The following is a 72,089-nucleotide window of genomic DNA, read 5'->3' as shown; positions in this document are numbered from 1 at the left end:
GTCCCCACTCCCCAGCTCCGGCAACCCCCTTCCAAGCCTCCTTCTGAGTTGCCCCATGCCTCCTGTTTCCTCCCCTTATATTCTCCCCAATTACCTTGTTAGCTCAGTGATTGTCACCCAAGTGCTCACTCCTCAGCTGAAAAGGTGTATAAGTGCCCTCAGCTCGGCCTGCAGCCTTCCTCAGACTACAGCAGTATCAGTGATCAGGATGCTGCTGATAGCTCCCTGTCACACACCTCCCCCCTTATGTCAATTGAGGTCCTTTCTAGCCTCCAAATGAGGCCTTCTTTGCTGCCCATATCTTACCTTCATGCCTCATTATGAGGTTGGGATTCCACCGGGGGTTCCTGTGCTCTTTGGGGATGGCTCTCATTGGACCACGGGTGAGGGTCTCCTGCCTTCCACCCATAGAAGTACACTTTGAGGGTGGAGGTTGCCCCCACAGCTCGGCCTTGGCCCATAGGTCATCACACCCATCACATCCCACTGGTCTTCCTCCCAGTTTACTTGGCTCTAGGCTTATATCTACCCAGGTGCACTGTCCCTCTAGGGCCACAATTTCAAGACCTCTCTCTTCCCCTGACTTACCTTGCCCTTGGTGTGGTACTGTTGGGTTAGTTTCGCCCAGCAAAGCTTCCATGTCAGGACCCCGTCTCTCTCTTCAGCTTGTTTATTACCCTGTGTCTAGTCCAGGGCTTATTTCTTCTGGACGTCTGTGGAGCCTCCACCCTCCTTGTCTTCTAGGTATCCCTGTTCTGTCATTCCCTGCTTCATTGCCCCCATCTTGGATTTTTCTCCTCCCCACAAGTCCTCCAGTGTGCCACCTCTTTCTGAGCTTGTGTCCTTATGCATAGAGTCATCACACACTGAACTTAGAGGACTCCCTGGAGGATCTACACTTGTGGGCTTCTCATGTGGACCCACCAGTTGGGGTCCATTCCCTCACTGACTACCCTTTTTACCTAAGGGAAATAGGGTCCTGTGAGTCCCTAGCATTACTGAGCAAGGTAATGACTTTACCACCCCTACTCACTGCCATCAAAACTTCCCTTCTACTTCTAAGGGGATGACAGCCACAGGATAAGTGCTCTTTTCCCCATGTATACAATAGACTGTTAGCGTTGCCCCCTCCTGTTGCCACCTGGGCATTCCATACGAGGGAAAATGCTGCTTCTGAAGCCACAACGGCCCTCGTTGTTCTTTGGCCTACATTGACTGGAATCATTCTTATCCCTAGGCCCCCTTTTACGCCTGTCCACAGAACTCCAGGAAACTGGAGTCCATGTAAGGGCAGTTTCTCTTTATGTGTCCTTTGCCCAGCACTGGTAGCAGACTACTGGTACCTCTTTTGCCCCTGCATCTCCTTTCTTGGCTTCGCTGCACGGGGTCCTTCAACCTTCTTTCTCCTGCTCTCGGTCATCGGGGTACGGAGCTCTTTTAATGGAAAAGTCCATCTCCACATACTCCTCTGTTAATTTCACTGCTGCCTCTAGTGATTGTGGCTGGTGCTTCTGAACCCAGACCCTTGTAGTCTCAGGAAGGCTCTGTATAATCTGCTCCAGAGTAATGGAGTTCATTAGGACTTCAGTGTCCCATGTATCCGGCTGCCACCATCGTGTGGCCCAGTCTGACAATTTCTGCTCAAAGCTCCTGGGGCATAGCCTGCTATCTCACATGACTGCCCTGAACTTTTGGTGGTATTTCTCAGCTGACAGGCCAACTCTGTCCAAAGTAGCGGCCTTCAGTATCATAGTCTTTCGACAGGTGTTCGCTCAGGGCCATATAGCCTGCGTGAGCCTTGCTGGCCAGATAAGGGACCAGCTGAAGTGCCCATGCAACCTTGTCCCATCCAGCACTGCTCAAACATTAATAAAAAGGCATCAGAGTCATCCCTTGGGGCCATTTTATATAGTCCCAGATCCACTATTTGATTCCCAGTCCCTTCACTAGTACTCACCAGCCTTTGCAGGAGCTGTTGCTGTAACTGGGCCTGCTCTTTGATGAATTCTTGCGACATTCTTTGCCACTTGATGACAGCCAAACTTTCCATTATTTGGACCACCCAGTTCCTGAATCTAGTACTTTTAAGGCCCAGATCCAATGAATTCAGTGGGAGTGAGGTGCCTAAATACCTTTGAGGATCTGAGTCTCAGGGGCCTCAGAACGTTTAGGCACCTACCACCCAGTGGAAGCCACATCCCTTGGTTAGGTGTCCAGACTCCCTTTACAAAGCATGGGGAGAGCTGGTGCCTCAGAATGGGATCCTCCAAAACCAGCACACTGAGCAGGGAGCTGCCTGAACTAGCCAGGGGGAAATGCTATGGGGAGAGACCAGGCCTAAGACGCCCCCGCCCCACAAAGGAGACTATTTCTGCTTGGGATTCAGAGCCATGAACATTCTTCTGGAGTTAGTCACCTCAGCCACGTCAGTCCTTTCTCACACACACAAAAGGAAGAGGAGGCAGCAGTGGTGCCTTATCTTATCTCCAGAGCACTCACCTAGCATGTAGGGAACCTTAGTTCAAAGCATCCATTCTGCCTGACACGGAGCAGGGACTTGAACTCAGGTTTCTTACTTTACAGGTGAGTGCTCTAACTATGGGGCAATTGGCACAACCAACACCAACTCCTTTTCCTCTGTCTTTTGTGTGGTTTAGATGTGCTCTGAAAACAGCTACTGGATGAAGCCCTGCAGGTGAGATAGGTGGAGGAATGCCTAGTTTGTGAATCCTTCCAGGGCTTTGGTGTGAGCTAGGGTGCTGAGCAGCTCAGCAAAATCAGGACTCAGGTGATTGTGCACATGTCCACCTGCAGAAATTTAGGCATCTAGAAGCAATTTAGAGGCCTCCAGGTTTAGGTGGCAGCTGAGTTTGAGGATCTCAGTGGCAAATAAATGCTGTACTTAGGCACCTAAAGTTGCAGTGTGGTGCCTAAGTCCCTTTGCGGATCTAGCCCTCAATCTTTAGCTCCTTTCATTTCAGAAGAGCCTAGTGTCCTCAAGCAGACTGAACACACAAAAACAAAGGCGCTCCAGAATGGAGAGGAACCCAGGTCTGTAAATCCTTTTCTTGTTTGAGGAGGGCAAAACAAACAAAATAGTGTCTTTCTATTCCCTTCTTCCCCAGAAGGGAACAATCCAACGGTAAATCTCACGTTTCCTCCAGCAGCAAGAAACCCAGTCAAAAACTCCCAGCTGGGCTCCTTGTTGCTCTCTGTCAGCATGATTTCCTCAGGAGCTATTGAAAGTACAGCACTTTTGAAAAGCAGGCCACTTACTTCGGTGCCTGAACATGGATTTAGGAGCTCAGCTTTATGCACCCTGTTATGTTTGTAGCGTACATACAAGAAAGTTAGATTAAAAACAAATACTCTTCCTGGAAGGTTGGAATGTAACACTACTTTATTTCTTAGAATTCTGAATGATAATACACAAGAACCCAAAACAGAGAAAGACAAAGCAGGCTGCTCCCTAAATCAGGGAGGCACAACTCACTCCACCTGACTGTTGGCTGGCTCTCTGCAGACTAACTACTCAAGGCCCAGATTGCATGCTTCCCTACAGAACCCCCAAGCCTGCAAGCATGACCCGAAAGCTCTTTACAGATGTTAAGTGATAGCTTATAATTTTAATACAGGTTTCAATACACCTCACATCCATTTTTTAAAAATAAACCATTATTGGACAAAACAATGTCATTATTAAAAGCGAAAGATGTGACTTTCCATTTAAAAATAGTTTCTTAGTCTGGAGTTAAAATCCTCTGCAGCTGTGGGACAAAGGACAGTGCTCATGTGGCTTCAGAAGAGTGTAAAGCTATAGAAAAACATGCTATGACTATGAAACAATTAAATACAGGTGGACATTTCCAGAGCATATAGCGCATTTTCTCAGGCCTATGCCCAAGTGGCAAAACACTTCAATCTTTACTGCTTCAGGGATGGGCTATAGGGGTTAATATCTAGCAGATTTTTTGTCTGTGGCTTTGTTGATAAGCATCAATGATTATACGAGTTGTCAGCTAACAGATCTCTGGCTTTAGCGCATTGAACAGCTCCAACTGGTGTGCAAAAGACTCACAGGAAGTGAGACCATCCTCTGTGGGTGTGAAAGCGAGTCTTTCACTGTGTGAGAAGAGCAGAGTGTGAGCAGAGATGTGAAGTTGAACATGTCCTGTCACAGAAACTGTGGTTAGTGTCTGGTGAGCCCATCACTCCAGGTTTCTTCTGCTTTTCTGACAACATAACTGAATTTTCTGCTTCCTGGTTAATGAGCTGAGAGAAAGAGAGCGAGAAAGACCCAGGCTTTAAAGGCTGGATCCAAATGCTACTTCTCCCTTCCTGGGGCTGCAATTCAGGCCCATCTGTAGTAGAACAGCCTTGTGTGTGGTGCAGGGGGAAGAGCAACACAGGTCAGAGAAAAATCAATGGAGTCTAGGCCCTGTTTATGGATATTTTTTCCCATTGAAACAAAATTTCTCTGTCACCTAACCAGAGAAAGAAGCAGCAGCACGAGGCAAAGAAACATATAATGAACTACTGGTTTGCTGAAAATGCTTATACTTTATATACTGAGTATATTGACAAGCGTAGTAGTGTTCAGCTTGTGTGAATTGAAGTGCATGTGTGAAGGTGCTTGAGATGGGATGTAAGAGCTGGTAAGACTGTTCCCCTTCCATGTATTTTTTTTAAGTATCTGATGCTTGGAGCTATCAGGTACATTCCCTAAAGACCATAAATTTGCTCTTCATAGGACTGGCGAACAGCAAACATAGTACCTATCTTCAAAATAAGGAAAAAGGAGGACCCAAGGAATTATACACCAGTTGGCCTAACTTTGATACTGAGATACTGGTACAAATTGTTAAACTATCAGTTTATTAAAACATAGAGGATAATTAGAAGATAAGTAATAGCCAGCATAGATTTATCAAGAACAATTCATGCTAAACTACTCAAATTTCCCTTTTTGACAGGGTAACCAACCTAATGGATAGGGGGGAAAGTAGTAGATGTGATATCTGGACTTTAGTAAGGCTTTTGACACAATCCCACATGACATTCTCATAAGCATACTAGGGAAATATGGTCTAGAGATGAAATTTCTATATAGTGGGTGCATAACTGGATGAAAGGCTGTACTTAAAGTAGTTATCAGTAGTTCACTGTCACACTGCGAAGAAATATCTAGTAGGGGTCTTGCAGAGAATAGCCAGCAACCTGTTCAAGTATTCATCTCTATTTTCATTAATGACTTGGATAATGGAGTGGAGAATATGTTTCTAAATCTGATGATGACACCAACCTGGGAGGGGTTTGCTTTGGAGAACACCATTAGAATTCAAAATGATCCCGATAAACTGGAGAATTGGTCTAAAATCAACAAGATGAAATTCAATTCAGAAACGTGAAAAGTACTACTCTTAGGAAGGAAAAATTAAGTGCAGAAATACAAAATGGAGAATAACTGGCTAGGCAGCAGTGCTGCTGAAAAGGATCTGGGCATTATAGTGGATCACAAATTGAATGAGTAAACGAAGTGATGCTGTTGCCAAAAAGGCAAATATCATTCCAGGGTGTGCCAACAGGAGCATCATATGTAAGACACAGGAAGTAATTTTGCTTCTCTACTACTACTGGTGAGGCCTCAGCTGGAGTATTGTGTCCAGTTTTGGGCACCTTGCTTTAAGAGAGACATACACAAATTGGGGAGAATCCAAAGAGGAGCAACTAAAATAATAAAAAATTTAGAAAGCATGACTTATGAGAAAAGTGTGAAACACTAGGGCATGTTGAGTCTAGAGAAGAGATGGCTGAAGAGGGATCTCAAAAGTCTTTACATATGTTAACAGCTGTTATGAAGAGGACAGAGATCAATTGTATTCCATATACACTGAGGGAAAGACAAGAGGTAATCAGTTTAGTTTGCAGCAAAGGAGATTGAGGTTGGATATTAGAAAAAGCTTTCTAACTATAAGGGTAGTTAGGCACTGGAACAGGTTAGCAAGGAAAGTTGTGGAAACACAGTCAGTGAAGATTTTTAAGAACAGATGTTCTAGGTACTCTTAGTCCTGGCTCGGCAGCAAGGAATGGACTAGATGAGCTCTGGAGGTCCCTTCCAGGCCTAGATTTCTATGGTTATGATGACCCCCAAGTTCTCTGAGATGATTGTTTTAACAGTATACAGTGACGGGGTGAGTCAGAGAGAGAGAGAGGAACCCAGCCCACACTTCTTTTCAAACTGATGACATAGCTTTAACCAGCAGCTGATGACAGCCCCCTCCAGCACAGTTATTCCCTACTCCACCCTCCACTCCCCGCTTGGGGGTGTGTGCGTGTGTGTTTTCAAAACTTGTGGTTGTAAGTTAAGTTCTGAACATTTGAAAATAAATGATCATACCTGGTTAGTAGTGAATTTGTGCCCATTGTGACTTGAGGCATGTTTGGTGGAGGCATGCTGAATTCAATCTTTCATAGTTTTACAATTTCTAAACTGATTTTCTTCCAATTTTGTTTGATAAGTAGGTCTCATCCTACACAATAACAATACATGGCTTTGATTTCAAAGTGCTTTACAAAGAAGGTCAGTGTTGTTACCCCCATTTTACAGATGGGAAAACTGAGGCACAGAAATGCGAAGTGACTCATCCAAGGTCACCCAGCAGGCCAGTGACAGAGCTGGGAATAATAGAATTTAGGTCACCTTAGGCCCAGTCCAGTGTGCTATCCACTAGGCCAGGCTGCCTGCAAGACAAACTGTTTGAGGGTAGTATTGGAGTATAACTTTCTGATTTAACGAATGCTACATCATGCTGGGTCTCCACCTGAGCTGAATTTTTAGAATTATTCTCACCATCATTTTTTTCTTCTGTTCCCACTTTTCCATCATAATAATACAATTTTCACATAGCCAGATGAAGACAGCATAAGACAAAACACAAACCCTGGGTACAACTGTTATTACCATACCACCACCTGCTAATCTCTTATCTCTATAATCAGCATGGACCATATTCAGTTGCACATTGACTGGTGAATGTGATGGGGAATGTAGGTGTGTTGATGGTGGGGCATGAGTATAAGTGAATATGATAAATGAGTTGTGCTCAGGGGAGTTTATGTATGTGTGGGAGAGAATTTACCTGGCGATTATTTATGAACATAATAATGGCCCATACTGTGTCACACCAATGGTCCATCTAGCCTAGTATCCCATCCTCCGACAGTGGCCAGTTCTAGAGGCTTCAGAGGGAATTAACAGAACAGGGCAATTTATTGAGTGATCCATTCCCTGTTGTCCGGTCCCAGCTTCTGGCAGTCAGAAGATTAGAGACACCCAGAGCATGGGGTTGTGTCCCTGACCATCTTGACTAACCATTGATGGACCTCCATGAACTTACCTAATTTTTTCTTGAACCCAGTTATACTTTTGTGCTTCACAACTTCCCTTTGCACAGAGTTCCATAGGTTGACTGTGCATTGTGTGAAGTACTTCCTTGTGTATTTGTTTTAAACCTGCTACCTATTAATTTCATTGGGTGACCCATGATTCTTGTGTTATGTGAAGAAGTAAATAATTCTTCCCTATTCACTTTCTCCATACCAGTGATGGTTTTATAGTCCTCTATCATATTCCCCTTAGTCATCTCTTTTCTAATCTGAGCAGTCCCAGTCCTTTAAACCTCTCCTCATACAGAATCTGTTCCATATCCCTAACCATTTTTGTTGCCCTTCTCTGTTGTTTTTACAATTCTAATGTATCTTTTTTGAAGTGGGGTGACCAGAATTGCACACAGTATTCAAGGTGTCCCCCTACTACCTTCAGAGTGAAATCCTGGCTCTGTTGAATTAAATCGCAAAACTCCTACTTTTCAATTTCACCATTAGCCTTTACGGTGTGGACTGGAGATGTGAGGGGAGCATGCTAAAGACTGAGAATATGGGGAACAATATGTGGAGGAAGGAGAATAATGGCTGTGTGGAGAGGGCTGGAGAAGGAAAATCAGGGTGTAGCAGAGCTCCCTTTGGTGAACCACAGCTGAGCCATTGGAGCAGATGCCCTCTCTGTTCCTGTTTCTCCCTTTCTGACTCCAGGGGAGCAGCCAGCTGGCTAGAAGCAGAGGTGAAAGTAAGCTGGTCTGGTCCGGTATGGCATACCAGCAAGAGCCAGGACACCGTGCCGGGCCAGACCAGGCTGGCGCTTTAGAATCATAGAATTCCATGATGTAAAGCGCCCCCCGAGCCCTGCTCCTGGAGCCCCGGGGTAACAGCAGCAGGGCTCCAGCAGTGATTTAAAGGGCCTGGAGCTCTGCTGCAGTAGCGGCGGCCGGAGCCTGGGGCCCTTTAAATCGCCTCTGAGCCCCGGGGCTCCCAGCTGCCTCTGCAGCTGGTAGCTCTGGGGGTGATTTAAAGGCTCGGGGGCTCCCCGTCACAGCCCTGGGGCCTTTAAATCTTGATTTAAAGGACCTGGGTATTTAAAGGCCCCGCCTCTTCCGGTTGAGGCCACACACCCCTCCTCCGCTCAGGACTCTGGAGTACCGGTAAGTCCTTTAAGTTACTTTCACCCCTGGCTAGAAGACAGTTCCTGAATTTTTGAGCCTTGACATTATCCAAACCCATTGGAAGCAGAGGCAGTCATTGGCTCTGTTTAAGAAGAGTGACATGGGTTGTTCCCTGCTAATGTTTTTAAAAGGAAGAGAGAAACCCAGGGCCGGAGGAAAGTCAGTGAAAAGAAAATCTCAGCCTTTACCATTTCCCAGTGCAGGCAGGTATAAACATGGGGGAGGGAGGAGTTTTGGGGAAGTAGGGCCAGAAAGCAGCAATGAGGGAAGCTGCACCCTCTTATATGGAAGCAGACAGGGACTGGCTCCTGAATGGAGGACTATCACAGGGAGAGGAAGCCTTAGATGGCTAATCTGAGACTAGTTTAGGGAGCAAAAGTGGCAATTTGGGGTCTAAGAAGGCAGAAGAGAAATATAGTGAGAAGGCAAGAAAAGGTGTATATGTGTTTGTAATGGGGTTCACTCACCACATGAGCACCTCCTCATGGCCATGCTTAGCATAGTGGCTGTCTTACCATTTAGCGCCCCATACCAATGGTTCCTCCATTATTGTGGTGGTCTCTCTTCCTGCAACCTGGCCCTCTGGCCAGGTCATGCTATAGTCCACCCCTGTTAGGGTACCTTCCAGAGTAATACAGTCCAGTGACCTTACAGCAGGTCTTATGTCTCTCTCTCGGCTCCATGGTCCTTACTTCCCTTATCTCAAGGGGTTTCACCTCACTTTTCTTGGTGGCTGATAGGGGAACCCAGGCTCTGCCTCTACTCAGATTCCAGTCCAGGGACCCTGCGGCTGGCAGCTAAGGTCTTCTCCCTCAGACTCCTTGGTGCCTCCCTGAACCATTTCCATCCCCCAGAGCATGACTGCAGACTCTACTTGCAGCTTCTTTCTTCTTCTTCTTGGCTTTTGTGGCATACAAGACTCACTTCCTGCGTGTTTTACCACCATGCACTGTACTTTGTATCTTCTTCATGACTTAAGAGTCTTGCACCTTTCCCGGTATCCTTCAAGAATTGCAGAAGAGCTTTTTTTTATTCGGCCCCATTTTCCTTGTATTCTTGATAGATGTTGCAAGCAAAATTTTGTTACATTTGTTAATTTTGTTACTTTAAGACCTCTGACTTTTCTATATAAATACTTCCTTTCACTGGTACAGTCTTTACAATCCCAAAGAATATGATCTATCATTTCCTGGACCTTACATGTTACGCATAATCCATCTTTATACTTGTTAAATTAGAAATAAATTACTATTTAACCTGCAATGCCCTGTTAGAATTCTAAATGGAGCCACTTCAGTCTTCCTCTCAGGCTTTGGGTCATATCAACATTTTCAACTGGTGAGCATACGTCAAAGAATTTTTTCCCTTTCTTTCATTTGCCCACAGTTCTTGCCATTCCTTCCTTAGCTCATTTTTTTAATAGGTGTTTAAATTCCAGTTTGCTTAAGGGAATCCCTATGTCAACTTGTTCAAGATTAATAGCACTTTTTGCCTGTTTGTCCACCAGTTCATTGCCTGCTATCCCTAGTTGTACCAGGAGCCATGCTATTACTATGGTTATATCCAATTGTAACAGTTTGGTTGTTAGCAGTAATATTTCATTAAGAATATAATTTCTGCTGTCAGATTTACCACTGTATATTGCCTGCTGTCTGGATAAGGAATCACTAAGGATGGCTATGGCAGCTAGCCACACATTTAAAGCCCAATGTAGTGCTAGAATAATCTCTCTAGTGCTAGAATAATCTCTCTTAGCTCAGCTGTAAAGATAGCTACGAAGTTAGTTAGCATTATGGTTTTCTTGAGTCTGAGTGAAGGCATGGAGAAAGCTGTTCCCACTCTTCCTGTTCCTTCCTCTTTGAAGCTGTCTGTATATATTTGGCAGTAGTGTTCACACTTATCACCAGTTTATTGGTTTGCTATATCTTGTATATTTATCATTATTCTTTTCTCATTTCTTTCATTATATAATTCCATGTTTCTCTCAGGGGGATAAAAAGTATTTCCCCATAGCTATAGATTTTTCAATCTTCTATTTCCATCAATATTCCTTATCACATCTGTACTCTACTTGCCTTGGGAATTCTGATTTTTTTTTGTCTTACCCAACCTCCACTTAATTCCCAACAATCATTATATTTTAGCTTTGTGATGTCATCTTCACTATTACTTAGTCAAAGGTTAAGTCCAAAAGCTTCCTTGTAAGCGTGATGGGCATTTCACGGGCTGCTATCTGTAGTACATACAGTGGCAGAGTAATAAATGCACCACATCAATATATATTGCCTGTGCTTGGATATAGTCTAATTTTCTTAGATTTGCGTTCACTGCTAACCCAAAGGCCTGGCATCCATACTCAGTAATTGGACTAACTTTCTAGCCTTACCACCATTTTCTTATCCACGCCACAGGATGTTCCACAGACACTTTTAAGTAAGTTAATTCTGCCTTTGGACTTATCTTTAATATTTTCATTGTGATCCCTCCAAGTGAGCTTGTTATCAAATATCACACCTAAGAATTTGTAGTTTTTCGTTATATTTATCTGTTGGTCATACAGATATAACTTTACATCTTTCTGGATTTTCCTTTTTTGTGAAAATCATTCCAATCATTCTTAGTTTTGTCTATGGAGAAACTGAAGCCCCCACCTGTTTCTCTTTTCTGCACTTCTCTCACGTGCATCGTTGAATATTTTGGAGGTGCTTTCATGGTTTCTGCTTTTGGTCCGTATGGCACAGTCATCAGCAAATAACATGATCCCTATTCCTGTACTCATCTCCTTAAGGAGGTCATTTATCATGATGTTAAGAAGGGTTGGCCTAATTACACTCTCCTGTGGAGTTCTATTTGCAATTGAATATATGTTGGAAAAAGGTTTCCCTATTCAGAGATGTATAGTTCTTTTGCTCAAGAAGTCCCTTTTCTATCTGTACATTTTCCTGTAACACACATGGAGGCCACTTTCTGAAGAAGTCCTTCTCTCCATGACACATTGTAGGCTTCTTCCATGTCTATGTATCATGAATACTTCAGTATTCATACTTTTTTATGCATCTGTCTGTATTTTTACAGTGTGATCAATCACATTCCTACCTCTTCTGAACCCACTTTGTATTCCTTCTATGGACCTATTTCTTTCTAGGTGAGCTACTAATGTCTCCATTACCGTTCTTTCCATAGTTTTACCTAAACATGCTGTGAGGGCAATTGGTCTGTATGCCTCAGGACCTGAGCACATCTTACCCGATTGCCTCACTGGGACAATAATTGCATGTTTCCAGTCATTAGATATTTCGCCTTTTAGCCATATGATAGTATGGAATTTTAGTATCACCCTCATGCTTCCTTCACTTAGGAGTTAAAGCATTTCAAGCTTATTCCATCCTTACCTGGTGTAGTGCTTTTATTCCTTATCACTTTCTGGAGTTCTCTCATACTAAACTTTTCATTAAAATAATATCCACATCCTCCTCCCACCTCTTCATCCTCTCATAATTATCCTTAATGAACGTTCTTTTCCTCTTCCTAATTTCTATCCTGTGATCCTTGTCATTGCTGACTTTTTGAAACATAGTGGCCCTCACATGCAGCCCCATGGCCTGACAGGAGCTGTCTCCCTCCCAAATACAGAAGTCAAACTATGCCTATGGATATTATCCTCCTCTTTGGTATTTCCTATTTCCTTAATATATAATTAATTCCCTTTTCTCAGTAAATTTCCCAGCTGAATTTTATGGTATAGAAGCTAAAGAAGCTTCAGTCAACTGCATTGAATCTGGTAGGTGCTCCATCATTTAATATTACTAAATTATTCTCTTCAAAGAATAGCTCTTAACATTTTCCATTTTTATCATTTTTCTTACTTCCTCATAATCTGTTGTGACTATTCAGATCACCACAGATAATGAGCAGGCATGTGACATCCACAATTAATTCTTTCAGTTCCATAGCCTCTAGTTTCCTGCATGGGTTATAGACATTATAAAGTCTTAGAGGGGCAGAATTGCTTTGCATCAATATCTCAGTAGCAGTATACTCCATACTTAGCTTCGGCTTCCAAGTAGTTCAGGTTCTACTTAATGAAGGTGCAGACACTACACCCTTTCCTATTTCTCTCTGAGGTCTATATGTAGCATATCCCTGGATTTTCTATTAGCCCAGCGTCTTGTGTGCACATTACATCAGACTTGGTTTTCATATCAGTAATATTTTTATTTAATTCCTGCCCATCTGCTATTAGACTGTAGGCATTCCAGCTGAAAATAGTCACTACCGTTCTTTTAACCTTCAATGTTTCCTTCACTTCGGAAAGTATGAAGTCATTCGTTCACAACACTTTTCAGCAGCTTTAATTATAATTCTCATGTTCTCTGTTTTCTTTCAGCCTCTTTCTACTACAACCTTTTTGGCTTTATAATCACCACGCAGCCCCTCCCACACTGGGCTCGATTATCAATGAAATCAGGGAGGCAAGCTCTCTCTCTCTCAGATGCTGCCAGATATGTTAATTAGCCTCTCAGGCCCACATTAACCCTTTCAGGGCCTGTGTGGGGTACATACCCAATGAGAGTGTTCAGAGTGGGGAGAGAAAAAAAAAACTACATGTAAGGAGTAGTGACAATAAATAAAATACTTGCTAATAGTTTATGGACTGCTAAAAATAGAAGACTATGTCACTAAAAGTATGCTGATTGCAATGTTTTGGGGTCCAAAGACCTGAAATTAGTCTGATGTGTTAATCCAAATAAACAATTAGACAAAAATAAACTGCAATTAATATATTTTGGAGATATTTGGAATATATGTATCTGTGGAATGGGGAGGCAACAGTGAGACAAGAACAAAAATACCAGTGAACTGTAGCTAAATACAGACTGTGAAATGAAGAGTCTTCCATTAATTTAAAACATTTTCAGAGTTCTCCCACACATTCCCTTTCTGTAACTCCGAGCTTCCAGATCTGTCTGTACCTCTGAACTAGTCTAAGTCCAGCTGTTCTCCATCCTAGGCTCTCCAGGCCCCACTGAAAACAGCAGCCTCCTGCCAGCAGGAACCCTGGTAAACAGAACAAGTGAGACTACAAAGAAAACCTCCTTTCCCCTGATCACCAGCTCTCTCTAGTGTCAGTTCACAAAAATTATAAGTGTGTAATATAATCTTCCCCTACAGGCAGCAAACCAATACAAGAATTATTGTGCTTGTGGTTTTGTTTCATTTTTTAAAGTTTCAAAGCCTGATTGTTCTCTCATGTTGGTGTAAAAGCAGAAGTAACTATTGAAATCTGTGGAGTTGCACTGATGTAAAAATGATGTAAGCGTGGTCAAAACCAGAGCTTTAATCTGACAGGGGAATGCCCCTCCTAACTAGAAAATCAAGGAGAAGTCCAGTGGTACCTTAAAGGTCCTTAAAGATCCTGTAAGGTGCCACCAGACTCCTCGTTGTTTTTGTGGATACAGACTAACACAGCTACCCCTCTGATACTTGCCTCCTAACTAGAATGCTGGGACCGTAGCACCTCCCTGTTACATGATATCTCGTCCTCAGACTAGCCAGGCTGACAAAGGTCTGGCTCTGGTATGGAGATCCCAGGAGGAGCAGAAGTTATCTGCTGTCCTTTAGAACCATTCCTTCTGTGACCAAGGGAGCTGTCCATGTGCACTAAGACAGGAGATAAATAATTTAGGCCTGCAATCCCTCCCAGGGTGTGGCTGAGGTGGGCAGAGGGTTAATCCTGGGAAAGGAACATAACCTGGTTGTGGAACACTTTGGCTCTCAGACAGAAAGTTAGTCACAGCAGTCCTGGCTCTGTTGGAAGATTGCAGCACCCCTGATTCTGGTGTCTGGCTTCTTACACCAAGCCATGCTGCATATGCCATAGGAAACAGGGTTGGGCGAAGGAGCTGGTCTGGCAGTTGGATAAACACAATGCAGTGTCCCTTTGCCTTGGAGAACCGAGGTACTTGTGGTGCTGATCTGAAACTTAAGAGAACCAAATAAAGTTGTGGAGTGTGTCTCCTTCTTGCCCTGTCCATTTCCCTGTTGTGAGCATAGGAGTAGGATTTTCTGTGATGCTGGGGTGGATGGGGTGCAGATGATATTCATGGTTCACATCTTCCTTGATGTGGAAACTCCATCTGCTAGTTGAGAATATAGTCAATTTCCAGTCAAGTTATCTCCCAGTGGTGTAAATGTATTTCAGCAAATGTCTGGTGTAGCAGAAACTCCAGTCAGGTCTTGAAGTTCAACAACAGCATAAATCTGCCTGGTCCACTTTCAGAGCTGACCAACCCCCTCCATTCAGCAATGGGTGGGTTTGACCTTCAGCAGAAACATCTCTCTGGCATAGATCGCCGGATCTCCTCCTCTATTCCATTCTGGTGTGTTGAAAACCACTATGTTTTCCGAATGTTGGCCAGCCTTTAAAGAAAACATTGCCAACCAGTAATGAAGTCCCAGGACCCTCTGAAGCACCCTATCAACATTTTAATTTTTTTTAAATATCGGTAAATTTTCCTTACCATTAATAGCCTCTGCTCCTTCCTCATGGGCTGCCAGAAGTTGTCTGGGAGCCAAGGATAGTCTAACAGTTGTATTCCTGGAATGGTGAAAGGTTTCAAAATTTTGGCTTTCTACAGCAAAGTTATATTACATGGGGGGATTTCTCAGCTTCTTTGAAAGGAAAAAAATATATAGTGCTATCCTTGTATTTGAAAGGACAGGATCTTCAGCTCCTGAGGTGAAACCATGCCAACCGGGGGGGGGGGGGAGGGCAGGAGCAGAACTACAGAGACAGCAGAGGAAGAAGGACCCTGGAAGAACTGCTCATAGGGATGGACAGGAGGAATTGGGAGAAGTTTGAGTTCCTCAGGGCATGGGAGGATTTTGTTTTTCAGCAAGAAGAGACACTAATGAACCGGTTTATGGAGCAGAAGGCACGCCAGAAGGAATTGGGAGCATTCCCTAAGGGAGAGGCTCATTGAACTGGTGGCTGAATGAGTTTGGGATCTGCCTGCAACCTAGGCCCCTGAACATGTCCATAAATCTCCAGCTCCTCCGAGAGTGCTGCTAAGCCAGAGGCTCATCTTTCAAGAACTATCCTAGTGACCAGGAGGAGAACATGGAGCCTGCAGGACTTCTGGGGCTACACCCTCCACTGGTACCCAAAACACCTCACATCCAGTAGGGGAACGATGAGCCTGCAGTAGTTCCTGAACCCCACCAAGTACCTGTCCCCCCAAGCCCTGTGGAGGAAACATCCCCAGTTTTCTCCCCTGTCATTCCCCCCTTGTCAGGGGGAGGACAAGGAGGCAGGTGCAGGGACAGTAACATCTGACTGGTGTTCATGAATGAGTTCCCTTTGTGTTTTGAAGATTTTTTGGTTGATCTTTCTTTTTAAAAAAATTTTAATTTCACATTCTATCTAGTACTTTTAATAAACACTGTCTTTTCCTTCTCTTGTGTGTGGACCCTCCTTCCTAGTGTGAGAAACAGATGACATTTTGGGTGGTCCCACACCCAACCCCAACCCCCCCAGCTTCAGAAATATCCAAGTCCCAGGAATACACAGGAGGGAGAGGGGACATGCAATTAAAGTAATGCAGAAAGCATGCTAGTTTTCAATGCGGCAGAACTCTACAACACAGAAAAGGATTAGATGAAAGTCTCTACGGCTTTGTGTGCATGCAAACAATCAAAACACAATTCCAGTTATAATTCAGGCAATGGCAACATCTGCCACTACCCTGTGCATAAACAGCACCTCCCTCCCCAACTGTAGCAGGGATTGGTGCTGTATAACAGCCGATAAGTGCAGTTAGCACCACTGATAATGAATGATTAAAAAAAACCCCAAGAATATCTGAATACCTTTCTCTCCTCTCTCCACTCCCACCCCTCACAGCAAATCGTCATAAGGTCATTCCGAGAAATTTAGTGCTCCTGATAACAGAGGTTTGTAAGAACATTTGAATAGTGAGGAGCCTTAGTATGTTCACTGTTCAGTATTTGAAAATGTTGTTGTGTTTGTTCTTTTCGGGGGAGCTGTTATGAGCAGCAAGGGAGTTTGTTCTCTGCCTTAATCTCTGTAACTAGAGTCAATTATTGAGGCAGAGTTGCTCTCTGGGAACTCGCCACTGATGACAGAGGGATTTGACTGGATGCTGGTTATGGCCACCTCTATTCAGGGACTGCTGTCTACAGTGTAAAATAATCAACTTGCAGTAAATGTATGTATCCAGATTCCATCACTGATTGCTCCTCCAATAAGAAGCTGACTTGCAAGTCCCTGGACATCTGCTTCTGCTCAGCAGAGGGATGACATGCATTCCTTTCTTCTCTATTATCTAGTAACTTTCTCTCACTCCCTTTTTTGCAGCAGTATTATTAATCCTGTGAAGTAGGATATTCCTCTTCAAGCATGGATTACATCTGACAATGAGTCTCAGGGCAGCAGAATTCACTGCAATTCAACACGGAATGCAAGAAAGAAAATTCAGGGACTTAGAATCATAAAATATCAGGGTTGGAAGGGACCTTAGGAGGTCATCTAGTCCAACCCCCTGCTCAAAGCAGGACCAATCCCCAATTAAATCATCCCAGCCAGGGCTTTGTCAAGCCTGACCTTAAAAATTTCTAAGGAAGGAGATTCTACCACCTCCCTAGGTAACACATTCCAGTGTTTCACCACCCTCCTAGTGAAAAAGTTTTTCCTAATATCCAACCTAAATCTCCCCCACTGCAACTTGAGACCATTACTCCTTGTCCTGTCATCCGCTACCACTGAGAATAGTCTAGATCCATCCTCTTTGGAACCCCCTTTCAGGTAGTTGAAAGCAGCTATCAAATCTCCCCTCATTCTTCTCTTCCGCAGACTAAACAATCCCAGTTCCCTCAATCTCTCCTCATAAGTCATGTGTTCCAGTCCCCTAATAATTTTTGTTGCCCTCCGCAGGACTCTCTCCAATTTTTCCACATCCTTCTTGTAGTGTGGGGCCCAAAACTGGACACAGTACTCCAGATGAGGCCTCACCAATGTCGAATAGAGGGGAATGATCACGTCCCTTGATCTGCTGGCAATGCCCCTACTTATACATCCCCAAATGCCATTGGCCTTCTTGGCAACAAGGGCACACTGTTGACTCATATCCAGCTTCTCGTCCACTGTAACCCCTAGGTCCTTTTCTGCAGAACTGCTGCCGAGCCATTCGGTCCCTATTCTGCTGCGGTGCATTGGATTCTTCCATCCTAAGTGCAGGACTCTGCACTTGTCCTTGTTGAACCTCATCAGATTTCTTGTGTCATTTTAACAAAATGTTATTATTTAAGCATACAGTCTCTTAAACTGGAGTATATCATTAAGCAAAAAAAGCCATCGTGTGCAGTTTACCATAGACCCAACTTTCCCATTTGCTAGATGTCTGATCAGTTCACTGCCATCAAGTCCAATGGAAGCACCTAAAGGGGAACCTATCCATTGTATGGACTAGGGTCTTGACCTGTGAAAATGTAAAGTCTTAGACTGTATATATACACTTGTATCTCCTGAAATGTGTGAGAGATGGCTGGTTTGCACTCTTTGTTTAACTGGACACTTTCAACTTGATCACATTTCTGTCTAAAGTTTTTTTTTATTTTATGTTGTGACAAGTAACCCATAAGAGGTGTAAAACTGGGTGGGATTAGAGAAAAAAATAATTTTTCCATTTAATTTGTCTACTAAGTACATTTAATAATGCTCTTGTGTTGTCATTTGCTCTGCTGGTGGACAGCTGAACTTAGTCTGATGCATTAGTATGGGCACATGACACCCATTCACTGCTCTGGAATCCTACATGTATAGTTTTCCCTGGACTCTGCAAAAGCGTATTTACCAGTAATTGTAATGAAGGACCTTCTGATGTTCCAGAGTTTGGGTGGATGCTGCAATATAAGTATTTCTCATTTAAATGATTATGCAATAAAATATCACTGAATAGTAAATGCAATGCATTTATGAATTTCTATTATATACAACAATTACAACTACATATAAAACACTACATTAAATAAATGTTAAGGTTGCAAAGTCTAGCACTCAAAAATTAGGCAATGCCAGAATTAAAGTTGCTCTTGCAATCTTAATTTATCTCACTGGGGCATATGTATTTTGAAAGAGTCTTTCTCATCATCATATAAGAGGTCTGTAGCAGAGCCAAAACCCTACACTTCTGCCTTCCAGTTACATGCTTTGACCACAGGAGAAAGTCCTTTCTCTTTTTGCAACCCTCTGCCTCATTTACTATCTAGCATATGCATTGAAAGAGTCTGGAGTCCCACAGAACAAAGAATATGCGATCAAATAATTAACATTTTCTCATAATTACAAGGTAACCTAAATTCTGGCATTTCCATTTAAGTGATGGACTCTGAAACTTTAATGTACTTTTAATGTAGTGGGTTTTGAATGTAATTTTAATATTTTAACAGAAACATTAAAATACACTAAATTTCTGTTATCTGGAATGACATTGACCTCACACATAGGTCATCAAAAGGATTTCAACAGAGGATTTTGAGATTCACAGCACAAATCTTTACCTTTTGAGCTAAAGAAGTAACTAACAACAGTGATAGGCTGTTATCCTCCATATGGTCTAGTTGCGAGAAGGGTACACTGCATATGCTTTGCAAATGGTTTACACAACTATTAGGTACTGTATGCTAGACAGTAGAAAGTTGGTAACCAGAATATCTGGGTTATCTTTACAGCTGTGGAAGAGAGTGGGCTCTTGTAGTTAAGGACAGCAGAGTCATGCCCACAGATTTGGCACATTCATCAGGGAAGGAAGTGTGGCTGTGAGTGAGACCTGTGTCTGATACCTAAATATACTTTTATGTATGATTTCACCAGAATTCAAGTTGTGTTCCCTTCATTTTGCATGGAATATCCCAGTTGATGTGAAATTATGTTAAACCTGCTAAACCAATTTGTCACTACCATCCAGGATGTCTTAGATCTGCATCAGAGTGGCCCTTTTCTCACAAATCCATTTGTATCAGGAGTTGCAGCTATCAGCATGCATTCCCGTCATCTTATAAGCAGCACAATTTTCTCCTTGCTTCCTTCCTTTCATTTTAAAACTGAAAAACAAACCAACACAAAGATAAGGGAGATCAAAGTATAACTTGGTTCTACAACACCATAAAACATAAATAGTGAAACAAAGAAGAACATATGTTTTCTTGGTACCACCTTACTTGCAGAGGGACTGAGACTTGGAGGTCAGGTCCCGAAAGGCCACAGAGATGGGGCTTCCTTTGGGTCACACAGAATGGGGCCATCTCACAGGATCTGCCATTATTGATGGACTTCACACATTCTTTATGGTTTTTAACCCTTCTGTGTCTCACTGGTGGCTACCCAATTGGAAATTAAAGGTCCCATGGAAAGAGTAGATGTGTCCATAAAGTATCCTGGCCAGCATTCCCCCTCTCAATAAAATGGGTTGCTATTCTTATCGTTGTTACAAAATCTCAGCCTTTTGGAACTATATTGGCTTATTGGAATTTGTGTATGAAAGATGAATTATGGATCAAGCTTGCAATGTACTGGGAGGGGACACAAAGCACTGCAAAATGACTCTGGAATTATGTAGAATATTTATCCTGGTGGAGAGAAAAACAAGGACCTGTGATTGCTCTCTTTGAATCTATGATAAAACAAGCATTGGGTTTGACTTTCCACTGTCTTGCACCTCATTTGGAGAGACAAGGTGAGTGAGGTAATATCTTTTATTGGACCAACTTCTGTTGGTGAGAGAGACATGTTTTTGAAACCTTGTTTCTCTCACCTACCTTGTCTTTGTCATATGCTGGGCCTGGCACGGATGCAACAACACTGCTTGCACCTTGTATAGTCATTTACACCTGTCAAGAGTGGGCTCGAGGTTGTGGTGTGCTTTACTTTGTTTTCAATGTGCCCTTGTATGGATAAATCATCTGGGGGCGGGGGAGAGGAATATACTTGTCCAAGCAACTGAGGCAAGTTAAAGTGATGGCCAGGGCTGCAGGTGAGCAGGGCGTAAAGTAAAGGGGGATCACGGGCATGGAAAACATTTTTTAAAACTTGAGAAGGGTTGCACATCAAAGCTGTAGACTCATGCAGCTTCTCAGGATCTGCTCCACACCCTCTGGGCAGAAGCACCACTGCCCACTCATTAGCTCATCTGCCCATGTCAGACATGCAGGGTCTGTTTACTGCCTCTCTACTGGGGAGAAATATTTTGACCCTACCCACTGTTGGGAGGAGAGTGGGGAAAATTGCTGGCCTGATTGGCTCTTTGTTTGGAAGCTGGCAGCCAATGGGGACTGGGAAAGAGAACATACCATAGAAATGAATGGGGCAATTCACATCTCTGCAAGGCTTCTAAGGTTCTTGAGGTGGGTAAGTTACTCGGGAGATCCCTTTTCCCCTCCAGCTCTACACCAGGCAGGGATTCCCTTGTGCCAAGGAAATCCCTAGCTGCCCTGTTTACAGCTCCTTCATACAGCAGTGTAAGTATTGGGGGCTGAGAATCTGACCTCACGTCTCCAGAGGCAAAAACCTAAAAGCTTTCAATATAATGTCTGGAAATGTTCACAGTTCTTATCTGAAAATTAATCTACCTGTGTCCCTGTTGTTTGGAATCATCAAGCCATATCTGTCTTCCTTTCTTCTCTTCATAATTTAATTCAGCCCAAAGAAAAACAGCATCTTTGTCCTTTAATTTGTTTATAAATTCCTACAGATAGAATTACATCATTACACCCTAATAATAATGGCATGTTGCAAAACTCCAGTGGCAATAAAGTTCAATAGTAACACAATATTTGCTTGTGCACTTTTCATGCCTAAGGATTGAAAAGTGTTTTACAAACCATCAAACTATGCACAAGGGGCCAGATTTGCAGCTGTGCCCAGATTCACTGGTTACAGCTGCTATGGGGGAGTGGCATGGGAGGCAGATCTTGGGGTCTATTCTGTGCTCTCCCAAGCCCATGCTAGCTTACTTCAGACCAGCTGCAGGTTCTAAAGCACCCCGGCTTTTAATGTGTCTTCTTGCAGAGGGACTGCAGGGGTTAGGGATGCTGAAGAGCACTTCACTAATTCTGTCAACTGAAGATCCAAAAAATGTTGGGGAAGTCCCCATTTGGGGAGGTCCAGCTGCTTTCTAGTCCCTTTTTGTTGCAGGAGTGACAAAGTTGTTGTTTAGGATTTGGCCCATGGGACCTGATTCTCCACCCACCGGTGAAAAGCAGCAGCCTTTGGGGTGGGTTAGTTGTGCACAGAAGTTTAGGACAAAAATTGAAGGACAGAAATCCCTGAATCAGTTACTAAATATCTACTGTTGTTGGGGTTTATCACTAAGAGAAATTACTGCAAATATTGTTTAAGTGAAATTTAGGCTGATGCACATCACATCATTCATACAGACAGCCAAGAGGTTTTTTCATATACAGGGGTCTATTTTCCCTCAGCGCACTTGCTTACTAGCCATTAATATTGCATTATATGAGCATATTTATAGAACTGACCTCTGTTAATACGGGGAAATATTCTGCTCTTTTTTAGATTTATATCCATGTAAATGAGATCAGAAGTTGACCCACAGTAGGCAATACAGATTTACCATTTCAGTTTCATCTTCAATAACAAGCACCTCAGATTTTTTTTTTTCTGAACAATATTCTTTATTGTAGTTCCAAGTCTCATGATCTTCTGAGTAACAGTAACATCCCCCACTGTGCAGCACCCATCCATTGGGGCAGAGCTCACATTTTGAATCTGAAGAGTTAAGGAGTGAAGAGATATTAATATTAGTTATTTATAATTGTTTTATGTATTGCCAAATTCAAACTTTTCTTGTGGATTTTGAAAACAGAAGCCAAGTTTTTTTTTTAAATGGGTGCCTAAAGTTATGCCCTTAAGTCTGTATTTAGGCACCTAAATAGGTGTCTGCTTTTAAAAGTCTGAACATTAAAATGAGACATTTTCCATGCCTTATGTACCTTGTACCCTTTCTACTTGTGCTGCTTTTCGTGTGGCTTTTCCATAAGGAGAAGCCCAGCAGGCAGGTGTTGGGAACTAGCTGATCCAATTAAGCAGCAGCTAATGATTGGCTCTGATTCCCAGCTGGAAGATCTAAGTGAGGCCTCAGTGCTGTTGTGGGGTGGAGGTGAGAAGGTATAAACACTTTTCTGGCAGGGTTGGTGTCCTGAGGTTAAGAGAGGGCTGTGATACAATTCCCTGAGCTGTGGGGTGGGGATCCTGCAGTATCAGTCCAGGTCAAGACTATCATTTGTTACAAAATCATAAGGAACATAGAAAAGTGACAGAAAGTAAAAGAGTCTGTGCAGAAGGCTGACATGGAGTGGGAGTGTCTGATTGTTTTGTCCCCTGAGCCAGTGGGGAGGCCCACCACACAACAGCCTCCTTCCATGAAGTCTTCTGAATATAACAGGGCTGGGCAAACTACAGCCCGGGGGCCACATCTGGCCCTCCAGACATTTTAATCCAGTCCTCTAGCTCCCACCAGGGAGTGGGGTCAGGGGCTTGCCTCACTCCATACAGCTTTTGGAAGCAGCAGCATGTCCCCCCTCTGGCTCCTTCCCATTGGCTGGGAACCGGGGCCAATGGGAGCTGCAGGGGAGGTGCCTGCGGATGGGGCAGTGCGCAGAGCTGCCTGGCTGTGCCTACATGTAGGAGCCAGAGGGCGGACATGCTGTTGCTTCTAGGAGCTGCTTGAGGTATGCACCGCCTGTACCCCGACTCCCTCTCTCCCTCCCACACCCCAACCCCTTGCCCCAGCCCTGATCCCCCTCCTACACTCCAACCCCCTCCGTCCCAGCCCGGAGCACACTCCTGCACCTTCACCCCAACACAGAATTATAGAATGTCAGGGTTGGAAGGGACCTCAGGAGATCATCTAGTCCAACCCCCTGCTCAAAGCAGGACCAATCCCCAATTTTTGCCCCAGATCCATAAATGGCCCACTCGAGGATTGAACTCACAACCCTGGGTTTAGCAGGCTAATGCTCAAACTGAGCTATCCCCCAACCACAAATTTCATGAGCATTCATGGCCCGCCATACAATTTCCATACCCAGATGTGGTCCTTGGGCCAAAAGGTTTGCCCACCCCAGAATATAAGATGCACCTGTTGGGGAATGCCTAGGTTAAGGACATGGATCCACATTCTTAAAGGTATTTAGGTGTCTTGGGAGACAGGCCAGTCCTTGCTTACAGACAGCCCCCCAACCTGAAGCAAATACTCACCAGCAACCACACACCACACAACAGAACCACTAACCCAGGAACCTATCCTTGCAACAAAGCCCGTTGCCAACTGTGTCCACATATCTATTCAGGGGACACCATCATAGGGCCTAATCACATCAGCCACACTATCAGAGGCTCGTTCACCTGCACATCTACCAATGTGATATATGCCATCATGTGCCAGCAATGCCCCTCTGCCATGTACATCGGTCAAACTGGACAGTCTCTACGTAAAAGAATAAATGGACACAAATCAGACGTCAAGAATTATAACATTCAAAAACCAGTCGGAGAACACTTCAATCTCTCTGGTCACTTGATCTCAGACCTAAAAGTGGCAATTCTTCAACAAAAAAACTTCAAAAACAGACTCCAACGAGAGACTGCTGAATTGGAATTAATTTGCAAACTGGATACAATTAACTTAGGCTTGAATAGAGACTGGGAGTGGATGAGTCATTACACTAAGTAAAACGATTTCCCCATGTTTATTCCCCCACCCCCACACACTGTTCCTCAGACGTTCTTGTTAATTGCTGGAAATGGCCCACCTTGATTATCACTACAAAAGGTTTTCCCCCTCCCCCCCCTCCTGCTGGTAATAGCTCATCTTAAGTGATCACTCTTGTTACAGTGTGTATGGTAACACCCATTGTTTCATGTTCTGTGTGTATATAAATCTCCCCACTGTATTTTCCACTGAATGCATCCAATGAAGTGAGCTGTAGCTCACGAAAGCTTATGCTCAAATAAATTTGTTAGTCTCCAAGGTGCCACAAGTACTCCTTTTCTTTTTGCGAATACAGACTAGCATGGCTGCTACTCTGAAGATAGATACCATGACCTTTAATATTGCTTCACCATCACCAGTACAGATAGAGGATGTTCTCACTAATGTAGAAACATTCACATACTTGGGCAGCACCAAAACCAGGATGGTGGAACAAGCCAGGACATCCAGAACAAAATCAATAAAGCCAGGAACACCTTCAGGAGCTTAAATACAGGCTGGAAATCATCAAAATACAACACCAAACCCAAACTCAAGATTTATCAGAGCTGCGTACTTTCAACACTACTTTATAGTGCAGAATGCTGGGAAATGAGAAAGTATGACATGTCCAAACTGTCTTCATTCCATACAACCTGCCTCAGAAAATTCCTCAATTTCAAACCAAGATCAATTTCAAACCAAGATCTACTGACACAGTGCAGCCAAGAGGATCTGAGCACCATCATTGCCAGGAGGCGTTGGAAATGGATCGGTCATGTGCTTTGGATAGAAACTGATTCCATCACCAAAGTAGCAATAAAATGGACACCTGAAAGCAAGTGAAAATGAGGCCATCCAAAAACAACACGGTGAAGAGCTGTGGAAGCCAAGCTGAAAAACCTGGGGCACAGCTGGGGAACCACTGATAGACCTGCCAGCAACAGACAGGAGTGGAGGAGCTTCATCACTGCCCTAAATGCCAAAGACATAATAGGAACATAGAATCATAGACTTTAAGGTCAGAAGGGACCATTATGATAGTCTAGTCTGACCTCCTGCACAATGCAGGCCACAGAATCTCACCCACCCACTCCTGTTACAAATCCCTAACCTATGTCTGAGCTTTTGAAGTCCTCAAATATGGCTTAAAGATTTCAATGTGCAAAGAATCCTCCAGAAAGTTACCCATGCCCTACGCTGCAGAGGAAGGTGAAAAACCCCCAGGGCCTCTGCCAATCTGCCCTGGAGGAAAATTCCTTCCCGACCCCAAATATGGCGATCAGCTGAACCCTGAGCATGTGGGCAAGACTCACCAGCCAGACACCCAGGAAAGAATTCTCTGTAGTAACTCAGATCCCACCCCATCTAACATCCCATCACAGGCCATTGGGCATATTTACTGCTAATAGTCAAAGATCAATTAATTCCCAAAATTAGGCTATCCCATCATACCATCCCCTCCATAAACTTATCAAGCTTAGTCTTGATGATGATGATGATGATCAACTCTTACAAATGGGTATTACTGGGTTGGACTAACCAACAGAGCAAAGGGATGGGAGTGGTATGTAAGCTATTTCAGCTGTAGCTGGCAGGTGTGGAGGATGTTGGCACATCTGGCTGATCAAACCTAGAGAAAAAATCAAATCTCCCAAAGTAGAGTTGAGGAAGTGGTACTTGCTGGTTAGTTTTGATTTGGGGTGAGGTAGGGTGTGCGTGTGAATGCATGTATATGTAAAAGGGGGACAGACACTATCAATGGCCCTGTTACTTAATTTAAATGCCAACTTCACAATGGAGTCAACTTTATTCCCATGTTTTCACCCTCTCCAGAATTCCATTGAAAAATGATGGCCAAAACTTGAACTGTGCTTACCTTAGCATGAAGCAAATGGCTACTGTCGACTGTGTGTTTCTAAGGACTTGTCTACACTTGAAATGCTGCAGCAGTTCAGCAGCATATCTGCACTGCTGTAGGCCAAGTGGACACTGCACACTTACTGTGGTATAACTACGTAGCTCAGGGGGGTGAAAAATTCACCCCTCTGAGGGATATAGTTATACTGACCGTAGCCCCCCATGTAGACTGCACTATGGGGGTAGCTCTCTTGCTGACATAGCTATTGCCTCTCAGGGAGGTAGAGTTATTAAACTGATGGGAGAGCTCTCTCCTGTTGGCTTAGAGCATCTTTACACAGAAGCAAGGACTTCCCTGGGACTGACAACAGCATAATACCTCTATAGTTGCTACATTCAGCCTTATAGCCTTTTTTGAACAGAGTCAGAATAATTCCCTTCTTCCAATCATCAGGAATGATACTGGTGTGTCAGATTGTCTGGAAAAGCCTTTGCAGTTATGCTATAATAATACTCTGACCTGTCTTCAGCAACTTAGGGGTGATGTTGTAAACCTCTGGTTCCTTCCTAGACTTCAGCTTATGGACTGCAATCTGGATCTCTTCTTGATTGAAGAAAGGTGGCTCTATTGTAAGTGCCGGCCCCTCTTCAGTTGAGGAGCATCTTGAAATGATCTTCGCTTCGATGCAACTGATCCTGCAGACTATGGCAGATGATACTATTCTGATGCTTTACTGGACAAGCTTGTGCCACCTTCCCCCGCAAACACCACAAAGTTGAGTAGAGGGTTCAGAAACTATGCCTGGCAGAAGGCTGTTCTGAACTGGCTGCCTGAGTCAACCACCAGGATTCCTTATCTTTTTTACAGTGGCTTGACAACATTCTGAAGTCAAATCCATTCAGCCCTTTGCTCTCGATAAACGTGTTTCAGAATTGCCACATCATTTTTTTTCTTAGTTCCAACTGCTGTAAACATCTCTTCACTGATCCACGGTTGATGTTTGAAGGGCTGAGGCCGCAGCACCAAGCTGGCAGCAGTCAGTACTGCGGGCAGAGGAAGTGAGACTTCAGTCTGTAATGTTTCAGTGGCCTTACACAGGTCAGAACAGAAAGCTATCTGATAGCTTGGATGCAATACGAGCTTTTGGTTGAATTGCACTAATTTTGGCCCATTCACTGTCTGCCTTCAAAGGTGAAGAAGCAGTTTTGTCAGTAGAAGTTGATGGTTAGTGTCAAGTGGAGCACCTCTGTGAAGGCGTACATCAGTGACCACTGATCACCAATGATTGTTAATAAGGACATGATCAGTAACAGTCACAATGAAACCATCTGGCCTGTACCAGGTCAGTTTGTGAAACCTTGGATGACAGAAGAGCAAGCCAGTGGTCACCCTGTCATTGGCAGCTGCAAATTCCAGCAATCACTGTCTGTCCCTGTTCTTCTACCCAATATCAAACTTCCTGAGAGTACTCACCCAGGTGTCATTATCTTTTCCTTCCTGAACATTAAAGTCACTCAGGATCATGATAACATCTCTCATGATGGCATATCTTCTTGGAGTTTCATTAAGGAATAACTGCAGTTGCTGGTAAAAATCATCTCCAGCCACATCATTGGCCTTGTACCATATACTGTGATGGTGGTAAAATGTCCAGAGCTGGTAAGGAGTCAGATGCTGCTAAGTCACTCATTAATCACCTACCAACCTGCAGTGCCCATCGGTCATTGTGGGAAAGTACAATAGCCACCCCTTGCTGGAGAAACCTATCGGGTCAGCCTGACAACAAAAATGTATAGTGCTCAACATTCTTTTCCCTGGCCATCACACTTCAGATAAAATGCAGATGTCAACATTCAGGCTTTTCAGCTGCTTGACAAGGAAGATGGCTTTATCTGTTTCAGACAGTGTTTGAATGAACCTGACACAAATTTTACATTTGCCCCGAACATATAGCATACCGGAATGGCATTTTTGCAAGGTTTCATTGGTAATTTTTGCCTCAGTGGCAGAGAAACTCTTAGCTGTTTCATCTACAAGGACAATCAACTAGATCATCACAGGTGGTCAGCTTCAGTATAAACACCCTCACGATGTGAACATACCAATCCTTCTTGTTAGTGTTCTTTCAAAGTACACTGAAGTCAGTGGAAGAGTTCTGTTGGCTTCAATGGGCTTTGGATCAGGTCTTTACTGCTTTCCTTGCCTTTTTCTTTCCTGCCTGCATTACTGCTCCCCTTCAGTTTCTGCACCCAGTAACATTCACCCTTACTCACCATCCTCTTCTTAGTTAGTCCCTCCCTCCAGTCTCCCTGCTAGAGTCTTTCTTCCATTTATAACATTTACACTTCAGCCTTCTTGCCCACATTCATGAGAGATTATGAGAAAAATGTCTTTGCTGGGTAGCTCTTTGCTGACATAATTTGGCATGAGCAGTCAGCAAACAGCACTGTGGTTTTAGCAAACTTTAATGCTTTGGCCACTATGTGAATGTCACTGCAGGAAGTGGAGAAAACGTCTGTATCTGATCACACTCTTTCTTGTCACTGCCTGTGAAATGTGCCTGGTATTGCTTTTTAATACAAACCAATTTCAATTGTACAAAGACGAGGCTGTGACACTGGGTGATGTCAGGGGAGTGAAACTGGTATAAAACTGGAGTGATTGCAGTGGGGAATCAGGCCCAGAGATTTTAACAATCTGAATAAAAATCCCATCTATTTTCAACTGCCCAAGTTTCCCTTCCATGGTGCCTCCCAACTGACTGTGATGTCAGAATCCGATGAGTTCTCCCACCTCATAAACTATTTCAGTATTTTCCGTTCACTTTGCACTCGCTTTGTTTAGGGGGAAATGACTATGGATGGTGCCAGGCCATGGGGAATCAGGCCCATAGAATCAGAAGTTAATGTTCTATATCGGTGTGTTACTGCTCAGAAGCGTATGGTCTCTCCAGCCCTTCAGGAGTCTTGTGTCAGGATGGGAAGCAACAGCAGATCATTCTCTCTCTAGTTGCCACTAAGCTGATTTTTTCTTAAATCCACTCAGGCCTTCCTAGCCATTGTAAAAAATCAGAGTGTGTTTATATAACCACATTTCCCTTCTGTATCATATTCCACAATCAAGCAGTCAGTTGTCTCCCTACACACAGGCTTCCGGCCCTTGGGGTGATAGATTGTTTCCTGAGAAATATTTTCTTCTTTACAAAGGGTCTGGTTAGAGCCTTGTTCTGCATCTGCACATCGAATTCTATGACAGAACCAAAGAACGTTCAGCTCGGTTTACTTTTACTCCTCTAGTCTCGCATGTATTTTCCCAGGACAGGTAGGGATGGTGGAGCCTTATTTGCATCCTAAGCAACATGTTGATGGTGTATGAATGATTCAGAAAGAAAAAAGATTCACATTTGAGTCTAATCAGCTCTGTCTTTAAATGGGGGCAGGGGAGGGGTTGTTGAATAGCATCCAAGACTCTTAGGTAGAATTCACACCACCAGATAGGAACACCTACCCGCACCCTCTCTCTCTTTTTTCACTAGGATTTAGCCCCTTACCCCCTGCTTATCAAGTGCAGTTCAGTTCAGGGTAACCTCCTCAGTCAGGGCAGGCGAAGCACAGTTCTGCTGTCCTTTGCTCAGACAATAAGGACAATATAATCATTTCCCCTGCATTCAATAGTAAAGTGATTTGTAACCCAGCACCAGCCAAAATGGATCACTTTGGCAACACAGCTCTGTCTGCTGGATAGCTAGGCAGAGTAGGTGTGTTCATGTAAATACAGTCTGCTCCTGAAGTCTTTTCCCCTCCCCAGGTCATCACTAGCTGTCACGGGAGAGCTCGTTCAGACCCTGTTACATATAAATTGGAACCCTTTGGTCCCTAAAGAGAGTGGGTGTTACGTGTTCTGGAGACCTGTCTCATGGGGAGGAGGCTGCCTCATGATTCCTACAGATTCAGAGCTACATTTTCCAAAGGCCTGAGCTTTTAACTGCCTAACCAGGTGACCGCCCTGACTCCCCCACACCACCCTACCCAGCTGCTGTGCAATTATTCATTTCACCAGCCGTGGTACATGAACCAGCCAGAGACAAAGAGCAGTCACTCAGAACCTGGTCATTGCTGTTGAACACAGCACTGGCAACATCTTCAGAGCTCACTCCTGAGCCAACCCAACCCCAGGCAGGAGGGGAAAGGGAACAGAAACAGGAAGAAAAGACTCACAAGACCTTCACAAAACACACAAGGCTCTGAGTTGCTACAGAGAATTCTTTCCCAGGTGTCTGGCTGGTGGGTCTTACCCACATGCTCAGGATCGAACTGATCATCATATTTGGGGTCAGGAAAAAATTTTCCACCTGATCAGATTGGCAGAGACCTGGAGAGGGGGGTTTCATCTTCCTCTGCAACATGGGGCACGGGTCATGTGCTGGTTTGAACTAGAGTAAATGGTAGATTTTCTGTAACTTGAAGTCTTTAAATCATGATTTGAGGACGTCAGTAACTCAGCCAGAGGTTATGGGCCTATTGCAGGAGTGGGTGCGTGGTGGCCTGTGATGTGCAGGAGGTCTGACTAGATGGTCACGATGGTCCCATCTAGCTTTAAAGTCTGAGATCCAGAAATGGAGCAGAGTCCAACTGAACACCCAGCAGGAGTCACAGGATATGGGGCCACTGGGATAATCCAGCAAGAATATCCCTGTTTGGACTTTCCTGGAGCCATGTACAAGTATACATACAGACAGACACACACACACACACACACACACACACACACACGACATACCTGTTGGACAACAGACATATCCATATGCAGGATGTGACAGGGAACATGTGGCATATGAACAAGGACATTGCTGGGATCAGTCTCCACCTCTGCTGCTGCCATATGCATAGAGCAGTCCAGGAGGGCCTGTCCCAGGACATGGAATCAGTAGCATAGGTGTCCATATCACAAAGATGCAGGTATAACCCTGAGAGTGTATGTTCCCAGTGCACAGGGCCCAATCCTTCCCCCACCCCCCCCAGTGGCCATAACTGCAGTTTGGGATTTCATATCCTGTCGCACAGTTTTGGCCTCTCTTGGAGTCAGACTGGGGATGACTCAGGAAATTTCAACCCTCATGCAAATTTCATCCCTGCCTGGGGAGAACATCCATTCTGACTGGCTGCCTTCCCCACAGTTTAACTCAGGCTCTTGTATTGTGCCTGCCGCACTTCCTGCTGTGACTCTAGGGGAAGGTCAGAGATATGCACAGTAGGAACAAGGCAACATATTTACGAAATCATCTTTTTGGCCCCAATTTAGCAAAGAACTCAAGCACATGTGAATTATCACATCCCTTTTCAGCAAAACTCTTCAGCACATCCTTCATTTTAAGCAGATACATAATCCTATGGAGATTCAATGAGACTATTCACATGCTTGCTAGTGTGAACTCAGCCTGAGGAGTCTTGAATGACTGTGGCTGGTAGGAGGCACCTATGATCCTGAAGCGAGGCAGTAGTCACAAGGAAATGATCATAGCCAATCTGTTTTGTAGTTGCCCCCAGAAGTTCTCAAGAGACCTGCCCCTGCTCCCTTCCTGTATGTACTTGCTGTCTGTAGTTGCCTGGCAGTAAAGCTCATACTCTAGGGACCTAGAGATGGAGGATAAGGCTGGTTGTGGTTACACAACCCCACAATTCAAAGAAAGGAAACAAAGCTCCTACACAGGTAGGATTAAGACACGTGTATGTTTGATATAAAATACAGATATGGAGCTTATTTCCTGTGCTGTCTCTCTCCTCTCTTATCTTTCTCTGCACAGAATCAGACTTTCCACTCTGGGTAGGAGATACAAGTGAGAGCAAGATTTGGCTCTATCTTAATAAAAGTTTGGTTTAGTGTTACTAGATGCCGATGCATTAGAAGCCACAGGTGAGGCACTCCACTGTCTGATTCTGATCTCACCAGCATAATCCAGGAGTAATTTCACTGAAGCCAGTCTAGATACACTGCTGCAAGTGAGATTACTGTTGGGTGTCAAATCTCAAGCTGCTGAATATGAAATTCAAAGGGAAATATAGATCCTACTGGAAATAGCTTTGTTTTTTTTTAATAGACTCCTAGGGGACAAGTTCAATTTCAAGTGTAAAGAAAATATTTCTGTGCAGCACCAGTGTTATCTAAACTATTCTTGGTGTTTGCTTCTATACCTTGGATCTGTATAAAGTTGAGAGAGAAGACATAGGTCCAGATCCTCAAAGATATTTAGGTGCCTAACTCCAACTAAAAGCAATGGGAGATAGGCACTTAAATACCCTTGGAGATCTGGGCCATACAGCCTAATAAGGGCCTGAGTCTCAGCTGATATCAAAGTAGCTTCAATGTCAGCTCCACTAACTTACACCAGCTGAAGATCTGGCATCATGAATTAATCCTCACAACACTCCTGGGAAGCAGAAAATATTAAATGATTTGCCCAAGGTCACACAGGAAGCCTCTGGAAGCGACATGAATAGAATTCCCATCTCCCAAACCCCTGTCCAACATCTTAGCTACAAGATCATCCTTCTTCTCCGGTCAGTTATCCCCTAACTTTTTTCTCAAAGTGGTATGTGATCTTGAACTTCCACCTTGCCAGTTCATCAGAGTAGGGAAGAAAAGTGCTAGTCTTCTCATGCTGCAAAAGAACATAGTTTCTTACAAGACAGTACCATACTTCCAGTGGACCTGGGCAGAAAGGCACATAATTTAACATCTTCTTTGAAGGACGCCACCCCAACCCACAATCTGCTTGTCGCTTAACAAAAAATTTACTCTGTCTTCTCTGAACAGCAGCACCTCTAACAATGTATCAGGGTTCAAAAGGGACCTTTTAGCCTAGCTTGTAGACTCCTTTTTACCAATGGGCACCTCTCACCTCTATTCAGATCTAAACTACCCAGCTACTGACACTTATCAGAACAGAGCTAACGTACAGCAGCTTCTCTCTGCTAAAACCAAACTCTTTCATTTCTTATTGCCAGGTCCCTGCTCTCAGCAGCCAGGCTGGTGCATTGTTGCTCTAATTCTAGAGGATTTCAAGGAGTTGCAATCGTCTTAGCTCTGCAAGGTGAGTGACACTACCCAAATGGCACAGTCAATAAGTGTGAGTTCTGTACTGTATTGCCATTGGCATTTGGGATTTGTGATGGGCAATTTCAGATGAGTGATTAATCTGATATCACTTTGATCTGAGGTTGAGAAGGGTGAAGGTCAACTCCAAAAGGTGTATTCGTTCTATGGACCTGATTCTTCTCTCCCATACCTTGCTGTAAATCAGGAGTAAGTCCAGTGAAGTCAGTGGAGTTTAACAGGTATAGTGAGAAGAATCATATTGTCAATATCTAGTTTTTCCCCAGTGACCATACTCTGCATAATAAAATGGTGCGGAGCTAGCCTGTCCCTTCCAGGCCTCATCTAACAACATTTTATCTGTCTACTTATCAGAACATAGGACTGGATGGGACCTCCTGGATCATCGAGTCCAGTTCCCTTGCTATCACAGGCAATGCATGCTCCCATTACAGTAGTATACAAGTGCCTCACCAACAATAATGAATGAATCCTCACCACCACTTGTCAGGTAAGGAAAGTATCATTACCCCTATTTTACAGACAGAGAATATAAACACCTCATCTGAAGTCACAATGGAAAGCTGAGGGAGAGCTGGGAACCTAGATCTCTTACTTCCTAGCCCAGTGCCTTAGCTGTAAAACCATCTTTCCCCTCATTTTATGTAACCAAAGTCCCTATTAACCATCAATTTATCTCCTTTTTTGTGTGTAAGCCTTGAGGGAGTGTTGTGAAAAGGCTGTGAAGACAGAGGCGTCACTAAGGCATAACACAAACCACACTTCAGTGGAAGATACCCATGGAGCTCACTCCTTGGTACTGAGCAGACTGAAAGAGAATCTGTGTGGAAATAAACAGGGTGAGAAGATAAAATATTTCTGCAAGAAGATGTTTGTTTGTCATATCTCTGGGTCCCATCATGCTCCAATTGAAGTTAATAGCAAGACTCCCTTTGATTTCAGTGGGAACAGGGGCAGGCAACGTAGTAGAAGGCTGCTCACTATGCGGAAGGTATGCTTACACTGCCCCGGGAGCAGTGTAATCCTAATATTCAGCCTACGGCCACATCCACATTGTAAATTAAGGGAGAGCACAAATCTGATCAAATGCAGGTTTCTACTGGTGGTGAACCCAAACGAGCAGTAATTTCTATGAATCTGTCAAGGAAAAGTCCTTTAAGTGCACATATTACAGTGGTGTGCATTTATTTTTATTTTAAAAGGGTAAATGGTACCTACATTTGATGCAGTTCTCAAACACGTGGAAAAGCTGCCAGTCTACTGTGGGCCTTGGTGTTCCAGGGGCTGAACGGCTCTGGTCTTTCAAGTATGTAGCTTTATTGAGACAAACCAGTGAAAGGCAATACAATACTAAGAGGTTTTTTTGCAGGTAAACTCAGGCCCACAAAAATTGTGCCTGCATTTTTTTGTGCCCATAGTTAGTTGAGCACAAAAATCCAAACAAAAATGTAGTTGCAGCTCAGTTATTTATGCCTCTAAATTGTTGGATTTGCCATCGTAGTTGTGGGTGCAAAAACTTAGGTGCATTTTTCTGGGCACTACAAAAAACGGAAAGCTGTCCTTTAATACCAAGGTATAAGGCAAGTTTCATTCAAGGATCTCAAAGGGTTTAACAAATATTACCTAAGCCTCACGACATCTCTACAAGACAGCATAAGTATTGTTATAATAATTTCACAGATGGGTAAACGAAGTCATAGATCGATAGGCTCAAATTTCAAGACTCTCCACTAATTTTGGGAGCCCAACTTGAGACATAGTCGACCTGAATTTCAGAGGTTCTAAGTAGCCACAACTCCATCTGAAGTGAATGTGTGCTGTGGATACTCAGCACCTCTGAAAAGCAGCCCCTAAAAGCCTCAGGCTGGGCACCAGAAGTGTTGAAAATGAGGGCGTACGTGACTTCCCCAAGGTTATAGCAAGTTAAGAGCAGAGTTCAGATCAGCATCTAGTTATCCTGATGCTCAGTTTCCTTTCTTAACTACAGAACAGCAAAGCTTTGTATTGTTTGTGTGAAAAGCCTATAATGTTGAGAATTTTCACAGGTATAAACTTTAAAAAATGTACTGATGTAAAGAATAGTAAAAGGACCAAAAATATACTAATGCCCTTGCGGGAACAGGGCATGAGCTCTGCCCTCCTCAGTGGCTGCTGTACAGAGGAAGATGTTACTACTTCTCAGAGGAGAAGAAAATCTGGCAGGCCAGTATTGATTATTGTGCAGCCAGGAAATCCAGCCTCCTGATTTTTGAAAGTGAGGCAGAAATTGTGAGTACTGAAGCATTGCCCTGTTCTTCAAAGAGGAGCAAAACAGACACCACACTCCTGGATTTCAGCAAGAGACTTGCATATTCAGGTTATCATCTCACCCACAGGGATTTTTCAGTACCCAGTATGAAGATGCTAGTTTTCGCTGGATTGGATTAAATTTCAAAGAAGGAGGATGGACGTGGCTTGATGACCCCAAATTACAAGGATACAGGTAAGTGTTGTTTTTCTTCTTGAAGTTAAATTAGTTATAAAGCAACTGGTTTGCCCAGCCCTAGTGCACAATTTGCTGCTCTCATTGCGTCATTCCCTTTATCCAGATACCTCAGCCTAAGAAGGCTCTTGAGTGCTGAGGCAGGCTGAGATTCATCTATGTTTACTTGAAAAGTACCAAAATCCCACAGAGCTGCTACTCACTTTTCCCTGATCACATTGTGTATCTCAGGTAGAAAGAGCACTACATGCCCTCCCTTAGCCTTTTGATACATCCTTTTCGGTCAGTGTTAGCCTGTGATTCAAACTAAACCCTACTGATTTTTCCCACTCCACATTGCTGCCTCCCTCGGATTTCCCCTCACTCTCACACTCACTTTCCCATCCCCCCACTAATGCCTCCCCACACTTACCCCATTTACCGTCTGCCACTGACCAGCATCCTTCTAACTCTTTTCTCACGACTGCAACACTCACTCACTCACGGTATTGCCAACCCCAAATGTTCAAAAATCATGAGTTAGACCAGGGGTTGGCAACCTTTCAGAGTGGTGTGCCAAGTCTTTATTTATTCACTTTAATTTAAGGTTTTGCGTGCCAGTAATACATTTTAACGTTTTCTAGAAGGTCTCTCTCTCTAAGTCTATATATTATATAACTAAACTATTGTCGTATGTAAAGTAAACAAGGTTTTCAAAATGTTTAAGAAGCTTCATTTAAAATTAAATTAAAATGCTGATCTTACGCCGCTGGCCCGCTCAGCCCGCTGCCAGCCTGGGGTTCCGTCTGCTGGCTCCTGCCAGCCAGGGTCCCGGCTGCCGGCCCCGCTCAGCCCGCTGCCAGTCTAGGATCCCGGCCCTGCCCACATAGAGCGGGTACCTACCTTCTCCCTGGTTCTAGCCCATTCTCTTCCTCTCTCTCTGCACTGAGCTGAGGGTGGGAGTGCACTGAGCACAGGGCTGGGAGTGAAGGAGCAGGCTGGGGGTTGGGTGCAGGGTCTGGCCAGGAGCTAGAATGTGGGAGGGGGCTCAGGGTTGGGGCAGGAGGTTTGGGTGTGGAGCGCTTACCTGGGCAGCTCCCATTTGGTGCGAGGGGTGCAGGTGAGAATGGGGTGGGGCGTGCAGGAGCTCCCGTTTGGTGCTCAGGTTGGAAGTGGGGATGTGGGGGGTGCAAGAGTCAGGGCATGGGGTGTGGGGGGGCTGGGTATGTGTGGGGGGTGCCGGAGTCAGGGATGGGGTTGTGGGGGGGTGTGCAGGGGTCAGGGCAGAGGGCTGGGGTTGTGGGGGGGGGTGCAGGGGTGAGGGCAGAGGGCTGGGGGTGTGGGCTGGGGTTGTGGGGGTGCTCCCAGCCCCCTGCCCTGAACAGCTCACAGCAGGGGGCTGGAAGGGATATGCCCTGATTCCACCCCGCTTCCCCAAGGTCCCCGGAGCAGAGAGCGTGCTGTGGCTCCGCTTTTCCCTCTCCCCCTCCATAGCAAGGGCCGTCAGCTGATCAGCCACAGGGAGGGAGAGGAGGAGGGGCAGGAACCCAGCACGCTGGGGGAAGAGGCGGGGGGAGTGGGAAGTTTTCCTGCCCTGCAAGGAGAGAGCAGGGGATGGGGGGGAGGAAAAGAGTGGGCCGGGCCTGGCAGGATTTTTAGTGGCACACTGCTGTCTGCCCGGGTCTGGCAGGCAGCAGCGTGCCATTAAAAATTGGCTCGCGTACCATGTTTGGCACGCGTGCCATAGTTAGACCCCTGAGTTAGACTCACCAAATATCACAAGATTGGCTTTAAAATCATGAGATTATGTACAAATAATAGATGTGGTGTGATTTTTATTTGCCTTCTGCTTTTTGAGCCTGCAGGGTGCTCTGGAGTCACATTTTGAAGCTTTCTCCGGAGCCCTCTTTTACCATTACCCCTGCCGTTTTCTGCTTCTTTCCGGTACTCAACTTCACAGTTCACATACCCAGCTACAATCCCACTCACCCACTGTCTCTATTCTCTTCTTCTCTGTAAAGCATTTCTCAGTAAAACATTAAATCTCTCTCACTTTTCCTCTTTTCTGTAAAATCTGTTCATGCTTTATTTGAAGGATGTGGTATAACTGTGTATGTATTGAGCTGCAGCTAACATAACAAAGTGGTGAGAAGGCATGACAAGATTATAGGAAACTGGGTTACAGCAGCTCAGACAAACTTCTGGCGCTCTAGTAGGAGCAAGGGTTGGTTTGTGGGCAGAGATATCACTTGTATGTGTGGCAGGAAAGCAGAAGAAGCCTTAATACTCGTGGTGGGAAATGTTTCTGGTCTTGCTGGTCCTTGCTGAGAGCAAATGGAGACTTTCAAGGGGCACTGTTGTATCTTAAACTCTGTTTTGACTGACCTTTGCTAAAGGAATCCTAGGCACTTACCTTGCTTCAGGCAGTGTTTCTGAGATTGGCTCACTTTGGCTGAAAGTTCCTTGTTTCCTCTGCAATTGGCAGCAGCTTCTTTCCAGCCTGAAGGAATGAAAATGTCAGTGTTTGGTCAAAATACGATTGGTTTTGATTTTTCACTGAAAATTCAAAATTGGGCGGGTGGGGGGGAATTCTGTCCAGCTTTAGTCAGTAGGCATCCACCAAGCCTCGGTTGCAACCCCTGTTGCTTACTATTTGCATTCCTGGTATCCATTTAGATATGGGGAGATGTGCTCTAACTGTACCAAAACAGAAAAGGAGTCCTTGTGGCACCTTAGAGACTAACCAATTTATTTGTGTACCAAAACACTAAATCAAAACCTATCTCAAAAACTTACTGCTTCCTTCAACCAGCTTAAAAGTGTAACCCTTCTGCCCGTCAGAGTTGGCAGCAACAAGGGCCGGGTTCAATATCTAGGGGATCCATTCCAATAACACAATGCAAACCGGCTCGAGCCCCCACCCAGTGACCTGGGACAAATATATACCACCCCCGCTGGGCGCCTCCAAGAGGCAATACTTCCCCTCTCGCAAGCACATAGCCTGAGTGTAGCAACAGCCTTTTAATAACAGAGAGAAACAATGTGGCATTATGTTGGGGAAACACCACCAACAGGATTCATAACACAACCCATGAGCAAAAAAAACCCACCCCAGGCAAATTGGGGCATGCCCTTTTCCCTTTGGTTCTTGAGTCCAGCAACCCCAAATCACCCAAGGTCCCAAAAGTCCAATGCCCCAAAAGTCTCTGTCCCTGGTCAGGGCAGCCCCAGAGTTCGAAAGTTTATCTGCGGAGCTTTACCTCCCAACCTGGGTGGAAATGGGACGGGGGTAAGAGGCACCTTACATGATCTGAAGCTGACCGCCCCATAGCTCCATAGCAGCGCTCCGCTCCGCCAGCCGCCCCACAAACTCCTTCGCTCCGCTGCGCTCCGCCAGCCGCCCCACGAACTCCTTCGCTCCGCTGCGCTCCGCTCCGCCAGCCGCCCCACGAACTCCTTCGCTCCGCTGCGCTCCGCTCCGCCAGCCGCCCCACGAACTCCTTCGCTCAGCTGCACGACCCACAAGCAGCTCCTGCCATCCACACACTGCTCCGCGTTGAACTGCGTTGAACTGCTTCACCAGCCGTGCCGCAAACTGCTCCACAATATATCTTCAGGCTCCCCCACTACTTAACACAACACTCAGTGATTTCAGCTCTTAGGTGAATTCAGCTTGTAGTAGGGGAGCCCCAGTGCTGGTGCACTGTCAGCCCAAAGTGAGCTCAGCAGCCTATAACTAGACTTCTAATGAAATCAAAATTAGCTCTGATATTCCACAGTGGAGAGAGGAGGAAGTGCAATTAGCATGTAAGGCCCTCACCAAGGGGCCCATGCCACCAAGTATTAATACTTGTCCCCAGCCTCTCTCTATTCACACAGTTTTGGAACCCATGACCCTTGCCTAGCGAGTGCTACTTAGTTGATGGTGAATCCCTCCATCATAACAAAAGGCCACGTACAGTTCCAAGCACAGTTCCCATAATCAGGGTAATAACAATTTATTCTTCCTGCCCCAATAACAGAGACGCTGGGGATCCCACAGCAGCCAAAGTGACCATTTGAGCAGCTATGGTCTCATTCTAGGCGTGGTGGGTGTGCCTATGCAAATGACATCGGCCCCTGAAGTTCTTTTCCACAACTTGCCACACCTCACCACCAGATGTCAGGGTGGAGCTCATCCTGACACTGCTTACAAAAGTTAGGTAGAGATGGTCCAAAATCAGAACTCTGTATCCAAACACACCTGAGCTTTGATGGTTTGGAGAAAATGGAACCCAGATCTGAAAATTCCCGATTTTGGGTTTGGTCTTGTAAATCCAAAAGCATAAAGGTGCCTCCTCATCCCCATTTCAGAAGTTATTAGCTCATCTTTGAGATCCCCCCGTTTTACCATGAAAGACAGAAAAGGTGGAGGGGGCTGTGCTGCTTTCAAGAAGCAGGAGATTCATGCGGATAGCTGTCATTCATCATACAAGTGGATCTGTAAGAAAAAGGCAACTCTGCTGGATTTCTGAAACACTGCAGGAGGACTAGCTGCATATGCAAGCCTTTTCACACTATATGTTCAAATGGATTGATTCCCAATAGAGGGCACTTGTGACATTCTGTACTCCAAAGCAACATCCTAGCACCCCATATTCACCATGGTGATATAATTATATGTTTTGTACAACTTATGCCTTGTAAGGTATCATTCTAAAAAGTCTTGATGTGTTGAACAGTTATATCCTGTTGGATTGTATGTGCTCTCATCTAGGAATTTAGAGAACTCTTCTTTCAGGAAGTGCTTGATGAGAGAAGAAAGTACATGTAGAGGAAGGAATAAAGCCTGAATGTTGCACTGTCTTGGCTCTCTCTCTTTGTATGCTGGACCACTGAATGCTGAGTCATTAATGAACTGGTTCCTTTATGTCCACATACCACATGGCTAGTAACCATTGCAGTTGTGTGCCACCCTTGCCAGCGGCCTAGGCTGGCACATATCTGTAATCCACTTACCACAGCTTTATTCAGTGCAGATGGGACCCTAATTGTTCCTGTTTAACCCAGTTTGGCTGCTTCTTCTTCCTCCCAGTTCTCTGTGCAACAGAACATCCCAGAGTGCACTGTGCTCCAGCTACTCTCTTCCAGTGCTTCTCAAACTTTTTTTTTCACAGACCACTTGAAAATTTCTAAGGGTCTCCGTGGACCACTTAATGATCCTTCCAAATGTTGTTTGTACCGTTAGCTAACTATTGTAAAGCTCTTTGGATAAAAGCGTTATAATAAAAAAAACCCTTAATAATAATTAAGGTTTTTTTGTTCTACAAATAAAAGCACACAACTCATATTTTAATATCAGTAGTTTTACCTTTCTAATGTGATGGATGTGCCCTCTCTCCCCCGCCGCAGCAGTCCCCAAGCTGGGGCTGGGAAGGGAGGTGGAGGTCTCTCCCTCTCTCCCCCACCGTGGCAGGTCCCGAGCTGAGGCTGGGAAACAGGGGGGTGGGGGGTGGGGGTCTCTCCCCCGCCACAGCAGCCACAGAGCTGAGGCTAGGAAAGGAGGACCATTTCTCCCCACCAGCCACAGCCCTGGAGCTGGGGAAAGTCACCTCTTTCTCTGGCCATTGCAGCTCTGCACATCCCAAATTCCCCCCACCCCCTCTTCTCACTCCACTGCCCCCTCCCACCTACCCCCTATTCCCCACAAGGCCACCGCCTCACCTTACATGTGCATTTTCTCCAGGGTCCAGACACCTAATTAGTGCATCCACGCTGGCCCTTCACTCTCTCGTGTGCGGCTGCCCAGGCACACACCTTAGAGGGAACTATCCGTGAACCCCTGAATGCAGCTGGGGGATCACTGGTGGTCCGCAGACCACAGTTTGAGAACCTCTGCTCTATTATATACTGCCTCAGCATATGACACTGACTGGATTTTCCCGAAATGCCCTCTTACAAACATATGGCCCATTCCAATGCAAACATTGCCATTGACCTCACTGGTTATTGCATCAAGGCCCTTAATGTGGAAGCTTAGCAGGTATGGATATGCAAATACAACCGAGCCTGGGTTCGACCCTGTGTGGTGGGAGGGTACCAGAGCTCGGGCTCCCTCCCAAGCCCAGAAGTCTACATAGCAATGAAACTACCCCAGCCCTGCGAGTCTGAGTTGGCTGGCATGGGCCAGCTGCAGGTTTTTCTTTGCTGTGTAGACATACTGTTTGTCTGCTAGCTTTCTCTTGGCTTTCTCTCACTGAAACACACCACACACACACAGCTGCAACCGATCAATATTTGCAGCCTATGTTTGCAATCAGGCCCTAGGGAAATCCCTTGGCTCACATGGATTTATCTTCCGCTCAGGTCTTGCCATGCTGGCCCTTGCCTTGGACAGTAGCTTTTTTGTTTCATCTATCTCTACACAAAGGCAGGTGGTTGTGCCTTTATTTATGCAGAGAGCATGCATCAGCTTTAGCCAGGTCTGTGATCAATGGTAGCCATTAACACCTTCATTGAGGGTTGTCTCTGAAGCCTAATTACAATTCATCAACACTGCTCTCTTTCACTGCTGATCAGTTCAGCAGAAATCTTCAGCAAATCGGCCTTTCCCACAATCTCAAACAAAGAGCAGAGGGGACTGCTGTAGTGATTGTATTAGCCATGATTTACAATGAATTCCCCTTTTTCCATTTAAATGCATTTCCCATTGACAGTATGAGTGGCTGGGGCCAATATCAGACTGTGGAGGTGGTGCTATCCTCTTTCAAGAGATGGCACCACTGCCTTACACAAAAAGAAAAGGAGTACTTGTGGCACCTTAGAGACTAACAAATTTATTTGAGCATAAGCTTTCGTGAGCTACAGCTCACTTCATCGGATGCTGTAGCTCACAAAAGCTTATGCTCAAATAAATTTGTTAGTCTCTAAGGTGCCACAAGTACTCCTTTTCTTTTTGCAAATACAGACTAACACGGCTGCTACTCTGAAACCTGCCTTACGTAGAATGCCAGTGCACCAAAGAAACTTTAGAGAGCGTATGTATGATAGGGCCACCTCTTGCATTGTTAGCGCTTAGACTCTTCTATAACAGACCTCCAACAGAAGTGAGAGCAGCTTCCTGTTACACACATTGCACGTGAAAATGTCCCTCATTGTCTCTAAAGGTAGAGAGAAGAAACAGGACACTGAAGGGCTAAAGTGTGAACTTGTTATTAATGACTCTGCACCAGTCAGGCATAGTGTGAAGTTGTGAGACACATCTGTTGACTTCAGCTCTTCACCTTTCTAGTGCACGTGCTAAATTTTTCTAAATGCTTTGCTGACAGTTAATCTAACTATACTTTTTACTTCTTGCTTAACATGTAGTAGCATGGCCACTTTGTGCGGTGCAGGAACAAGGTCAACAAAGGGCAGAGGGTTTAATCAGTAAATGGAAAATGTCACATAACAAATACCAACCATTCACACTACCAGTTTAAATGATCACAGGAGGCTCAGTTAATAGGGCTGTCGATTAATCCCAGTTAACTCATGTGATTAACTCAAAAAAATTAATTGCAATTAAAAAACTTAATAGCAATTAATGGCAGTTTTAATCGCACTGTTAAACAATAGAATACCAATTAAAATTTATTAAATATTTTGGATGTCTTTCTACATTTTCATATATATTGTATTCTGTGTTGGAATTGAAATCAAAATGTATATTATTTTTATTATAAATATTTGCGCTGTAAAAATGATAAACAAATAAATAGTATTTTTCAATTCACCTCATCCAAGTAATGTAGTGCAATCTCTTTGTCATGAAAATGCAACTTACAAATGTAGATTTTTTTTTTACATAACTGCACTCCAAAACAAAACAATGTAAAACTTCAGAGCCTACAAGTCGACTCAGTCCTACTTCTTGTTCTGCCAATCGCTAAGACAAACAAGTGTGTTTACATTTAGAGGAGATAATGCTGCCCTCTTCTTATTTACAATATCACCGGGAAGTGAGAACAGGCATTTGCATGGCACTTTTGTAGCTGGCATTGCAAAGTATTTATGTGTCAGGTGCGCTAAACATTTGTATGCCCCTTCATGCTTCGGCCACCATTCCAGAGGACATGCTTCCATGCTGATGATACTCATTAAAAAATAATGTGTCAATTAAATTTGTGGCTGAACTCCTTGGGGGAGAATTGTATGTCCCCTGCTCTGTTTTACCTGCATTCGGCCATATATTTCATGTTATAGCAGTCTCAGATGACCCAGCACATGTTGTTCATTTTAAGAACACTTTTACAGAATATTTGACAAAACACAATGAAAAATGAAAGAAGAGGGGAGGTAACTTCCTTTCACGGACACCCAGCCAGCCAGTTAGCTATAAAATCCCACTTAGTAGCTGTTCTCTACTTGCTTTACCTGCAAAGGGTTAAAAAGTCTCCCTGTATTGCATAGGTAAAAGGAAAAAGAGCCAATGGGAGGACTAGAACTTTTTAAAACTGAGAAAAAACTTCCCCTTTGTCTGTCTGTTGTTCTCAAGGAGAGGCAGACAGCAAGCAACTATGCTGTAAAAAACTTGGGGTCAGGTATGAAAAATCATTGGTATCATACCTAGAAACTACTCATTTGAAATCCCAGATATGTCAGTAGATCAGGAAATGTCTAGCAAGACGCAATTAGGTTTATCTCTTTTTATTTCTTTATGGCTTGTGGACTCCTCTGTGCTAACCCCAGATGCTTCTGTTTTGCTTGTAACCTTTAAGCTGGACCTCAAGAAAGTTATTCTTGATGCTTAATCCTTGTCATTGCTTCTTTTTAAAATCTAGCAATAGCCTGAGTTTCCAGATGTATTTTCTTTCTTTTTGTTTTTAATGAAATTTACTTTTTTTAAGAACAGGATTGGATTTTTGTGTCTTAAGAGGTTTGTGCACATGTTGTTTAATTAGCTGGTGGCAACAGCTGATTTCCTTTGTTTTTCTTTCTCAGCTCTTCCCTGGAGGGGCAGGGGGGTGAAAGGGCTTGAGGGTACCCCACAGGAAGGAATTCCCAAGTGCGCCTTCCTGAGTTCTCAAAGAGGTTTTGCACTTGGGTGGTGGCAGCATCTACCCATCCAATGTCAGAGAAAAGCTGTAACCTTGGGAGTTTAATACAAGCCTGGAGTGGCCAGTATTAATTTTTAGAATCTTTGCAGGCCCCCACCTTCTGCACTATGGCTGGGGGTGTGGGCTCTGGGGTGGGGCTGGGATGATGGGTTTGGGGTGTGGGAGGGGACTCCGGGCTGGGGCAGGAGGTTGGGATGTGGGAGGCGGTGCAGGGTCCCAGCGCTGCTTACCACAGCTCAGAGGAAATGGCTGCCAGGTCCCTGCAGCCTCTTGGCGCTGGCCCCCGTGGCTCCCATTGGTTGCAGTTCCCAGCCAATGGGAGCTGCAGAGCCAGCACTTGGGGCAGGAGCAGCACGCCGAACCTCCCAGTCCCTGGCTGCTGAAGCGCCTAGGGTCCACAGGATCCTGGCTGCCACTTCCAGGAGCCACGCGGAGCTAGGGCTGGTAGAGAGCCTGCCTTAGCCCCGGGCCCCCGCTGCGCCCCCAACCAGACTTTTAATGGCCCAGTCAGTGGGGCTGACTGGAGCTGCCAGGGTCCCTTTTCGACCAGGCGTTCTAGTCAAAAACCAAACACTTGACAACCCTAGCCATAGCCCTCCCACTTTTCCTCATGGGCTTGACCTCCTGCCCTTCCTCTTCCCCCTGAGGCCCTCCCTCCTAGCCAAGCTAGAAGCTGAAGCCTGACTCAGGGAGCCCAGGCAGCTGTGGGGGGCATGGACCCTCCACCTGCCTGGCGTCAGGGGCCCGTGAGCAGCCTCCAGCCCATGTCCTCGCCCCCCGGGTCTCCCGCACAGGGTAGATGGAGGGCCCGTGGCACCCTACAGCTTCTTGGGCAGCTCTTACCCCAACCCAGCTGTGACTCTTCGGCCCCCAAGGCCCCGCCCACAGGCCAGGCCTGAAGCAAGAGCCACCCAGACAGCTGTGGGGCACCCTGGACCCACCATCTACCCTGACAGGTGGTGGGGCCTCGGTGGGGAAGAGAGGAGACTGGCAGGGCCTTGTGGCCCCCCACTTTTAGGAAGAATCTGTCACCCCTGCTAAGACTTCTTCATGGTAGTTTTGCCTGCAGTTCACCCTCATACCGGTATGACTCCTACCCTAAAGGCTTCTTCTTCATGTATTCATTTCTTCACTTCTCCAATACCCAATTTGCACCCCGTACAAGTGAAGGGGAACTTACAGGGCTGTATTCAGGTTGGTGCTGTTCACCCATCTCCTGTGCACTGTGATCCAAGAGTCTCACATATGGATATGATTAATTAGGAAATGCTTTAAAAAATGAAGTTTACAACAAGCTGAATTTCCTCCCTGGGAAGTGTTTATTTTTTGTACCCATTCCGGAGGCAAGATCTTCTGTTCTAAAGGGAAATTCCCAACAATATCTCACAGAAAACCATGGTCCTGCGTTGAAGTCTGTTCTCATTTACACCTGTTATAGTCCAGTGTAACCCTAATCAGGCCCTGTGTTTTCTGGGTCAGATCTCTTCTTGCTGAATTCTGTTCCAGTGCACAGAGCACAGAGTTCATGTGCCACATTCAGGCCTTGTGTAAACTGGTGAAACACCATTGACATCAGATGTGAATCTGGCCCCATGGCGCTAGCTGTTATCTCTGACAAAACGTGTGACAGCCACTCAATTAGATAACATAACTTTCCAGCCCACCAACCATTATTGACGGAACAAAGCAGGAACTGAACATTCAAATGTCAGTCATCTGATTCATACCAGTACAGTATACTGCTATCTGATTGGTCAAAACACCAAAGGCCTGTTCACTATTAGGAAAACCAAACCAGATATCTAGGCGTAGTGCTGTGAAATGATGAAAGGTTCGACCATCACCTTGTTGCAGGTACGCATCTCTCATAGGAATGACGGTCAAAATGTTCAAGTTTGGATGCTTAAAGTTTGGCACTTAAATCCATGTTTAGGAACTGAAATAAAAATGAACAGACTTTCAGAGCTGCTGAGCACCCTCAGCTCCCACTGAGCTCCCGCCCTCCGTGGTTGCAGAACATCTCTGAAATCCTGCCACTTGTTTAGGTGCCTAGATATTTATGTAGGCGCAAAGCTTTAACCATCCAAGTTTAATACATTTTGGTCTAGGTGTGTATCAAGGAAAACCAAGATGTGAGAAGCTACAAGAAACATCAATTACAATGATGCAATGGATTCACACTTCTAACCATTCTTCAAGGGAACGAAGGAATTAGGAAATCAGAAACACAACAGGATTTAGAGACCAGAGTGATAAAGGCTAGAGACCACAGCTATAGTACCTACTGCTGTTCTGGCCCTGCCCACCACTCACAGCTCGGCCTAGGCACCTCCCCTCATCCAAGTAGACATGCTGCCACTGATGTTCAGACATCACAGCGATCCCCACAGCATAAATATTAGATAGACAGATACATAGAGAGGAGCAGGAACTCACTCTTCCTGCCAAAATTCTGCTGGGGGGAACTGAGCCAGTGCAGTGTCACCCCTCCTTTCTCTGACATCATGGAAGCCCTTCCATGGAAACTCCAGGTTTCTAGATCTAAACTTTCCAAGTGGGTTGGTTGGCCTAGCTGTGGCTGCAGAGACCATGGCAGCACAGCGTATAACTCTTCTGAACACAAGATTCACATTAGAATTTCAGAGACCAAATCAAACTAAATAATCAATTCCATCCAAAAACCTACACATTAAGGTTGCTAAGTCAAGTATTCAGAAGTTACACTTAATTCTGTCATTTCCTCTCCCTTCAACCTTAATTTGCCCCCCTTTTGTGTATGCATTATGAGACAGTCTTTAATTACATGACTGTGTCCTGTCCTGTTGTGTACACAGGACCCCTGCCTCATTCAGTTAACAAATTGTCATATATATGTCTGTGACATTCCCCAGGGTGGCTCTCCAGCCTGGGATGCCTTTTCAGGGCTGGCTTTTGGTGTGGGCAGTCCGGGTGGCAGCCCAGGATGGCCTGCCAAAGAGGGCGCCGTGCGCAGGGTTTGCCATGCCTGAGTCCCACCTGACCTGTCAAGAGCCAGCTGGGCCAACGGAGGCAGCAGGCAGGCAGGCGAGGAGGGAGGGACCCGAGCTGCAGGGGGGCAGTTGATGACCAGCCAGGTGACTCCTCCAGAGCGGGGATGCCCCTCCTCCCCCCTACTCCACTGCTGTGCGCAGCCGCCGCTGCTCCTGTTCCCCCTCCCCCCCACCCAGTTCCTCCCCCAGAGCCGCCCCTGGCCAGGACTGGGAGTGTCCTGTCTGCTGTGTGGGGGGACGACCGGAGAGAGGCTGATGTCAGGGTGTCCCGCTCCTCCCTGCCTGTGTACCTGGTCTCCGCTGAGCTGGGGTGGTGGGACAGGGGGAAATTTGTCTGTGCTGCTGCCTCTCTGGGACCGAAGCTGCTGGTGTAGTGTAGTAAACTGCTCCACGTAGGAATGTGCTACTGGTAGCAGTTAGAAGAAAAGGAGTATTTGTGACACCTTAGAGACTAACCAATTTATTTGAGTATAAGCTTTCGTGAGCTACAGCTCACTTCAGCGGATGCATATTAGATTGTAAGAAACAGCTTTTGTAAAAAGATGCTACTTCCCTCATAGGTCATGTTTTCTAGACCTTAATTTTTCTCCCCTTTCTTCTCTGGACTCTCTCCAATTTGCCCACATCTTTCCTGAAATGTGGTGCCCAGACCTGGACACAATACACCAGTTGAGGCCTAATCAGCGCAGAGTAGAGTGGACATCTGTTAGGATATAGATATTCAGGTCTGTCTGTAAAGGCCCGTACTCTAAGAATTTAGGTGTCTTCTTATCACTTAGCTAGTTCTAGAGGTATAAAAGAGAGAATCAAAATCACTGTCTGCCGGTGTAAGGTCCTTCTCTCACTGTGACAGTCTGAGGCCCTGTTCTTAGGCTAAGGCCTTTGGCTAAGCAGCAGAGGCAGTCATAAGCTGGGAAGCGAACGGTCACATCCTCACATTCCAACCTAGTCACATTGAAAGAAGGTGCTATTGGGCTGTTAGGAATACAATCCTGTCCTGATACTGCCTATCACCTCCAGAGAAAGGGAAGTGCCTAGAAAATGTAAAAGGAAACTTAGTTTGATAGCATCCTGTCTGGCAAGAACTCACTTATCAATAGCTGGGATGTGAAATCCTCACTTCTGAATTGTTTTGTCATTATAGTTCCCACTTTGCCATTGTTTGTCTGTATAATCTCTGTCTGGTTCTGTGATTGTTCCTGTCTGCTGTATAATTAATTTTGCTGGCTGTAAACTAATTAAGGTGGTGGGATATAATTGGTTAGCTAATCATGTTACAATATGTTAGGATTGGTTAGTTAAATTTCAGGAAAATGATTGATTAAGGTATAGCTAAGCAGAACTCAAGTTTTACTATATAGTCTGCGGCCAATCAGGAAGTGGGTGGGTGTGTATGTGGGGGAAATGGGAACAGGGAATGGAGGTGGGGAAATTGGAATTATGTTTGGCTAAGGGCAGGAATGGGAACAGGGACACAGGTGTAAAGCTCTGTGGTGTCAGAGCTGGGAAGGGGGACACGAAGGAAGGAAACTGGAATCATGCTTGCTGGAAGTTCACCCCAATAAACATTGAATTGTTTGCACCTTTGGACTTCGGGTATTGTTGCTCTCTGTTCATGCGAGAAGGACCAGGGAAGTAAGTGGGTGAAGGAATAAGCCCCCTAACAACATCCCAGAGTAATCTGTTTTTTTGCAGTAGTATTACACTGTTCACTCATATTCAGCTTGTGGTCCACTAGGACCCCCAGATCCCTTTCTGCAGCACTCCTTCCTAGGAAGTCATTTCCCATTTTGTATGCATGCAGCTTGTTATCATTCACAAACTTTATAATTGTACTCTCTATGCCATTATCTCAATCATTGATTAAGATTTTGAATAGAAACATATCCAGAACTGATCCCTGGAGAACCCCACTGGTTATGCCCTTTCAGTCTGTGAATTATTGATAACTACTGTTGGAACTGTTTTCCGACTAGTTTTGCACCCATCTTATTTTAGCTCCATCTAGGTTGCATTTCCATAGTTTGTTTATGAGAAGGTCATGGGAGACAGTATCAAAAGCCTTACTAAAGGCAAGACAGACCATGTCAACCACTTCCCCCACATCCACAAGGCTTGTTACACTGTTGAAGAAAACTATCAGTTTGGTTTTACATGTGAGACTGCTTGAAATAGCTACATCAGATGTCCTTTTTTTTAGCAAAGTAGGACCTGTTACTGCTGCAGGTAGCCCGGTCCTACAGATAGCATTTTCTCACACACACACAAACACACACACGAAACTGAAATCTGTAGGGACGTGCTACCTGTAACACTGCAATCTGATGAAGCTAATTCCTACAGCTAGCAGTTTCTCACACCATAGGTTCATGAGACTGCTATCTGTAGCAATTAGCTACACCAGATGTCCTTTTTTAGCAAAGTAGGACCTGTCGCTGCTGCATATGTTTCTGGATGGTACAAGGCCCTGGAATCTAATTGTAGAATCACAGAATATCAGGGTTGGAAGGGACCTCAGGAGTCATCTAGTCCAACCCCCTGCTCAAAGCAGGAACAATCCCCAACTAAATCATCTCACCCAGGGCTTTGTCAAGCCTGACCTTAAAAACTTCTAAAGAAGGAGATTCCACCACCTCCCTAGGTAACGCATTCCAGTGCTTCACCACCCTCCTAGTGAAAAAGTTTTTCTTAATACCCAACCTAAACCTCTCCCTCTGCAACTTGAGACCATTACTCCTCATTCTGTCATCTGCTACCACTGAGAACAGTCTAGAGCCATCCTCTTTGGAACCCCCTTTCAGGTAGTTGAAAGCAGCTATCAAATCCCCCCTCATTCTTCTCTTCTGCAGACTAAACAAGCCCAGTTCCCTTAGCCTCTCCTTATAATTCATGTGCTCCAGCCCCCTAATCATTTTTGTTGCCCTCCACTGGACTCTTTCCAATTTTTCCACATCCTTCTTGTAGTGTGGGGCCCAAAACTGGACACAGTACTCCAGATGAGGCCTCACCAATGTCGAATGATCACGTCCCTCGGTCTCCTGGCAATGCCCCTACTTGTAGATCCCAAAATGTTGTTAGCCTTCTTGGCAACAAGGGCACACTGTTGACTCATATCCAGCTTCTCGTCCAATGCAGAACTGCTGCCTAGCCATTCGGTCCCTAGTCTGTAGCTGTGCATTGGATTCTTCCGTCCTAAGTGCAGGACTCTGCACTTGTCCCTGTTGAATCTCATCAGATTTCTTTTGGCCCAATCCTTTAATTTGTGTAGGGCCCTCTGTATCCTATCCCTACCCTCCAGCATATCTACCACTCCTCTCAGTTTAGTGTCATCTGCAGACTTGCTGAGGGTGCAATCCACGCCATCCTCCAGATCATTAATGAAGATATTTAACAAAACCGGTCCCAGGACCGACCCTTGGGGCACTCCACTTGATACCGGCTGCCAACTAGACATGGAGCCATTGATCACTACCTGTTGAGCCTGATGATCAAGCCAGCTTTCTATCCACCTTATAAGTCCATTCATCCAGCCCATACTTCTTTAACTTGCTGGCAAGAATACTGTGGGAGACCATATCAAAAGCTTTGCTAAAGTCAAGGAATAACACATCCACTGCTTTCCCCTCATCCACAGAGCCAGTTATCTCATCATAGAAGGCAATTAGGTTAGTCAGGCATGACTTGCCCTTGGTGAATCCATGCTGACTGTTCCTGATCACTTTCCTCTCCTCTAAGTGCTTCAGAATGGATTCCTTGAGGACCTGCTCCATGATTTTTCCAGGGACTGAGGTGAGGCTGACCAGCCTGTAGTTCCCCGGATCCTCCTCCTTCCCTTTTTTGAAGACGGGCACAACTTTAGCCTTTTTCCAGTCATCCGGGACCTCCCCTGATCGCCATGAGTTTTCAAAGAGAATGGCCAATGACTCTCCAATCAAATCCGCCAACTCCTTTAGCATCCTCGGATGCAGCGCATGCAGCCCCATGGACTTGTGCTCGTCCAGCTTTTCTAAATAGTCCTGAACCACTTCTTTTTCCACAGAGGGCTGGTCACCTCCTCCCCATGCTATGCTGCCCAGTGCAGCAGTCTGGGAGCTGACCTTGTTCGTGAAGAGAGAGGCATAAAAAGCATTGAGTATATTAGCTTTTTCCACATCCTCTGTCACTAGGTTGCCTCCCCCATTCAGTAAGGGCCCCACACTTTCCTTGACTTTCTTCTTGTTGCTAACATACCTAATGTATACACTTTAATCCTCACGGGTCATATCACTATACACAAAAAAGTTTTGTCTGTGCCTGTAGTGGGGTGGCTTCCCCACGCCGATAAGCAGGGGGTTAAATGCAGCCAAGCTAGGCTGATTCGGGGAAGCAACCACAGCTGTGGCCAGCTCACTTAGGGCCCAGCTGGCCCTGGTAAGAGGGCTGTGGGCCAGAAGCTGGAGAACTCTCACTCTAGCCCTGGAGTGGGAAGGGGAGCAAGGTACCTGAAGTGGAGCAGTGCTGGGGAAGGGCAAGGGGAGCTCCAGCCTGGTAAACCTCCAGGCTGCAGGCCTTGATGAAGACCTATGAAAAGGTGCTAGGGCTGCAGAGGAGCAGCCTGGGGACAGGCAAAGGCACCAGGTCCTAACCCCTTGCCAATGATGAGTAGCCATGACAGACTGCAGTCTGCCCCAGTAAGCGGGGGCTAGATGATGACTGGCAGTAGCCACTGAGGCAAGGTGGGTTTAGAGGTTTGGGGGTAGACATAGTAACCGTAGTGACTCTATGCTGACATAACTGGAGTTAACACACACTTAAAATGTAGATATGGCCTAAGGTATATTAAATGTTTGAGAGAGGTAACAGGAACAGTATGAGGTTAAACTAAGATTCATTCAGGTGTTTAGGCTCAAGGGATTGGAACTAGCCTTACTGCACCCGACAGGCTCAGGAAGAAAGAGGCACATAAAAAAAAAATATCATTTATTTATTAAAATTTCTTGACTTGAGGGTGTATAACTCATGATTTTAGAATTCTTGTGGTTGTAAAGGTATCTTGGGGTTGTAGATGTGTGTTCATTATATTTTTGAAAGGCAAAACTATGAATGGGTTGAACAAGGAATTAGATCAGTCCCTCAGGATAAGTACATTGGTGATTAGCCAAGATAACCAGGGATGCAGGCCCATGCTCTGCATGTCCCCAAACCGTCCTTTGACTGCCAGCTGCTGGGAGTGGACAATGGGATGGTTCATTGCATCATTGCCTGGTCTGATCATCCCTTAGAAACACCTGGCATTGGCCACTGTCACAAGACAGGATACGAGATTAGGTGGACTATTGGTCCGACCCGTGATGGCAGTTCTATTTTCTGCAAAACTTACAATAGATTTTTTTTCCAGGGAGAAAGAAGTTCTAGGAGATAGTGTACTGGGACTGCCTTTATTGAATATCTGAGAATCAAGCTGTACACAGTGGCATGTGGAAAAACACTAAGGACTAGACTGAGAGGCAAAATAACAGTTGCAAAAATGCAATCCCCATTGGTGGATTGACTCAAAACAAAGTTTTGACACTTGGCCAGAAATTCAGTCAGCTCTAAAATGAGAAGAAAAAAAATAAATTTAAAAATTCAGGGAATCCCAGCAGCAGATAAGACAACTTGGGAAACTGCTAGGAGACTCCCTGCAATCAGATACAGTGATAAGGGATTCTTTGTTTCTGAGGGGATATATGTAAAATGTTTCACTGAATTAAGTCTCAGGGATTATCTACACTGGCAAGTTAAAGCGCCCTAACTTGCTGGCTCAGGGGTGTGAAAAATCACCCCCCACCCCACCCCCAGCGCAGCAAGTTTGAGCGCTTTACAGTGCTAGTGTGGCCAGACTCAGCTCCCAGTACTCGGAGCTAATCCCCTCATCGAGGTGGATTACCAGGAGCACTGGCACTAGCGGCAGCGCTTTGAACTTTGTAGTGTAGACATAGCCTCAGTAGGTTAGATCAGACCAAGAGGAGCTGCATTGACTAGGCATGGGGATGCCTCTGCCTTTAAGAACCCAGCCCTGGGAAGCCGATGCTGAGAGGTGCTGTCTGTGAGAGGGGAAATAAAAAAAGCCCCTTTGCCCCCCACCATTTTTGCAAACACTGGTGTCTCAGTCCCACTGGGGTAACTGCTACCCCCGTGCCCCTGCCTGTGCCAGGTTTTGCCCTCTGACACCCTCCGCCAGAGCCTCACTCCTGGGCTTATCTCCTGCTCCTCCCCCCGCAGCCCTGATTTTGCCCTTTAGCCCCTCTCCTAATCCTGCCTCCAGCTGCTTGACCCCCCTGACCAGTAAATTTCCACCCCCTGCTCAGGCCCTGGCCACCCCCTGCTCCGATTCGCCCCCTTTGCCCCTTTTTAACCCCGTCAAAAGCCGGCCGCAGAATCCTCAGCCTAATAAGGGCAGAGTGAAGGGCAGTGGCTTCAGCGGATGAACTGAGCATGCTCAGTACAGGGTCAGTAGCACATTACTATGGAGAGCACTTTACTGCACTAGACCTGTAGCTGCTTGTGTCTGATCCTGAGTGCTTTCTTCAAGAGACAGCGCGCTCATACACTCACTCAGGCACACACACACTCCCCTCAACACACACACTCTGTCTCACACACTCACATGTACGCTCTCTCACATACTCCACCAACCCACACACACTGTCTCACACACAGTCTCCCCAAAACACACAACACAAACACTGTCTGCATCCAGGTCACATTCCCCATCTGGGCTGAGCTGTGAGGAAAGAATCAGGAGCTACTGCTCTTTGCCCTCCCCTTACACAGTCAAGGTGGGGAAAGTGACCTGGATGCTGGGAGCCATGATGTTGCTCCTCGCTCCCCCACCTCACAGCCCCCTGGGGGCGAAGGAGCAGTAATCTAGGGCAGGAGTGAGCAGCAATGCCAGCTGCTTTGTGCATCCAGGTCCGTTTCCCCATGTGGGCGCATGAGGGGGTGCAGGGATTAGGGGTGCAGGAGGGAGGTGTAGGGATTAGGGGCAAAGGGGTTAGTGCAGGGCTCAGAGGTAAAGGGAGGGTGGGGAGCCTGGGGAGCCCATGGGGGACAGGGGCAATGTGGGGCCATTTGTAAGTTGAGCTTTCATTAGAAAGATTGCACTACAATACTTGTGTTAGGTGAATTGAAAAATAGTATTTCTTTTGTTTTTTACGGTGTAAATATTTGTAATAAAAATAAAGTGAGCACTGTACACTTTGTATTCTGTATAGTAATGAAAATCAATATATTAGAAGATGTAAAAACATCCTAAAATATTTAAATAAATTTTATTCTTTTATTAACAGTCATTAATTGCACAATTTTTTTTAAATGGCTTGACAGCCCTAGTAAAAATGTTTATATGTAAAGAAATGATTTTTTAAAATGTTTATTTTAACTCAGATTTTCTCTTTACCCGTTAGGCACTTAAGACTATAAACTAAAGTGATGTTTTGTACTTGACTCTTTAGTTTCCTAATTCTTAATAGACAAAAAAATATATGTGTGCAAAATTTGAAATTCTACTAAGTAGTTTCACACTTTAAATGCTGCTCATTGTTGACAAGTCCAGGACCACATTAACATCCTTGCTGTGGGGAAAAAGCAAGTAGCAATCAACACCACCCTCCAGTATACTGAACTTCTGCAAGTCAAGAAAACTGAAAAACATTGGCTAAGCTATTCTCTTTCATCAGGGTTTGCTAGTTGAAGTCAATAGGATTTGTGCTCTGAAGTCACTTAGGTAACTTGTGGGGCTGGGGGGGAGAGAAAGGACAAAAAAACCTTGGGTGCCTAAATATGGGTTTAGGAGCCTAACTTCAAGTGGCTATTTTTGAAGATGTGGGCCTGTGTACAGAAAAAAGTTCACAATAGCTTTGATAATGTATTGGAAGTTAATCAAGACTGGATGCCTTTATGAAAGACATGCTTTAGTCAAATATAAGTTATCGAGCTCAATACAGGGATAACAGGATGAAAGTTAAGGGCTTCTGACATACAGGTGTTCAGACTAGATTAGAGTCTAGTGGTCTCTTCTGGCATTAAACTCTATGAATCTATGAACTTTAACTGCCATGGTAGTCTTAATTATGGCAGACTGTTCATGTGAGTAAAATTACCTGCTAATGTATTTTTATGATTATGGCCTTAATTGTCAATATTTAGTTTTGCCTCTTAGCAATTTTGTAAAATTCTATTGACTCCCTACCAATACTGCCTATTAAAAAAACAAACCCACATTATTTATAATTTGCTTTATTATAAATTTTCATCTCAACTTGGCATAGTACAAATGTTTCTATTGGTGTTACAAAGTATCAGTTAAATTAAATCACTTCTTTCAAAATCAAATGATTTGAAATCACTCCAGACTGGGCCAGGGAGGCTTGGCAGAATTCAATTTTTATGTTTTTGACATTTTGACAACCTCAATTTTTATTTTTCTAAGGATTTTTATCTAGTTTTAAAGTTTCTTGGTTGCCCAAAATTATGGAATTTAAGCATTTTTTAAATTTTTATTTGAATTTTCATAGTTGTGGGAAATTAAGGGTGTGTAGCACACAATAAGTTAATGACACTAGATGTTGAGATTCCAAATAGTAAAGCTTCATTTATTTTTAACAAGCCTAATTTAAGAGTGGAAATCAGAGAATTTTGCCCAAAAAGTCTTCAGATCCCACAGCTAGGAGGCTTGAGCTTAAAAAGAAAATTGTGGGCCTTTTGTTACAGGTACAGGAATGCATAATTATTTGCTAGGGCCAGCAGAGGAGTCCCTGGCCATCCCGTTGATGAACGGCTCTGGCTCAGGGGCAGCGAATGATGCCCCATACTCCCAGCTAGTGAAAGAGTCAGCAGGGTTGCAGGGTGCTCCTTACATGGCTGCAGGCCCAAGAATACGGAATCCGTGTGGATACAAAATGCAGAGGAGTTTGGAATCCTGGCCTGTTGGAGCAGAGACCATCACAGTCCTGGCTGGGGAGGAGGATGAGTCCCCAGCTGTGGTGAGGACTCCCTGCTGCTGAACAACTCCAGCCTGAGGGAGGTGGACAGTCCACCATGTTCCTGGCCTTTGAGTGAGTGCGTAAGTGGGGCCAAGGATACATGCTGTGGGCTCAGGATACTGGATCCCTGCAGGCACTAGGAGCATAGAAGCTAGTGCACATTGATTACAATCGATGGATTTTTTTTCATTGATTTCTGTTTCAGGTGAAATTGATGTTTACTGACAACAATTTAAATCAAATCCTTCTGAGCCTAGTAGTGGGCTGACTGTCAATGGGAAGAACTCATATCCACTGGGAAGAAAGTAACTGAATTTTTTCCCCTGCCATGCTTGTGACTGTTCAGGCATTTGTATAAAGGTTCTTTAGCAGGGACAGAAGGATCTGAATTATTAGATAGGGGTAGGGTGTGTAATGAGGAGCAAGGGCCTGTTCAGACAGGGACATATGAGGCCAACTGCCAGTGTGGAAGAACCTTAGATCCTTAGGTGTTATACTTAAGCCTAACATTAGCAGAAGGGGAAGAGAAATGGAAGGAGGAATCTGGAGACCCACCTCCCTTTGGGCCAGTACCATAATCCCAGCTTGCGGAAGGGAAAGAGTCAGAGAGAGTTAGTGATCTACTGTGGTGGGGAACTAGTTCAGGAGCCCTCTGAAGAAGTGCCCTTGCCTATGGGGTGAGGAAGCTCTTTGTAATATAGTTTGAAATCTGTGTAGGACAGTGTTTGGCTCTTCTAGCTGGGATGTGGTTCATTAGGAAAGGGTGCCAGCAGAGGCATCGACAGGGTTCAGAGAAGTGAAGCTGGAAAGTGGGCTAGGCCCAGCTGCTCCTATCACTGGAGAGATCCTGAGCACTACTGCTGCTGTGCTCCCCTGAACCCAGTGGGAAGTGGTCAAGTGCAGTCACAGAGAAGTGGCAATGCCAAAGGCCAGGGGAGTAGCTGCTTCTGTAACAAAATTTACAACCATGGCTAATGGGTGCTACAGACAGGAAGAAGGAGTCTGAGAGGGCTTACAGGAGAGAATTGTTAATGAAGTGAGGTAGGACAGAAAGGAGAGAATACATCACTGCAGAGCCTATGAGCAGTAAGATGGATATAGAGCTAGACAAGCTCTGAAGGGGCAGTGGGTGGGTGCTATACAAATCTGCATGAAGCTGCCTCTAGAATGTAATGTGAGCATGGCTACCTGGCGGTTTCTGAATACTATCAGTATTTTCTACTGCATTACTGCTAACCATCATAAGAGACAGACAGATCTGAGACTCCCAAATGGATTACTCCATGTTGGCTGGTGCTTAGATAGAAATGTGTTAAATGATTTATAATTACCTTACTTTGATCCTGATATCTGAAATTCTTCTTCGAGGGCTGTCCCTGCGGGTGCTCCACTCTAGCTGTCGGTGCGTCCCAGCGCCGTTGATCGGAGATTTTCGGTAGCAGTGCCTGGTCGGGACGCAGGCGCCCAGTTGGTATCTCCCGTCTCATTGGAATCTTCCTGAGCACCTGCGTCCCGCACCCCCCTCAGTTCCTTCTCTACCATCCCCGACTGAAGATGGGACTCAGGGCAGTGCTACTTCGCTTCCCTGGTCTCTGTAGGAAAAAAGTAACAGAATATAGAAATAGTTATTAGTTACATCCCAGTTGGTTCCCTTCCTTTAGTGTAGTTACAGAGTTACTAAAACAAAAAAATAAAAAACTTTTCGCTTCAGGCTTGTCTCCTGGTGAGACACTCTCCCTGCCATTTCTAGTTCACAATGCCAGGGGCTTCAGGATTCAAGAAGTGTGTTTCCTGTCAGGACTCCATGCCATGGTCCGATGGGCACTCACACTGTGTGAAGTGCCTCGGGGAAACCCACATTCCCGTAAAGTGCCTCCACTGTACGAGCCTCAAGTCAAGGGCTCGGCGCGACAGGGACCTGCGGCTTAAAATGCTTCTGATGGAAAAATCCCTGCAGCCGCTTTCGGAGATGGGGAAAGTTAAACCTGCTCCTACACGCTCCCCGGCCAGATCCGAACCAATGCGGAGCGTTGCTTCACCCTCTCTAGAGCAGAGGCAAGAAGCACAGCAGTCTCATGGGAGAGACTCTGACAAGGGTAAAGGGTCTTCCGCAAGATCCTTACCCTCTGTGCTGACAGCGCCACAGGCAGGTGCCTCAGCTCTTCCTAAAGCCTCAGCCGCGGCTCCCACAGACCGCAGAGGCAGGAACCCGACCTCCCCTACCGGGAAGGTCTCTGCAGCAGAGTTCCTCAGCACTAAAAATAGCCCCGGTGCCGGCTGTGCACTCTGCCCCGTTGCCGACAAGGACATCAGCACCGACCCTCTCCATGCTAAAAATAGCCACGGTGCCAACTGTGCGCTCTGCCCCGGTGCCGGGAAGAACGTCGGCACTGAGCCTGCCTCCTGCCCCAGCACCAGCAGCGGACCCCCTGCAGGGCACCTCCAACAGACCCGCGGCACTGCTGACACTTTCACTTGCTAATGCACTAGAAAGAGCACAGTCCAGGCTTAGTGCAGCCCAGGGAGCAGGAGCAACAGTTCCTCACTCAATGTGACCCCTCAGTGCCACCTGAGCCTAACTCTCCGCTCCTGGATACACAGGGCTCACTCTTCGAATAGCCGCTCTCATCACCTGAACTGGCTACCTTCACTGACAGCGAACCTAATATACAGCTGCAGGCGGAGTTCTCCCCACCTGCCTCTCCTCCTCCACTGGACCCTCTTCCACCTCAGGCTGTGATCCACAGCCACCAGACTCAGTTTCCCTACTCAGCCTCCCCATGGACGGCACCTGGGTTCTCCTACCCTATGCCTTGCCCCAATGGTATCCTTGGCCACATCCTGCTACCACTCATCCTCAAACCTCTTCCATGAAACCACTGCCTGCTTCTGTGCCTTGATCTTCAGCTCCGTCCACTTCTAGAGTACCAGAACCACGTCCTGAGAACGGGAGCTACGAACCATATCCTGACTCACTGAACCCTAATTCTCTATCTGCTCCAGACGGGGCCCTCTTCCCCCCCCCCCACAACCTGTACAGAACGTGGATAACTGTAAACAATTTCAAGAGCTTTTCAAGAGGGTGGCACTCAGTCAAGACATCCCCCTAGAAGAGGTTCAGGAGACACAACACACACTCCTCAGAATCCTTCAACCCTCTTCACCCTTAAAGATTGTGCTCCCTATAAATGAAGCACTCCTGGAACCAGCTGACACACTCTGGCAAACTTCAGCTTCTTTATTACCTACCTGCAGAAAGGTCGAATGTAAATACTATGTTCCTGTTAAGGATGCTGACTTCCTATTTTCTCACCCACAACCTAACTCTCTCATCATGGATGCAGTCGCACAAAGGATGAAACAGCCACAATATCGGCCCACCCCACAAGACAAGGACCTTAAATGCCTTGACATCTTAGCACGCAAGATTTACACGTCTTCCACTCTACAATTCAGGATTGCAAACTACTCTGCACTCCTCGCCAGCTATGACTTTGATAACTACAATAAACTTTTTGAATTTGCCTCCTACATTCTGGGGGATAGGAGAGTAGACTTTAAATCAATTCTGATCGAGGGCCAATTGATTTCCAGAATGGCCCTACAAGCCTTTTTAGGCACGGCGGACACAGCAGCCCGTGCTACTGCAACTGCTGTGGTTATGCACAGATCTTCATGGCTTTCTGCATCTGGCATCCCTAAAGATCTGCAGACCAACGTGGAGGACCTTCCCCTTTGATAAAGACAAACTGTTTTCCAAAAAAAACGATGAACTACTTCACACTATGGCAGATTATTTATTGTTTGCTTTGACTTCCTTATTTTCTTGAGATCAGTCACTGAAATCACATTGCTGTTTCTGATTCCATGTCTGAAACAGGTATATAGCAAATGATGAGCAACAAATAACATTTTTGAACAAATAATCTTGTGCGGTAAGACTGATGACTTTCAGGACTTGTCAGTATTTTTAGAAGTAGAACAACCATTTGAATACTTCTTAACAAATAAGATGGCCCTACAAGTATCAGTGACATGAACTTGCCATGCTTATTTGGAGTTTATTGTATTATTCAGCCACCTCCAGTCATACATAACCCTGTAGTCTTAATCTGCCTGTTAATTTGATAAATATAGCAGGCATACTTTAAATTGTGGGAGACTCATGTTTATAATCTCAATGATTTCTGTAGCAAATGTGCTTGGTTTCTACCTAAAACTGCCAGTAATACAAACTCTGCATCAAGTTGTGTTCCTTTCCTCCCACACATCATCTTGCCTGCTCTTCAGCAGAACGATGCTGCAAGGAGAACTTCTGCAACCTCTTCCCCTACCGGGATCCTGATGCTGGTTGTTCTCCTGCTGTTCCAAATGCCATGCAGGAAGGTACTTCAGCTGGCGGGACCAGCCTCCCCTCAGAAAGCATGCAGCAGGACCTCAATACCTGCCCAACTGAATCTCTCAATACTACTCACCCAGATCAAGGAGAACCATCTAGCAACACTGCTGATATGACTGAAGCCCATCCAATGGAGGGAGAAGAAAGGGAGAATGATTGCATCTACCTCAAGTATCACCTCCCTATGGTATCTCTGCCCTACCTGCTATCCAGTCCAAGAATTCCAATACCTTGATAATCTTAGCAGACACCTGAAGAGAATCTATAGCAGGAGGATTGCCTTCCGGTGTGCCTTCTGCGACCTGCCTTTCGAGACGCAGAAGAAATGTAAGTCATATCAAGTCACCTGCAAAGGACATCTCACACCAGAAGAGGGCAACTCTAACAGACTATGTTGTCCCCACCGCATCTCTGTTTCAAATGCAGAAACGTTGAGTGCTCTACCTCCGACTTCCAACTATCCTAATACTCCGGTACTGCATACCAGCCAACTCCCCCAGAGCCAGTATACAAAAAGGTGGTCCAAAAATTTACTGATTGAAGGACTACCCCTGTCCCTGGGACCACCGAACAGGATGCTACCATTGAAAGAAGAAGTGCTGCCTCAAAGATCCCTTTACTGGACCCCGCCAGTAGGAGGATTGGCACCTTCTCCCAGTTTACGCAAGGTAACTCCATCTCCAGACAGCATAGAGCATCCTCACAGAATGTATAGCACAACACCATCATCAGAAGGGTCAGTGCCCCCTGTAGGTAACTTCATGGGATCCTGTCATTGGAAGGGCTAGCACTACCCAGCAAAACCCAACCAGTGGAGGTGCTGTTTCCACTGCTAGGACCACACAATGGGACTTCATCCCTAGACAGACCCACATGGCCTCCAAGACCACCCAACAGGACCTTGCCCCCAGAAGGTCTCTTGCTACATCAAAGACAGACAGAACAGAACTCATCCACAAAAAGACCAGAGTCATACCAGAAACTTCCAAGCAAGACTGCATCCTTAAAAGGACCAGTACCGGTGCCTCCAAGACTGTTCTTTCTAAAAGGACCTGTGCTGCCCTAAAGTCTGTAAGGGAAGAAAAGAGGCTACAGCCTAATTCCACAGCAATTTTACAGTTTGAGCCTGCAGAGATTGAGCAACCAGAGGAGCAGCAGCTTACGGTGAGGGCTGCCACACCATGGCAAGCTGCTTGGATGGAGGAGGTAGCAACGACAGCCTCCTTTGATGACTTTGACCTCCTTGTAGACAGGTCTTTAGTGAGTCTATCTGGGAAGAAGGGAAATCAGGAGAACACATCGACTGCTCCGGGAACTCCTGTGTCAAGCCATAACATCATCATCAGGGAAGTCAGGAGAAGGAATATCAGTCATTACTATGATCCAGCAGCAACATCCAGGATCCAGAAACTCTACCGGTCAAACTGCCCTAAGGCTATGAGAGAGATCCTCAGCTGGACCTCCTATCTGAGAGACTATGCAATCCCATCCGAGAGACTATCTTGTACTTCAAGGGTGTGTTTGACCATATAGCCCAGAACGATGTGTGGTGTCCAGAGAGCCTTCATCCTCTGCCACAGGTTAACTATACAGGGAGCCTGGAAGAAGACTTTATATCACAGAAAATAATGACCAGACTTACAAAGACAAAAAAACACAACCCCAGGAAAAGATGGCATTCACTATAACTTCCTGAAAAAATGAGATCCTGGTTGTCTAGTATTAACTGCCATTTTCAACAAAGGCAAACAATTATGCCATATTCCCAGTTCCTGGAAGAAGTCTATGATGGTGCTCATCTACAAGAAAGGCAAGCGAGACAACCCCAGCAACTGGAGACCTAGCTCTCTGTGTCCCACCATATACAAACTGTACACCAGCTGTGTCATAGCTAGGATTACAGACTGGTTGGTGAATGGAGGAGCCATCAGTTCCATCCAGAAGGGCTTCATATTGTGTGAAGGCTGTTATGAACACAACTTTTTCCTTCAAACTGCTATCCAGACAGCCAGGAGGGCACGGAAGCAATGTGCCACAGCATGACTCGACCTTGCTAATGCTTTTGGATCCATGCCCAACCAGCATATTCTTGCCATGCTCAGAGAGTACGGGATGCTTGAAAACTTTCTCCAATTGGTTTGGGAACTTTATGAAGGCTGCACCACCATCATCTGCTCCATGGAAGGAGGAAGGCCTGAAATTCCAAACCGTAGCGGCATGAAGCCAGGTTGACCCCTCAGCCCCATCATTTCAACCTAGCCATGGAGCCACTCATTCGAGTGATCTCCAACAGTCTAGGTGGTTTTGACCTGTTTGTCAACAGGTTGAATATCCTGGCCTATGCAGATGATCTGGTCCTGAATATCCTGGTCCTATTGCAGACAACCCTGAGAATCTCCAACAAATGCTCAGTGTCATAAGCCAGGCTGTCAACTGGATGGGACTCCGCTTCAACACGAAGAAGTGTGCATCCCTACATACTGAGGACAGTAGAAGAGACTCGGTCCAGGCAATACCATTTCAGATCCAGGGTGAAATCATGGCCTTCCTTGAGGATGGGCAAGCATACCAACATCTCAGCAGACCCATAGGTTTCCATGTCCAGCAGACACCTGAGGATAACATTGCAGAGATCCTATGGAACATGGCCAAGATCGACTCCTCCCTACTGGCGCCATGGCAGAAGATCAATGTCTTGAACACCTTCCTGATCCTCTGTATTTCATTTGTCCTCAGGGGGATCTGCCATGGTGAAGATACCACTTAACAAGGCAGACAACACCATAAGGCAGTTAGTAAAGAAATGGATGTTTCTTCCTCAGAGGGCCAGCTATGAACTGGTGTCCATCTGTCCAACCAATGCTTCTGAGATCAGATAAAATTCATGAACTTGTCCGGGTCCATGTTCCACAAGAATTTGCCACACACTGTCATCACATCTGGGCCATGAAGCTTGGTCCCCATACTGTAACTTGTTTGTAACTTCTGGCTCTGTCCCTCTGTTTCTTCACTTCAGCAGGTGGGTATTATAATTGTAAGAACGTTTGATAGAGATCTTGTAGGTGTTTGTCTCTGTCTGAGGGGTTGGAGCAAATGCGGTTGTATCGTAGAGCTTGGCTGTAGACAATGGATCATGTGGTGTGGTCTGGATGAAAGCTGGAGGCATGTAGGTAGGCATAGCGGTCAGTAGGTTTCCAGTATAGAGTGGTGTTTATGTGACCATCGCTTATTAGCACCGTAGTGTCCAGGAAGTGTCCACCTGCTGAAGTGAAGAAATAGATGGACAGAGCCAGAAGAGTACCCAGAAGTTACCTACTATAGGACAGGCCCAACAAAGAAAATAACAGAATGCCACTAGCCATCACCTTCAGCCCCCAACTAAAACCTCTCCAACGCATCATCAAGGATCTACCACGTATCCTGAAGGACGACCCATCACTCTCACAGATCTTTGGAGACAGTCCAGTCCTTGCTTACAGACAGCCCCCCAACCTGAAGCAAATACTCACCAGCAACCACACACCACACAACAGAACCACTAACCCAGGAACCTATCCTTGCAACAAAGCCCGTTGCCAACTGCGTCCACATATCTATTCAGGGGATACCATCATAGGGCCTAATCACATCAGCCACAGTATCAGAGGCTTGCTTACCTGCACATCTACCAATGTGATATATGCCATCATGTGCCAGCAATGCCCCTCTGCCATGTACATTGGTCAAACTGGACAGTCTCTATGTAAAAGAATAAATGGACACAAATCAGACGTCAAGAATTATAACATTAAAAAACCAGTCGGAGAACACTTCAATCTCTGGTCACTCGATCTCAGACCTAAAAGTGGCAATTCTTCAACAATAAAACTTCAAAAATAGACTCCAACGAGAGACTGCTGAATTGGAATTAATTTGCAGACTGGATACAATTAACTTAGGCTTGAATAAAGACTGGGAGTGGATGGGTCATTACACAAAGTAAAACTATTTCCCCATGCTTATTCCCCCCACCCCCTCTCCGGCTGTTCCTCAGACGTTCTTGTCAACTGCTAGAAATGGCCCACCTTGATTACACTACAAAAGGTCCGTTCCCCCTCCTCCCCCTGCTCTCCTGCTGGTAATAGCTCACCTTTCCTGATCACTCTTGTTACAGTGTGTATGGTAACACCCATTGTTTCATGTTCTCTGTGTATATAAATCTCCCCACTGTTTTTCCACTGAATGCATCTGATGGAGTGAGCTGTAGCTCACAAAAGCTTATGCTCAAATAAATTTGTTAGTCTCTAAGGTGCCACAAGTCCTCCTTTTTTAAGTTGTTACAGATGCTCAGTGCTTCTGTTTGTGGAGTTCCAATGTTATTAGCACGAGCAGAAAGCACAGCCTGCTAATTCAGCAGACCTTGATGTCACACATAAAGAAAGACCACAGGCTCAGTTCAGTGGCGAAGGTGCTTGATCAGGTTTATTGTCGACGAAGCACAGTATTAGCACCCTGGCTCCATGGTTACAGGTACACTAACACATGTACCTGCCCCTAGGATGGAAAAAGATGCTCCTCTATGACTTCTCCTTTTACACACTGATACAAACAAGTTCTGTATTATATTCCAGACGTTGTTAGTTACCAACCCTACACGTTGTACCTGCGAGTTTGAAAAAAAAGTCCTTATCCATTATCCTGTCATCCCATCCTTATCTTACAGAGGCTCAGCATGTTCCTGTACCATCTCTTAAGAATGTATTTATGTAATTACTGGAGAACTCTGGGTGTTCTTGTGTCATCCTCTCTGGTCAGGAATGTGCTTACTTGCCAATACCTAGTGCACTGTTATCTTGCCAAGGCCAGGCCTACACTGGTTCACAGTCTTTGGTTCTCATTGTTAGTTATGCCTAGGGCTCCAGTAAGACCTATTAAAAACAAGTCTGTAAATGGAGGGAAACGATCAGTTATAATATTCTCCTGTGAGACTCATTCCTCATCGTCCCTGCGTGGACATTTGTCTCCCAAGCTCTTTAAAAAAAAAAAAAAAATACTTAGAAAACCCAGATAGACCCTCAGGATGAAGAACTCCTAAATCATCTTTTCCATGGATTAGTAATATCTTCAGGCAATGCAACCATTTTAGCAGGCTGATTTTTGGCTATATCAACCATTCCTCCCTCCTCCCCACCTTCCCCCAATCACTTGTGCATCATATAAACAGCAGTGGAACGTAGGTCATTCTAGATACTAGTTTTGCAGCATACACAGTTGACTGAAAGGCAAGCAGGCATTTTTCACACCATTGCCCAGCATAATACAGAAAATTATTAAGGTAGGAAGGAGGATCCTAGAGTACCACTCACAAAATCCTGAAGTGCCAGTTGTGACACTGTCAGGCCAGATGCCAGTTCTTGCCCAGACTGCAGCTAAGAATTGACAGTTTCGTAGCTGGAGACCAGACCAGGTCACCTGTATGTTAATTTTGCTCCAAACAGGTATTAGTCTTGTAAGAATGTATTTCATGTTAAGACTTTGAAATGGTTGTTAGTTACTGCAGGCATTAATCTCACTTATAATGGCTGTACTCCATACTATAAGAAAATATGTAAGTTTTGCTTTATAACTTTGAAAATGTTTGCTCTGAACTTGTGAACTCAGGCATGGGTATCATCCCCCTGCCCACCCAGAAATACTATCAAAATCAGATGGGTCATCAAGGATCATTACAATATAAAGGATTGGTTAATGGTCTTATTGCACCCATGGAGAAGTACATGCAGAAGATCTCATCCCATCACTTTGAAATGCTGGAAGAGGGAAATAAAAATAGCTGATGTGAAGATTTCTTAAACTTTTTGGCTCTGAAGGGCCAGGGATCTGCCCTGAAATACACTTTGAATTGGCAGATCATGTCAACTCTGTCACTCTTAGAATTTAGAGGATAACTCATTTGTATGTACGTTTGCTTGCTTGAACCTGTAAATTTTTATTCCTTTTTCCTGGCTAATAAACCTTTAAATAGTTTATTAGAGGATTGGATTCAGGCGTTGTCTTTGGGGTAAGATCTGGGGTAAGTGAGTGGTTTCTTGACACAAAGTAATTTGAATGTGGTGTGATGTTTTGGTGCAAGTGACCATTTACCACTAAGTCCAGTTTGTCTGGATGGCAAGATAGAAGTGTAAGGGGACAATCTGTGACAGTGATCCAGGAGTTCACATTTCTTACCAGCTTGGTGAAATCTAATTATATGCTACACCACCAATTTGGGGTGTCTGCCCTGTTTTTGACAGTCTGCCTTGAGGTAAGCACTGACAGTCATGAGCCGCTCTAGACAGCATGACAATTCAGTAATAGTGTGCTACTGTAGATGGGCACCCTTGCTTAATCTATCTAGTGCAAGATTGTCTTCTGCACAGTGGTATCTCAGAAATCCGGTCACATCATGCTCACTCCCACTGTCTCAGCCAGTGTAGGATTGTTCCCCTGAAAATAATATTGAGAGCTCTGCCCAGGCCACTCTTAAATGGAGAGTAAACTCCCCTTTCACCCCAGAGGCTGTCCCTTTGGATCAGGAAGCTGGGTAGGTGGCTGCAGATGTAAGCAGGGTCTGAATGAGCTCTCCCCTGACAGCTAGTGATGATCTAGGGAGGGGGAAAAAGCTTCAGGACCAGACTGTATTTACATGAACACACCTACTCTGCCTAAGTATCCAGAAGACAGATCTGTGTTGTCAAAGTGATCAACTTTGGCTTGTGTTGGGTTACAAGTCACTTTAATATTGAATTCAGGGGTAATGGAATGTTATCCTTATTGTACGAGGCCCTTCACCTGCCTGGTGTTGGGAGGGCTGAGAGCAGCCCCCCAGCCTGTGTCCCCATGCTCTGGGCCCCCTGGCTCTGGGCTGTGGCTCTTTGGCCCCCAAAGAGCTGACCCCAGGCCAGGTCAGAGTAAGATCCAAACAGGCTGCTTTGGGGAGATATGGACCCTCCGCCTACCCTGAGTAGGGGACCTGGGGGGTGGAGACAAAGGTTGGGGGCTGCTCTTGAGCCCCCAACCCCAAGCAGGTGGAGAGGACCAGGCTTCCTGGCCTGGCTCAAGCTTCCAGCTTGGTTGGGGGTGGGGCGGTGAGGCCTCGGGGAAAGAGGTGCAGCAGGGGTGAGGCCATGGAGGGGATGTGACTCTTTGGCCCCTAAACTTTTAGGAAGAATCTGTCACCCCTGTTAGAGGAAGAAGGGAAGGGCACCTTAAAAAGGAACTTTTGGTGACTGGACTCAAGAACCTGAGGCAAAAAAGACATCATCCAGCATACTTTGGGGTGGGCATTTTGCTCACAGTTTTATGTTTATGAATCCTGATTATGGCGCTTTCCCAAGTCAGTGCCAAGTTGCTTCCCTCCTTTCATTTAAAGTTTTTCTACACTCACAAGTTATCTATACTTCTGGCTAAATTGGCACTGCCACTACTATCGATATGCAGCAGTGTCGATTTAGTGGGTCTGACGAAGACAAGTTAAGTCGATGGCAGAGTACTCTGTCGACATCTGTACTCCACCTCCCTGAGAGGTGGAAAGTCAGTCAGCAGGAGAGTCTCCCCCATCAACACCCTCCTAGTGAAAAAAGTTTTTCCTAATATCCAACCTAAATCTCCCCCACTGCAACTTGAGACCATTACTCCTCATTCTGTCATCTGCTACCACTGAGAACAGTCTAGAGCCATCCTCTTTGGAACCCCCTTTCAGGTAGTTGAAAGCAGCTATCAAATCCCACCTCATTCTTCTCTTCTGCAAACTAAACAAGCCCAGTTCCCTCAGCCTCTCCTCATAACTCATGTGTTCCAGACCCCTAATCATTTCTGTTGCCCTCCGCTGGACTCTCTCCAATTTTTCCACATCCTTCTTGTAGCGTGGGGTCCAAAACTGGACACAGTACTCCAGATGAGGCCTCACCAGTGTCGAATAGAGGGGAACAATCACGTCCCTCGATCTGCTGGCAATGCCCCTACTTATACATCCCAAAATGCCATGGGCCTTCTTGGCAACAAGGGCACACTGACTCATATTTAACTTCTCATCCACTGGAAGCCCTAGGTCCTTTTCTGCAGAACTGCTGCCGGGCCATTCGGTCCCTAGTCTGTAGCGGTGCATTGGATTCTTCCATCCTAAGTGCAGGACTCTGCACTTGTCCTTGTTGAACCTCAGATTTCTTTTGGCCCAATCCTCTAATTTGTGTAGGTCCCTCTGTATCCTATCCCTATCCTCCAGCGTATCTACCACTCCTCCGAGCTTAGTGTCATCTGCAAACTTGCAGAGGGTGCAATCCACACCATCCTCCAGATCATTTATGAAGATATTGAACAAAACCAGCCCCAGGACCAACCCGTGGGGCACTCCACTTGATACCGGCTGCCAACTAGACATGGAGCCATTGATCACTACCTGTTGAGCCTGACAATCTAGCCAGCTTTCTATCCACCTTATAGTCCATTCATCCAGCCCATACTTCTTTAACTCGCCGACAAGAATACTGTGGGAGACAGTGTCAAAAGCTTTGCTAAAATCAAGGAACAACACGTCCACTGCTTTCCCTTCATCCACAGGGCCAGTTTTCTCGTCATAGAAGGCAATTAGATTAGTCAGGCATGACTTGCCCTTGGTGAACCCATGCTGACTGTACCTGATCACTTTCCTCTCCTCTAAGTGCTTCAGAATTGATTCCTTGAGGACCTGCTCCATGACTTTTCCAGGGACTGAGGTGAGGCTGACTGGCCTGTAGTTCCCAGGATCTTCCTTCTTCCCTTTTTTAAAGATGGGCACTACATTAGCCTTTCTCCAGTCATCCGGGACTTCCCCCGATCACCATGAGTTTTCAAAGATAATGGCCAATGGCTCCGCAATCACATCCGCCAACTCCTTTAGCGCTCTTGGATGCGACGCATCCGGCCCCATGGACTTGTGCTCGTCCAGCTTTTCTAAATAGTCCCGAAGAATGAGGGCTGAGGCTTGTGCTCCTGCCACAAGGGGAAGATACAGACTGAGAGGTAAATTGTTACCTGGATCCAGGAGGAGTTCTGGTGTTCCTGTCATGAGGAGGGACTTAGGCCCAGGTAGGTCTACATTGTAACATAACCCCAGGCTTGAGCGCAGGCTCAAAGCAAATCCCTCTTGCATCCACACTGCAATTACGCTAACCCAGGGCTCAAACCCAGGGTCCCAGTACCCTGCAGGGTCTGAGCTCAGGTTAAGGCAGAACCTTGGTGTTCAGATGTGGGCCTGGCTTGACTCAGGTCCTGGGAGTCAGCTGGATGTATCCCAGAATTCCTTGGGGCGACTTACTCAGTCCTCTTTGTGCCAACAATCTGCAATTCACTGTCTTGCAAACAGAAGCCACAACCCCTTTGCAAACAGCAGCAGCTCTGGTCAGTTGTCTTCTGATCACCGAACCGCAAGAAAGCTATTGGAGAGCCTGCAGGGTTTTCAATGGAGACAAATCTTATCAAGCCTTTTGCAAAGCAAGCTGCTTCCTCATCGAGAGAGCACAGCCAAATTTTGGTGAATCTGTGGCATGAGACCTGTAAAACTGTGGACTTCAGCAAAAGTACCAGGAATTACCCCGCATACCAGCAGATAGCTAAAAAGCTAGCAGGTCTGCAGATTTCTGGACAGGTGATCAGTGCAGGAAGCAAATTAAGAGACTGAAGAGTGAGCACAGGAAGACCAGGGATAACAACTGCACCTGGGGCAATTTGCCAGTGTAGTCAGTTTTTGGCTGTGTGTGTATGCCCAAGAAGACCACAGACTCAGTTCAGTAGCGAAGGCGCTCAGCTAGGCTTATTGTCAACGAAGCACGGTCCTAGTATCCCGTAGACTCTACAGGAGTATGCTTATTGCAATGGACTTAGCTCAGTGAGTGGTGAGACTATTTCTGGCTGAGGGGGGGAAATGGAGACACTCCCTCTGTGACCCCTCTTTATACACTGATACAAACAAGTTACGTATTGCCCCTCTGCCATGGTTAGTTACCAGCCTTTAATTTGCACCTGTTGGTTCTATCAAAACATCTCTATTCATCACCCCGTCATCCTAACCTTATCTTTAGGTGGGGCAAGTGTGTCCATGCATCATCTTTGGGGAGTGTTTACACCATAACCCTGTATCAGGGTGTTCTGGTACTACCCTTCTGGAATGTGTTTACATAGAATATCAGGTTTGGAAGGGACCTCAGGAGGTCATCTAGTCCAACCCCCTGCTTAAAGCAGGACCAATCCCCAACTAAATAATTCCAGCCAGGGCTTTGTCAAGCCTGACCTTAAAAACCTCAAAGGAAGGAGATTCAACCACCTCCCTAGGTAAAACACTCCAGTGCTTCACAACCCTCCTAGTGGAAAAAGTTTTTCCTAATATCCAGCCTAAACCTCCCCCACTGCAACTTGAGAACATTACTCCTTGTTCTGTCAGCTGCTGCCACTAAGAACAGTCTAGATCCATCTCTTTGGCACCCCCCTTCAGGTAGTTGAAAGCAGCTATCAAATTCCCCCTCATTCTTCTCTTCTGCAGACTAAACAAGCCCAGTTCCCTCAGCCTCTCCTCATAAGTCATGTGTTCCAGTCCCCTAATCATTTTTGTTGCCCTCTGCTGGACTCTTTCCAATTTTTCCACATCCTTCTTGTAGTGTGGGGCCCAAAACTGGACACAGTACTCCAGATGAGGCCTCACCAATGTCGAACAGAGGGGAACGATCACATCCCTCAATCTGCTGGCAGTACCCCTACTTATACAGCCCAAAATGCTGTTAGCCTTCTTGGCAACAAAGGCACACTG

At 45.5% G+C, this 72,089-nt stretch overlaps 1 pseudogene; it reads left to right on the top strand.

Annotated features, from left to right (window-relative positions):
• Positions 1-31,846: 31,846 nt before the first annotated feature.
• Positions 31,847-40,295, top strand: LOC144268710 (killer cell lectin-like receptor subfamily F member 1; annotated as a pseudogene).
• Positions 40,296-72,089: the final 31,794 nt, after the last annotated feature.

This window comes from Eretmochelys imbricata, chromosome 1 (assembly GCF_965152235.1).
Source record: "Eretmochelys imbricata isolate rEreImb1 chromosome 1, rEreImb1.hap1, whole genome shotgun sequence".
In the NCBI taxonomy this organism is placed as follows: Eukaryota; Metazoa; Chordata; order Testudines; family Cheloniidae; genus Eretmochelys; species Eretmochelys imbricata.
The sequence above is the reverse complement of the archived record's forward strand: the minus strand, read 5'-3'. Positions and strand labels throughout refer to the sequence as shown.